Source organism: Apodemus sylvaticus, chromosome 22, assembly GCF_947179515.1.
Source record: "Apodemus sylvaticus chromosome 22, mApoSyl1.1, whole genome shotgun sequence".
In the NCBI taxonomy this organism is placed as follows: Eukaryota; Metazoa; Chordata; class Mammalia; order Rodentia; family Muridae; genus Apodemus; species Apodemus sylvaticus.
The window spans coordinates 28,420,836-28,484,383 of record NC_067493.1 but is presented as its reverse complement, the minus strand read 5'-3'; the positions used below and the strand labels follow the sequence as shown (position 1 = coordinate 28,484,383).

Here is a 63,548-nt window from a genome sequence, read left to right as displayed (position 1 = left end):
TACCTAAACATAGTAAAAGCAATATACAGCAAACCGGTAGCCAGCATCAAACTAAATGGAGAGAAACTTGAAGCAATCCCACTAAAATCAGGGACTAGACAGGGCTGCCCCCTTTCTCCTCATCTTTTCAATATTGTACTTGAGGTACTAGCTCGGGCAATTCGACAACATAAGGAGGTCAAAGGGATACAAATTGGAAAGGAAGAAGTCAAACTATCATTATTTGCAGATGACATGATAGTCTACCTAAGTGACCCAAAAAACTCCACTAGAGAACTCCTACAGCTGATAAAGAACTTCAGCAAAGTGGCAGGTTATAAAATCAACTCAAGCAAATCAGTGGCCTTCCTATACTCAAAGGAGAAGTAGGCTGAGAAAGAAATTAGGGAAATGACCCCCTTCACAATAGCCACAAACAGTATAAAGTATCTTGGGGTGACTCTTACCAAACATGTGAAAGATCTGTATGACAAGAACTTCAAGACTCTGAAGAAGGAAATGGAAGAATACCTCAAAAAATGGGAAAACCTCCCATGCTCATTGATCGGTAGAATCAATATAGTTAAAATGGCCATTTTGCCAAAAGTAATCTACAGATTCAATGCAATACCCATCAAAATCCCAACTCAGTTCTTCACAGAGTTAGAAAGAGCAATTATCAAATTCATCTGGAATAACAAAAAACCCAGGATAGATAAAGCTATTCTCAGCAACAAAAGAAAGTCTGGGGGAATCAGTATCCCTGATCTCAAGCAATACTACAGAGCAATAGTGTTAAAAACTGCATGGTATTGTTACAGTGACAGGCAGGAGGATCAATGGAACAGGATTGAAGATCCAGAAATGAACCCACATACCTATGGCCACTTGATCCTCAACAAAGGGGCTGAAAACATCCAATGGAAAAAAGATAGCCTTTTCAACAAATGGTGGTGGCTCAACTGGAGGTCAGCATGCAAAAGAATGGTAATTGATCCATCCTTGTCTCCTTGTACTAAGCTCAAATCCAAATTTGAGGACCTCCACATAAAGCCAGACACTCTGAAGTTAATAGAAAAGAAACTGGGGAAGACCCTTGAGGACATCGGTACAGGGAGAAAGTTTCTGAACAGACCACCAATAGTGTATGCTCTAAGAGCAAGAATTGACAAATGGGACCTCATAAAATTACAAAGTTTCTGTAAGGCAAAGGACACTATCAAGAGGACAAATCGGCAACCAACAAATTGGGAAAAGATCTTCACCAATCCTACATCAGATAGAGGGCTAATATCCAATATATGTAAAGAACTCAAGAAGTTAGACTCCAGAAAACCAAACAACCCTATTAAAAATGGGGTACAGAGTTAAACAAAGAATTCTCACCTGAAGAACATCGGATGGCGGAGAAGCATCTTAAAAAAATGCTCAACTTCATTAGTCATTAGGGAAATGCAAATCGAAACAACCCTGAGATTTCACCTTACACCAGTCAGAAGGGCTAAGATTAAAAATTTCGGAGATAGCAGGTGTTGGAGAGGGTGTGGAGAAAGAGGAACACTCCTCCACTGCTGGTGGGGTTGCAAATTGGTACAACCACTCTGGAAATCAGTTTGGTGGTTCCTCGGAAAACTGGGCACCTCACTTCCAGAAGATCCTGCTATACCACTGCTGGGCATATACCCAGAGGATTCCCCACCATGTAATAAGGATACATGCTCTACTATGTTCATAGCAGCCCTATTTTTCATTGCCAGATGCTGGAAAGAATCCAGGTATCCCTCAACAGAAGAGTGGATGCAAAAAATGTGGTATATATACACAATGGAGTACTATTCAGCCATTAGAAACAATGAATTCATGAAATTCTTAGGCAAATGGATGGACCTAGAGAACATCATGCTAAGTGAGGTAACCCAGACTCAAAAGATGAATCATGGTATGCACTCACTAATAAGTGGATATTAACCTAGAAACCTGGATTACCCAAAACATAATCTACACATCAAAGGAGGTACAAGAAGAAAGGAAGAGTGGCCCCTTGTTCTGGAAAGACTCAATGAAGCAGTATTCAGCAAAACCAGAACGGGGAAGTGGGAAGGGGTGGGTGGGAGGACAGGGAGAGAGAAGGGGACTTACGGGACTTTTTGGGATTGGGGGGGCTAGGAAAGGGGAAATCATTTGAAATGTAAATAAAAAATATATCGAATAAAAAAAATTGGGGACACAGCTAAACAATGGTTTCTCAATTAAGGGATACCAAATGCAAATGCATGAGAAACACCTAAAGAAATGTGCAACATCCTTAGATATCAGGGAAATACAAATCAAAACAACCATGAAATTCCACCTCACACCAGTCACAATGGCTAAGAACAAAAACTCATGGGACAGCAGATGCTGGTGAGAATGTGGAGAAAGGAAGACAGACCTCCACTGTTCTATGAAGCCACAATTACGCTGATACCAAAACCACACAAAGATCTAAAAAAGAAAGAGAATTTCAGACCAATTTCCCTTAGGAATATCAATGCAAAAATACTCTATAAAATTCTTGCCAAATGAATCCAAGAACACATCAAAATGATCCTTCACCATGATCAAGTAGGCTTCAACCAAGGGATGCAGTTTCGTTCAATATACAGAAATCCATCAATGTAATCCACTACATAAACTCAAAAAAATAAAAAAAAACCCACATGGACGTTTCATTAGATGTTCAAAAAGCAATTGACAAAGTTCAGCATTCTTTCATGATAAAAGTCTTGGAGAGATCAGCAATTCAAGGCGCATATCTAAACATAGTAAAAGCAATATAAAGCAAACCAGTAGCCAACATCAAACTACAGGGAGAGAAACATGAAGCAATCCCACTAAAATCAGGGATTAGACAAGGCTGCCCTCTCTCTCCATATCTATTCAATATAGATATGAATTGTAGCTAGATGCTAGATTGAAGTTCTAGCTAGAGCAAATAGACAACAAGGGGAGGTACCTTGGACTAAATCATCAACCAAAGAGTACACATGAAGGGACACGTGGCTCCAGCAGTAACACAGAGCAAGGTAGGAGTGGGTGGGTGGGTTGGGAATATCCTCATGGAACAAGGGGACACGGGATGGGATAGGAGGTTTCTGAGGAGAGATCTGGAGAGGGGGTAACATTTGAAATGTCAATAAAGAAAATATACAAAAAAAAGAGTAGGAACTGCAGATCTGTGGGAGAAAATGCTATCCATTCTTTTAGAAATTACTCCTATATACACATCACATATTTATTTTACATGTGTTTCAATGCCAAGGATAAGAGCTACATGGTATACTCAATGTAGTTACTTAGAATATGCAAACAAGTACAAGAAATGCTTCCCCTACATCATGAAACCTATTTAAAACTATGACTGAGCTTTTATGCATACATCAGGAAAAATCCTTATACTTTGAATTTACATTTATAACAGCTTTCCTCTTCAGCGTAACTTAATATAAGGTATTCTGAGCTATCACATGGTGGGTTGAATATGTGAGCTCTTATATATTTTATGAAAATGAAAATGTTTGATTAAATATGTTGCATTGTATGTGAAACATAAATAGGGTATTAAGCTATTTCCATGGATATATAGTGATGAATAAAGATTTTATAGTGAGTTCACCATTGGAATTAAAAAAAGAAAAATCAGCACAGTATTTCAGAGTTCACTGTATGGTAAATGAATACCATAATCTACACATTGTTACTAGGTTATTCATTTAGAATTCATGAATTCAATATATTTTCTGTTAAGGATTGATTCATAGCATTTTTGGTGAACAAGGAAGACGGAGGAATACTGGTTTTCAAACAGGCATAATTGATAGGGAATGTGTTTTAAGACTCTTCCACAAGATGAAAAGTTAGATTGGCCTAGGCAATAATCTGATTTAGAGAACAGGATGGTCTACTTATTTTAACTGCATAATTTCTGGTTCTTAGGTTTTGTGCTGGTTTTCCATCTCAAAGTCTGTGACACCCTCTTTCTGAAGACATTTGAACAATCCCAAGTCAGTCACAGTTGAATATCAGAATTATGCCTCTCTCTTTTAGGCAAGTCTAAACCCAATTAATTGTTGCATGTAATGATTATGGTACTGAATTGTGGACATGTCTCCTCAAGAGGAGTTGTCCCTGGGGTCTTGCTGTCTATCCTCTTAGATAAAATCCACAAATGTAATGGATAAAACCCACAAATGTGTTTTGAAGCATGTTTATAGCTGAATGTATTTTCTCAGCTGGGAAGTCTGACTGAAGAAAATTTTTGAGAGTTCTCTAGAGAGTAGGAGAGTATTGCCTAAAAATAAGTGATTAAAGTGATGACTTCACTCACCAACAATATTACAAACACCTGAGCTGAGAACCACAGGAGCTGTGTATATAACTGATGGCCACCTACAGATACATAGCCATACTTACTCTCTTCTAGACACTTCTATTTTATGATGTTCTCACAGGTATTTATACTCTGGATCCTACAGATTCTTAGAGTTTTGTGCAACTTTAACGTTGATGAGTGCCTTTTAAAAGCTGAAGGGAAACGACACAGTGAAGGAAATGTGATGATTGCTGCATTTGTTCCTTTTCTTAATATTTTCCTGAACGAAATGAACGATTATATTCATAAAGAAAAATTTGACAGCGAGTAAGTGTTTTTTAAACCATCATTCATTTTATGAATTTAGTTTTTAATTGTCTTCAATTAACATTGTATGTACAGAAATGTAACTTTTATATTCTATTAAGGTGAGATTCTCTACTGGAAACAACTATTTTACAGGTTTGTTTTCTTCTTTAATCATTTTCTCTCTTAAAGAAAGAAAACCAGTTGGATCTAATTAATGTTCTTCATATATTTTTTTACTCTGAGCCTCTCTACCTGGCTTTCTTTAGATCTTAGCTGCTAGTGTTAAAATACATCATGGTTTTCTTTCCAAAATAAATGTTGCAAAAGAAAAATGGACACATTTCTCTGGAAAATTTTTCAAGGGCTCTTTTTCCATGAGAAATAATGCCAATGATTTCAGTATCTAAATACAGGATGGCCTCTGAAAGCTGCTGCTGATTTCAGATCCCAGCTATGATGAATAGGATAATTTGGAATTTAGACTTCTTTTTCAAAATGCTCTCAGATAACTTGCATATTTATTTTTCTTACAAATTTTATAGGCTCTATTAATTTTGCCTCATTCTCTACTTGATGCCTTTTTCTAAGTATATGAACATGGTTCTGTATGGTATAAAAGACACATGAAGTTGATGGTTGAAATTGAGAGTTGTTTTTTACATTAACACCTATAAGATTAGAGAACAGTGGCAGAACAATTGACAGAATTACCTGGACACTTTTGGAGAAAAAAACACCTATGTAATAATCATTCCAGTGGAGGCAAAATTTATTTCATGCAGTCAATCCTATACGTATAGAAAATTTGTACTGGGAACTGAGATAGAAATTACTGAAGTAAGAATGCTAATTTGATTCTATTTCCCTTTATTTATTACTAGTTTAAATGACGGCTACTTTTGAATTTCCTTCAAATATTAATAGCTTAATAAGACAATAACTTGTCTACTATAATAAATTCTTTTAAAAGCAGACTTGCTAAAATATTCTATATGGTTGAGTTTTGTCTCTTTTTTTGTTTTTTTGGTTTTGTTTGTATTTTTGATTTGCATTTCCATAATGACTAATGATGTTGAACATTTCTTAAGGTACTTCTCAGCCATCCGAAATTCTTCAGATGAAAATTCTTTGTTTAGCTCTGTACCCCATTTTTAATAGGGTTATTTGGTTTTCTGGGCTCTAACTTTTTGAGTTCTTTGTATATATTGGATATTAGCACTCTATCAGATGTGGGGTTGGTGATCTTTTCCCAATTTGTTGGTTGCCGATTTGTCCTTTTGACAGTGTCCTTTGCCTTACAGAATCTTTGTAATTTTATGAGGTCCCGTTTGTCATTTCTTGATCTTAGAGCAAAAGCTATTGGTGTTCTGTCCAGGAACTTTCCCCCTGTGCCCATGTCCTCAAGAGTCTTCCCCAGTTTCTTTTCCATTGGTTTCACTGTGTCTGGCTTTATGTGGAAGTCCTTGATTCGCTTGGAGTTGAGCTTAGTACAAGGAGATAAGAATGGATCAATTCAGATTCTTCTGCATGCTGACCTCCAGGTTAGCCAGCACCATTTGTTGAAAAGGCTGTCCTTTTTCAGTGTCTGTTAACCCCTGCAGTACCAGTTTATTTTACTTATTTTGCTTTTTGTGCTACTCTTGTCCCCTCCAACTTGATCCCTGCTGTGGATTTCTAATGGAAATCGTATAATTCAGGAAATATTAAAAGATCTACAGCAGTTATTTCCACTCTTGTTTGTTTTCCATTGGTGTGTATGCGTATCGTTTACCATTATTGCTCTGTTCAACATCCTAGAAATATTCAGTTCTTAAGAGTTTTAGTTTTGCATTTACCTTATGATTGGGAAGTTTGAAACCATTTTTAAAATGGCTGTTTTAGCATTTATTTCCTACACTTTATGTCCTTGAGATTATTTTATTTTGGACTGGCTTTTCTAATAGCTTCTTGTAAAATCTCTATTAATTGAAAATCTTGTAACTGATCTACTATTTAAACAATAATAAAAAATACTTGCTATTTGTTGATTCTTTTTTTTTCTTTTTTTTTTTATTATTCGATATAATTTATTTACATTTCAAATGATTTCCCCTTTTCTAGCCCCCCCACTCCCCGAAAGTCCCGCAAGCCCCCTTCTCTTCCCCTGTCCTCCCACCCACCCCTTCCCACTTCCCCGTTCTGGTTTTGCTGAATACTGTTTCACTGATTCTTTCCAGAACCAGGGGCCACTCCTCCTTTCTTCTTGTACCTCATTTGATGTGTGGATTATGTTTTGGGTATTCCAGTTTTCTAGGTTAATATCCACTTATTAGTGAGTGCTTACCATGATTCACCTTTTGAGTCTGGGTTACCTCACTTAGTATGATATTCTCTAGCTCCATCCATTTGCCTAAGAATTTCATGAATTCATTGTTTCTAATGGCTGAATAGTACTCCATTGTGTAGATATACCACATTTTTTGCATCCACTCTTCTGTTGAGGGATACCTGGGTTCTTTCCAGCATCTGGCAATTACAAATAGGGCTGCTATGAACATAGTAGAACATGTATCCTTATTACATGGTGTGGAGTCTTCTGGGTATATCCCCAGGAGTGGTATAGCAGGATCTTCTGGAAGTAAGGTGCCCAGTTTTCGGAGGAACCGCCAGACTGATTTCCAGAGTGGTTGTACCAATTTGCAACCCCACCAGCAGTGGAGGAGTGTTCCTCTTTCTCCACACCCTCTCCAACACCTGCTGTCTCCTGAATTTTTAATCTTAGCCATTCTGACTGGTGTAAGATGAAATCTTAGGGTTGTTTTGATTTGCATTTCCCTAATGACTAATGAAGTTGAGCATTTTTTAAGATGCTTCTCCGCCATCCGAAGTTCTTCAGGTGAGAATTCTTTGTTTAACTCTGTACCCCATTTTTTAATAGGGTTGTTTGGTTTTCTGGAGTCTAACTTCTTGAGTTCTTTATATATATTGGATATTAGCCCTCTATCTGATGTAGGATTGGTGAAGATCTTTTCCCTATTTGTTGATTCTTAATCATAGAGCATAAGCCAGGAAATTCTCCCGTGAGAACATATGTTTGTGACTCTTCCACACTATCTCCTCTATTAGTTTCCATGTATCTGGTTTTATGTAGAGGTCCTTGATCCATGTGGACTTATGCTCTACACAAGGAGAAAAGAGAGGATCGATTTGTGTTCTTCTACATGCCAACCTCCAGGTGAACCAGCACCATTCCTCTTGAAAGTGCTTACTTTTTTCTACTGCATGGTTTTACCTCCTTTGTCAGAGATGAAATGACCGTAAGAACATGGATTCATTTCTGGGTCTTCAATTCTATTGCATTGATCTTCCTGTGAATCTCTGAACCAATACAATGCAGTTTTTATCTCTATTGCTCTGTAATAGAGCTTGAGGTCAGGAATGATGATTCTCCCAGATCTTTTGTTTTGAGAATTATTTTTGCTATCCCGGGTATTTAGTTGTTCCAGGAGAATTTTCAGATTGAAAATTCCTTCTAACTCTATGAAGTATTACAGTTGAAATTTTAATAGGAATTTCATTGAATCTGTAGATTCCTGTCATCAAGATGGCAATTTTTACTGTATTAATCTTGCCAATCCTAGAGCATGGGAGATTTTTCCATCCCCTGAGGTCTTCTTTGATTTCTTGTTTCAGAGACTTGACATGCTTGTCATACAGATCTTTCACATTCTTGGTTAGAGTCACACCAAACTATGTTTTATTATTTGTGACTATTCTGAAGGGTATCATTTCCCAAATATCTTTCTCAGCCTGTTTATTCCTTGAGTAGAGGATGGCTACTGATTTGTTTGAGTTAATTTTATATCTAGCACATTGCTGAAGTTGTTTTTCACCTGTAGGGCTTTCCAGCTCTGGTGGAATTTTAGGGATCACTTAAATATACTACCATATCATCTGCAAATAGTGATATCTTGACTTCTTCCATTCCAATTTGTATGACTTTCTTTTGTTTTCTAATTCCTCTAGCTAGAATTCCAAGTACTATAATAAATATAGAGGGAGAGAGTGGACAGCCTTGTCTATTCCCTGATTTTAGTGAAATTTCTTCAAGAAAACGTTTTACAAAATTAAATCAGTTTGCAGTCAACCTGCTTTACATTGTATCAATAAAATAGCCATTGAGAACAGCAAATAGACAATACCCTAGACTCCCCCAGTTGCAATTGTCAGTTTTGTGACACTAGTTTTCATGCTTATCTCTGGGGATCTAAGTGCTTAAAGTCCTGGTGGTTCTCTTCTTTTTCATATTTATTGGCCAGTGTTGTCCTTGATGGTACAGTAATGATTTTCATACTCAAATATCCTAAATATTGTGATGTTACAAACAATCTTTATACCTATTCTGTTTTGAACCAAATTTCTCAAGTTATGTAATTTCCATAGGCATCTTAAACTCATACAAATGTTAAGAACACTGATTCACAACACATCTCATGTCAGGTTATGTGTTAATTGGGTGAGTACCAGACAATGAAGAGACATTTATCCTGAGAAAAATCTTTTATATGTGTGTTTGTGCATGAGTGTACGTTTGGAGGTACTCATATACTCATTTGTTCCTAGGATCAGGATCAATATAACAAGACAAATTACAGGGCAGATATGCCACAGCCACATATATTAATCTGTAATATTAGAAGCTACTATTGGTCAACATGCTCAGTGGATTTGCATATAATCACATACCTCAGAGACTATCAGTTCCCATCATCTTATCAGGCTCTCATCAATGGCCTTTCTCTGGAGATCAGGAAAACTGGTTGTGATGGAAAAGAAAAATATGTGGGCTGCATTACTAACTCAATATTACATTATGAGATGCTAAAACTTAAGAAATTTTCCGATCCTTGTTTTCAGCTTTTTGAGTTCTTGCCGTCACTCACAAATGGAACAACATATTGTAATTATTATTTGATGAGTTTCTATTTCCATATTTTTCACTATGAAGGGGTAACTTAACATACATATCCTTAGTAAACATAGTTTTACCTTTGGCAGAATATAAAACAAACACATATAGAACAAAGAAGCTCTGAGGTGCAAGGAAAATTTTATCTCCATGACAAGTAAATCAACTTGAGTTTATCAGGCATAAATAGTAGAAAATGAGATGCAGCAGAGCTTAGCATATAGATTCTTTGTCAGTGAAATCTTTCTCTTACATTCCTTTTTATCCTTTGAATGTCTGTTGGTATATGTGAAAAAGAAGTGTTATCTTCCTTAGTAATATGTCATTTATGAGACACATGACTAGGGAAATGTTTAGTTTCTTCTGACAAGTCATTAGTTACCATATAAAAGCTTACAAAATCAAGAAAACAAAATTAAATTTTGCAATTACAAATTAACATCTTAGTAGGATGAAATTTATTACTTTTTCTAATGTAAATGTGGTTTGGGAATTCCATTGCACTTAGTAGGAGCATGGAATAAAGTGGTGCCCCCCACTTTAGGCTGTGCTACATGGTCACATGAAGCATGTGTGTATTTGAGACAGAGGGTACATGTCATCTTAATATCATTATGTAAAATTGCCACCAAGTCCCATGGTGACATCTGTGTTGAATATCTCCAAGTGAAGCATACAGCAAATAAAACAGTTGTTTACTGTTTTATGTGACCTCAGCCCATAGAAAAAAGATATTTTTCATCAACAAATTCAAGGTTCATTTACAAGCTGATTTCTTTGGGGTGGTAAAGTATTGTGAGAGAGAAAAATGAAATATAAATGAGGAAAAATAGACAAACTGATCTCACACAGAACAGCAAAACACCAGAGGATTCAAGTCATAACTGTAGACTGTAAATCCGGATAAGCTCCCTCTGCTATCACGTTCTCAATTATATGGGTCTGCAAAAAGAGAAGATGGCAGTGGATTGAGGAAAATTCATTCAGAGTAGTCTGCTATCACTGGATATTACAAACTCACCTGAACCAGATCCAAATATTGATTTGGGATTGATGTATATATACATGAAATAAAAGACACAGGGAGATATTACCAGAAGCAGTATTGTGTGTTAATAAAAAAAAACTGACAGAAGTAAGTTTTTCTGAGTGCTTTTGATAGGAACACATGGGGATTCACTGTAGCTTTAGAGTACAATGCATGAAAATTTTGGTGAATTCCAAATTCAGATTCTTTCAAACTTCACAGAAGAGATGGATGCAAATAAAGTGTGAGAGGCATTTCTAAAAATGATGCCAAGAAATTTGAATGGCTTTGATTATAGATCCATAGATACTATCCCGCTAATCATGACATTAGTTCCATATGTTCTTATTGTTCATAATGGCACTGCATCTTTACCTCTTTTTTTATTCGATATATTTTTTATTTACATTTCAAATGATTCCCTTTTTCTGGCCCCCCACTCCCCAAAAGTGCCATAAGCCCCTTCCCCTCCCTCTGTTGTCCCACCCACCCCTTCCAACTTCCCTGTTCTGGTTTTGCCCTATACTGCTACACTGAGTCTTTCCAGAAGAAACGGCCACTCCGCCATTCTTTTTTGGACATTATTTAATATGTGGATTATGTCTTTGGTATTCAAAGTTTCTAGGATAATATCCACTTATCAGTGAGTGCATACCATGATTGATCTTTTGAGACTGGGTTACCTCACTTAGTATGATGTTCTCCAGTTCCATCCGTTTACCTAAGAATTTCATGAATTTATTGTTTCTAATGGCTGAATAGTACTCCATTGTGTATATATACCACAATTTTTGCATCCATTCTTCTGTTGAGGAATACCTGGGTTCTTTCCAGCTTCTGGCTATTATAAATAGGGCTGCTATGAACACAGTGGAGCATGTATCCTTATTAGATGCTGGGGAATCCTCTGGGTATATGCCCAGGAGTGGTATAGCAGGATCTTCCGGAAGTGAGGTGTACAGTTTTCTGAGGAACCACCAGACTGATGTGAAATCAGATAAAATGGTAAGTAACATGGAAAATATGAGTCATATTTCACAGTGGTATGTAGGCTGCAGTAGAGATGATTTTATGTTTGTTTCTAGAATATACAATTTGCAGATTATTTCCTTTCAGCTGAAAAATCTAGGAGGAACACAATATGAATCTGTTTATGAAGATTCGACAGATGCTACTGACCCAATAAATAGGTCCTCTTCAGAATTATAAATTTACCAGAATTTGAGAAATTAGCTATCATTTGCTTAATATGTGGGCCATTTTAGTTTTAACTAGTAATGTGAAGACATTATTTTTTTAAATAGATGACATTGAAATTTTAAAAGTCATTGCATCAAACTTGGGGAGAGTATGGCATGATTCATTTTCATCCATGTTGAACAATTTTTTCTGTAGGTACAGTTTCAAAGACTACCAGTATTTGTTGGTCTTCATATTTGCCATTGAGGAGATAAATAGGAACCCACATCTTTTACCCAACACATCTCTAGGATTTGAACTTTATGTTGTACAACGAAGGGAAGAGAATATTATGATGCAAACTTTGACTTGGCTCACAGGAATGGGAATCAACATTCCAAATTATTCCTATCAAAGGAAGAACAAGGCTGTTGCTGTACTAACAGGAGCATCCTGGACAACATCTGCAAATATTGGGAGACTGCTGGATCTCTACAAATATCCACAGGTGAGAATAATCTGAAAAGTCTAGTTCTGAGAAAAATAGAAACCCATATTAAAATTTTGATATTAAAAATGTTTTTAATGGAAGGGAACAAGACCAAGCTATCATCAACCAGAGAGAAGTGAGGCATTTGTTCATATAGTCTTCATTTAGGATAAAGAAGAAAAGTTTTGAAGCTACACTGAATATTTTCAAATGTTGTATCTTGTCAAAAGTTCTCAATAAATTTGACCAGGATGATAAGAGAATTTAAACACAAAGAACACCATTTAAGTGCTACCTATACCAATTTTTCCTTTAAATCTATTATTGGTCCTATATTAATGAATTCATTCCTGTATCTGATTCAGCTTAGTTTTGGGCCTTTTCACCCAAACCTCAGTGACAGAAGCCAGTTCTCCTCTCTTTACCAGATAGCAACAAAGGACACATCACTCGCATTTGGCATTGCATCTTTGATGATTCATTTCAATTGGACCTGGGTTGGACTCATCCTCACAGATAACAGTAAAGGAACACAGATTCTCTCAGATGTCAGAAGAGAGATGGACAGGAATAGAGTGTGTGTGGCTTTTATAAAAATGATGCCAGAAATCTTGACATCCTTTCACTTGAGATCTGGAGAGACTCTAAAGATAATCATTAAATCAACCGCAAAAGTTGTTGTTGTTTATGATGACACTGGATCTTATTATATTAAAATGCTTAGTCTGTTCATGTGGTTAGTAACATGGAAAGTATGGGTCATGAATTCACAATGGGATATAGGCATTGTAGCAAATTATTTTCTGTTTGATCCTTTGCATGGGTCCCTCTATTTTGTACAACATCATGGCAAGATACATGATTTTCAAAAGTTTGTCAAGAACTATAACCCTTCCAAATACCCAGAAGACCATTTTCTTGCTGTTCTTTGGAATACATTTTTCAATTGCTTTATTTCGGTCTCTGATTGTAAGATATTGGGCAACTGCCAATACAATTTTTCCTTGGAATATTTGCCTGTAGATCTTTGGCTCATGGAAATGACTGAGGAGAGTTACAATGTATACAATTCTATGTATGCTGTGGCTCACAGTCTCCATGAGATGATTCTCCAGCAAACACAATTTTATTCTCATCAAATCTCAGAGAAGAAAGCATATCCATGGGAGGTAATTTCTCCTGCTCTGAATTTTAACTATAGCACTGTGTTATATGGTGTCCTCATAAATTGCTCAACATGCTATAATACTTTCTAGAAGATTTTATGAATAGCGAAATGACAGTTTGTATGCAATTACTTTTTTAAGTTTATTGCATACAATTGTGCTACTGTCCAAGATTAACAGATGAAAATAATAAGAAGTTGTTGCATGATGTCAAAAAACTATTGTGTTACAAATAATCACATTTTCACATCATGAAATATTCAATTTGGAATACACTTATATCTATGGATATTTAAGAAAAATGAGATTATTGATTCTAAATTTACAAATGCTAATAGACCTTTAATTTTTAAATACTGAAGTGATGCCTATATTACCTAGCTGATCATTTTATTACACTTTTGAAATGCAAACCAAAATGTACAAATTGAATGTAAAAATAATTAGATATGAGAATCATCTCAAGATTATGAACATTGACCTCATGTAATATTGCTTTGTTAAATCTGGTGTGTGTGTGTGTGTGTGTGTGTGTGTGTGTGTGTGTGTGTATGAGAGGGGGGATATTTTTGATGCTTACAGCCAAGTTTGAAATATTATGATACTGTCATTTTGGGGACTTTTATCATAATAATTAGTAGTTTCTTTTAGCTTACATTTCTAATGAGGGGTTAATGTCAATGACAGACTTTTTTTTCAAATGATTCTATTAAACATTTACTGGGAATAATTCTACTAGAATGTTTTGCATCCCTTTTAGCTCAACCATTTTCTCCAGAATGTCAATTTTAAAAGTGGTGATGGAAGCCAAGTGACTTTGAATTCACAAGGGAAATTAGATGCAGAATATGATATTTTTAATTTTGTTAATTTTCCAAATGGCCTGAGACAAAAGATGAAAGTTGGAGTCTTTTCTCCCAAAGCTCCACAGCAGCATCAACTTTCTTTATCTGATGACATGATACAATGGGCTACGGGATTTACAGAGGTATGTTGGATCTTATATCATTGGACTGACTGCTGCATAAACATTTGTGAGTGTAATGAATGCTGGCTTCTTACACAGTGTCCATTAATACAAACAAGAAACCTGTCAATGTAAAGTTTTTCTTGCCTCATTCTGAACAATCCCTGCTTTCAAACATTTCTGCATTGGTAATATGTATGGTGTCTGTTTATTACTAACTAAAGGATTACTATGACTTCCAGGGTAGAAAATGTCAGTTAGTGCATTGCCATTTGACCTTTAGTGTTCTTGGTCATGGAAATGCGCAGCAGCATGGAGATGCATGTGTATGTGTTATCTGCATGTGTTCCTACTGATAAAGGAAACAATTGCTCAGAAAAACAAAGTTTACTTGTACCTCATGCCATGGAAAAAGTGTTTCACTATTCAAGTAATCATGGCTACAGGCACCTAAAAAATTCACATTGCATTTACTGTCACATAGAAGTTTTTAGTGGTATTTGCAACTTTTACTGCTTTACATTCTGCTCAAGACAAAAAAATTAAAATTAAATGGAACTGTCTACTTTTAGAGTAAGTTTTCCCTCTTCAAGAAACATTTTGTAGGTTCTTTTTTACCTGAAGGTACAAAGAATTGTTTGCATTTTAAATCTGAAGCTTACAAGGTGATATTCAAACAGATAGTAACTACCACTATTATAAAAACATTTCTCTGGCCTATGATTACAAAGCACACACTTGGAAATGGATGACATTCCATCCATTTCCTCTTCTAGATATGGACTCAGGTGACCTAATAGTCTCTTATTTTGTGCTACCTCTTATACTTCCAAAATTGCTCAGAGATTTGTTGTCACTGGATGATGGTTTTAACACACTGAATTTTAGAGAGAATACCAGTTAAAAAAGGAGTGAAAAATCTATCATTTGAAATAATAAATATAAAATATGCTGTCTTATTATTAATTACTTATTAATAATTACTTTATTATATTTTTAGTGGTTTAAAACTGTGCAAAACTGAGTATTTTCTTCTGGGCATTTAATTCTCAGATTCCTCATTCTTTGTGCAGTGAGAGCTGTGTTCCTGGATTCAGAAAATCTCTCCAGGAGGGTAAGGCTGCCTGTTGTTATAAATGTACTCCTTGTGCTGAAAATGAGGTTTCCAATGAAACAGGTAAATATCACTGTGGTATTAGCACCTATCTATAGTGTTCTGTGAAGTATGTGCACCTTGAAACATTTGATGAAGCAACAGCAGTTATGAGTTTTGTTCACCTTTTATTTAGATGTAAAAATAATTATATTTATTATGTTATAATTTTAAATGGCTCCTGGCCTTTAAAACTTATGCTTGATCTTTGATGCTTTGCTTTTGGAAGACATTGTCAGCTGTAGAGAATCTCTTTATTCCTCTAAGAATATAATACTTTAATTTACCATGAAATTTAACTCATAGAGAATAATCTATCATCTTTTCATGGTTCTGAACTCATAGTTCACAAATTAGCACAAATGAGTCTTTGAATCCTTATCATTCCACCTTTTATAATTACTGTCATGATTCCAGATTCATCAAAACTGATCTAAAATGTATTTGATTTTACCTGGAAATATTTTAAAATGTTGTAAATAAAATGTATTCACTTTATTTTGTCTGGAAGTATTTGCCTACATGCATGTATATGAACCATTATTTGGTTCAATCCACATCAAAGTTAGAAGAAGGCATCAGATTCCCTGGATATGGAATAACAGACAGCATTGACACACTATGTGGCTTCTTACAACAATATATGGGTCTTCATTTAGGACTATACTGGTTGACTACCAAAGAACCATTATTGTCATCAACAATAAATAATGTGTAGGACTCCTTTAAGGAAAATTTCTGCTACATCTCCCAGTTTTCTCTAGTAACCCATTTGTATACAAGTGCCATCATGGATTGGCATTGGAAGAGTTAGATGTTATGTATTTCTATATTTATTTCTGTGTTTATTTCTGTTTGTATTTTGGTATTTATTTATTTATTCAATTATTTATCCATTCATTCATTCATTCATTCATTTACATACCAAATTCTCCCACCTGCCAGTTCCCCCTCACAGAGTACATTCCTTATCCTCTCATTCCCTTCTCCTCTGAAAAGATGCTCCCCTGGTAGCCCCCCAACCTATCACATAAAGTCTCTGTAGCCTTAGGTTCATCTCTACCATCAAGGCTGAACAAGGCAGCACTTTTGTGGAATAGAATTCAAAATCAGGCTGCAGCTTTCAAGCCAGATGCCACTCCAGTTGTTGGTGAACCCTCATGGAGATAGAATTGCACACCTGCTACATATATGACTGTGCCATTGGTGCAGCCTTGTTTGCTCTTTGGTTGGTGTCTTAGTCTCTTAGAACTCCAAGGTATTCAGGTTAGTTAATTCTGTTGGTCTTCCTATGGAGTTTCTATCAACGTCAGGGCCATCAATCCTTCGAACTCTTCCATAAGCATTCTCCAATTCCATCCAATATTTGTCCAGGGGTATCTTCATGTCTTTCAGTGAGCTTCTAGGTAGAGCCTTTTAAAGGTCAGTTATGCTAGGCTCCTGTATTCAGGAAAATGGAGTATAATTAATAGTCTCTGGAATTGTTGCTTGCCCATGTGATGAGACAAAGTTTGGGTTGGTTATTGTTTGGCCATTATTTTAAACTCTGTTCAAAATTTTTCCCTGAATTTCTTTTAGAAAAGAAAGTTTTTGGGTCACCAGGTTTGTGGGTGGGGTGGAGTCCTTATTCCAACACTGGGGTTCATGCCTGTCTACACAGGGTGTCCTCTTCAGGTTCCGTATCCAAACTGCTATCTTACTCACCTAGAGTCACCCAAATTGACTCGTCCCCCATCCCAGGTCTCTGGGACTACCTAGATATTCCTGCCACACTGCAACTCAGGCAGCTTCAGATTTAGATTCATGCTCCTTGCCTTTCTCCTGTCTCTCCCACACTTGATCTTGACTACCTTATTACCATAACCATCCCTAAGCCCACCAATTCTGTCCTTCTTCCTTCCTCCTGTGACTATTTTATTACCCCCTTTTAACTGAGATTCTGTGATCCGCTCTTGGAACTTCCTTCTACTTTAACATCTTATAGTCTGAGGAATGTATCATGGGTATATTGCAGTTTATGGTTAATAACCACTTATCAGTGGTTATTAACATATCCATTTTCTTGATATCTGAGTTGCCTCACTCAGGATGATATTTTCTCTTTTATTAATATTATTATTTTCTAAATTCTTTGTTTACATTCCCAATGCTTTCCCTTTTCCCGGTTCCCCTCTCCCCATATGTCCCATAAGCCTTCTCTCCACCCATTATCCCATCACTTCCCTCCTTTTGCTCTGTCTTGGTACTCCCCTACAATGCTGGATCAGGCCTTTCCAGGATCAGGGCCATCTCCTTACTTCTTCATGGGAGTCATTTAATATGCTACTTATGTCTTTGGTATTCAGAGATTCTGAGCTAATTAATATCCACTTATCAGTGATTGCATTCCATGTGTATTCTTTTGCGAGTGGGTTACCTCACTTAGGATGATATTTTCCAGTTCCAACCATTTGCCTAAAAATTTCATGAATTCATTGTTTTTAATTGCTGAGTAGTATTCCATTGTGTAAATGGAATACCACATTTTCTGTATCCATTCCTCCACTGAGGGACATCTGGGTCCTTTCCAGTTTCTGGATATTATAAATAAGGCTGCTATGAACATAGTGGAGCATGTGTCTTTATTGCATGCTGGGGAATCCTCTGGGTATATGCCCAGGAGTGGTATAGCAGGGTCCCCTGGAAGTGTCATGTTCAGTTTTCTGAGGAACCTCTAGACTGATTTCCAAAGTGGTTGTACCATCTTGCAATCCCACCAGCAGTGGAGGAGTGTTCCTCTTTCTCCACATCCTTTCCAACACTTGCTGTCTCCTGAGTTTTTAACCTTAGCCATTCTGACAGGTGTGATGTGAAAACTCAGGGTTATTTTGATTTGCATTTCCCTAATTACTAATGACGTTGAGCATTTCTTAAGGTGCATCTTGGCCATCTGAAGCTCTTTAGGTGAAAATTCTTTGTTTAGATTTGTACCCCATTTTAAATAGGGTTCTTTGGTTCCCTGGGGACTAACTTCTTGAGTTCTATGTATATATTGGATATTAGCCCTCTATCGGATGTAGGGTTGGTGAAGATCTTTTCCCAATTTGTTGGTTGCCATCTTGTCTTTTTGACAGTGCCCTTTTCCTTACTTTGTAATTTTATGAGGTCAATTCTTGATCTTACAGCATAAGCTATTGCTGTTCTGTTCAGGAACTTTTCCCCTGTGCCCATGTACTGAAGGGGTTTTCCCAGTTTCTTTTCTATTAGTTTCAGTGTGTCTGGTTTTACATGGAGGTCCTTGATTCACTTGGAGTTGAGCTTAGTACAAGGAGATAAGAATGGATCAATTCACATTCTTCTGCATTCTGACCTCCAGTTGAACCAGCACTGTAAATTTGTTGAAAAGGCTATCTTTCTTTCACTGGATGTTTTCAGCTCCTTTGTCAAAGATCAAGTGACCATGGGTGTGTGGACTCATTTCTGGGTCTTCAAATCTATTCCATTGTTCTACTTGCCTGTCACTGTGCCAATACCATGCAGTTTTTAAGACTATTGCTTCAGGTCTGGGATACTGATTCCCCCAGAAGTTCTTTTACTGCCGAGAATAGTTTTAGCTATCCTGGATTTGGTCAACAGGCTGAGGATGATATTTTCTAGGTCCATCCATTTACATGTAAAATTCATGATGTTATTGTTTTTAAGGCTTGAATTGTATTCCATTGGGGGGAAATGCAGATGCTGAATCCATTCTTCAGTTGAGGAACATCTAGATTGTCTCCAGGTTTTGGGTATTTTGAATAAAGCTGCTATGAAACAATGGAACATATGCCTTTGTGATATTGTGTAGCATCTTTTACCTATTGGTCCAGAAACCATAGAGCTGAGTGGCCAGATACAGGTATGTCCTATTTTCTGATCAAACCCCAGATTGATTTCCAGAGTGGTTATATAAGTTTGAACTACCACCCACATAAAGGCGTGTGCCCCCATCTTCACAACCTTGCCAGCATGCTCTGTTTCTTGAGTTCTTGGTCTTTGTAACTATAATTGCTATGAGGTAGGATATCAAAAATCATTTTGATTTGCATTTTCCAGATGAATAACTTGGTTGAACATATCTTTAAGTACTCCTTGGCCATTCAAGATTCCTCTGTTGAGAATTCTCTATTTAGATATGTACCCCATTTTTTAATTGTGTTATTTAGTTTTGGGGAATGAGTTCTTTTTTTTATTATGAATATTGGCTCTCTGAGCACTTAAAGGCTAGTAAAGATTTTTCTCAATCTGAACTCTCTCATTTTGTCCTATTGACAGTGTCCTTTACCTTACAAAACCTTTTCATTTTCATGTAGTACCCTTTATCAAGTGTTGATCTTAGACCCTGAATCATTGTGTATTATTCAGGAAATTGCTTCCTTTACGAATGAGTTCAAGGCTATTTTCCACTTTCTCTTATATTATACTAAGTGTATCTTGATTTATTTTGAGATCCTTGTTTGATGTCTACTTGATTTTCATAAGAGGGTGATAAATATAGATCTACTTACATTCTTCTACAGGCAAACATCCAGTTAGACAAGCACCATTTGTTAAAAATGCTTTCTTTCTGAGTTACATTATCTTGAATCCTTTGTCAGACATCAAGTGTCCATAGGTATGTGCATTCATTTCTTGGTCTTTATTTGTTTCCATATGTTTTATCACTGTCGCTCTGTAGAGCAGCTTGATATCAGGGATAGAGAGTCCTCCAGAAGTTCTTTACATTTTTAGGATTGTTTTAACTATATTGCATTTTTGTTAGTTTTGTTTTCCAGATAAAGTTGGGAATTGCTCTTTCAAGGTCTATGTAAAGGATGTTGGTAATTTCTTGGAAATTGCCTTGAATCTGTAGATGGCTTTTGGTAAGGTGACCATGTTAACTATGTCAACACTACTGATCCATGAACATGGGATATCTTCCATCTTCTGATGTCTTCTTCAATTTCTTTTTTCAGGGACTTGATGTTATTGACATACAGGTCTTTCAGTTACTTAATCTCAGTTACAAGAGGAGATTGTTTTTATATTATTTGCAGCTACAGGGAAGTGTGTTGTTTCCCTAATGTCTTTGTCAACCTGCTGATCTTTAGTATAAAAGAGGTCTACTGTTTTCTTTGATTTAATTTTGTATCCAGCCACTTTTCTGAAGTAGTTTATCAGTTGCAGTTCTCTGGTAGAGTTTTGGGAGGGCTTATGTATATTATTATATCATCTATAATAGGAATATTGTGGCTTCTTCCTTTCCAATTTTTATCCTCTTAATCAGTTTTTATTGTCTTATTTTCCTATCTTAAATTCATAGCACTGTATTGAAGAGGTACAAAGAATGACAACCTTACCTTGTCTCAGACTTTAGTGGAATTGATTTAAGTTTCTCTACATTTAATTTACATTGGCTATTGACTTGCTATATATTGCTTTCATTATGTTTAGGTATTAGATTACATTTGCTACCTCTCCAAGATTTTTGACATAAATAGATGTTGAATTTTGTCAATGCTTTTTTTTTTTTTACCATTTAATGAGATGCTCATGTGATATTTTTTCTATTCACTTTGTTTAAACAATGGAATACACTGATCTGATATCATAACTGAATGTCCATGGTGAGGCCTACTTCATGCTGATTAAAATTTTTGTTGTTTTCTTGGATTTGACATACAAGTATTTTAATGAGCAGAGTGCTTGTGTGTGTGTGTGTGTGTGTGTGTGTGTGTGTGTGTGTGTGTGTGTGTGTGTGTGTGTTTTGATAGTCATTAGTTAACTTGGTTTTGAGTTCTCTTACTTTTTTATCCTTTTTTAAATTTTTTATTAGGCATATTCTTTATTTACATTTGAAATGTTGCCCCATTTCCTGGTTCCCCACTCCCACAAAAATCCCATAAGCCATCTCCTCTTCCCCAATCAACCCACCCCCAGCTTCCCTGTCCTGGTATTCCTCTACACTATGGCATCAAGTCTTTCCAGGATGAAGGGCCTCTCCTCCCTTTGGTGTCTAACAAGTCCATCCTCTGCTGCCTATGTGTCTGGAGCCATAGGTAACTTCATGTGTACTCTTTGGTTGATGGTTTTATCCCTGGGAGCTCTAGGAGTACTGGATGACTCATATTGTTGTTCTTCCTGTGGTGCTACAAACCCCTTCTGTTCCTTGGGTCCTTTCTCTAGCTCACCCATTGGGGACCCTGTGCTCAGTTCATTGGCTGACTGAGAGTATCTCCCTCTGTATTTGTCATTAACAAGGAGATCCTCCTATATACAGTTACATAACCCAGGTACTAATTGTGCGTGCTCACATGTGCTGGCTGACCAGAGATGGTGATAGCACCAGAGAGGCTCTCCTAGTGGAGTTCTTGTTTTTATTTGAACACTTGTTTGGGTTAGTTTTCAGGGTGACTGTGGCTCATAAATTCCTTAAGTTGATATTTTGTGGAGTAGTTTAAGCTTAATTTTTGTTTATATTTTGTGGAATTGATTTTAGCCTTTCTTTGAATCCTGCCTTAAAACAAACTTACCCCATACATTTTTAGGTTGGGAGGATTTAATGGTTGCTTCTGTTACATTACTGGTTATAAAAAAGTTCAAATAGTTTACCTGATTTTGATTTAACTTTAATAAGTGGTATCTTCTAGAAAATCGTCCATTGCACTTATATTTTGTACTATGTAGTATAGTCTTTTGAAATAGGACCTTTGTATTTTCCTCAGTTTCTAATGTCATGTTGTCCTATTTACTTCAGATTTTATTAAATTGGATACTGTCTCTGGACCTTTTCGATAGTTTGAAAGTTATTTTTTCTTGTAGATTTTTGCAATAATCAGCTATTGATTTTGTTGATTCTTTGTATTGTTCCTTTTGATTTTATTGAATGATATCAAACCCTAAGTTCAACTATTTAGCTTTTAGGTATGCAGTTAGGTTGCTAATATGCTATCTCTCCAATTTATTCATTAAGAATTAGTGGGATGAATTTTCCTCTTACTACTCCTTATATTGTGTTCCGTAAGTTTGCATATATTGTGCCTTAATTTTCATTGAGTTTAAAGTCTTTAATTCCTTTCTTTATTTCTTCATGGACAAGTGATCACTCACAAGAGACATGTCCAGATTCGCTGAATGTCTGAGCTTTCTCTCAGTTCTGTTGTTGTTGAAATCTAACCTTTTTCCTTGGTGATCTGATAATATGAATGGTGTTATTTCAATTGTCTTGTACTTATTATGGTTTACTTTGTGCCCAATTATATTCCCAATATTTGAGAATGTTCTGTGAGATTCTGAGAAGGAATATTTTTGTTTGGTTCTGGGGAGGAATGTTTGTAAATACTATATATCTTTATGCTAAGATATCATTTATTTTTGTTACTGACTTATCTTTTTTGTATGCAGCAGAATGATGGAGCCTCTTTACATTTCAAATCTGTTAATGCCTGTGTTTTTTTGGTGAATTATGTTCATTGATGCTAAAATATATAATGTCCAATGATTCTTACTTTGTAATATGTTGATTATCGTGTTGGTACTCTCTCTCTCTCTCTCTCTCTCTCTCTCTCTCTCTCTCTCTCTCTCTCTCTCAGTGTGTGTGTGTGTGTGATTCTCTTTTTTTATTTCATTATGTAATAACTAATTTCTTGTGTTTTAGGGTTGTAGTTTCCTTGTATTAGAGTTTTTCTCCTAGTATCATTTGCAGGACTAAATTAGCAGAAACATACTGTTTAGATTTTGTTTTGTCATTGAATATCTTGGTTTCTCTATTTATACTAATCAAGGTTTGGGGAGCTATAGTATTCTGGGTTGGAATTTGTGATCTTTCTCTATTATTTTCTGTTTTTTGGATTCTCTGTTGAGTACTCAGTGTAACACTGATAGATCAACATTTATTTCTTACTTGGTAATTTCCCATGCAATTTTTAATAATCTTTATTTATTTAGGTACTTGTTGTTGCAGTTATTATGGGGCAGGAGAACTTTCTTTGCTGGTCCAATGGATTTGGTATATGTAAGCTTCATGACCAATTTATACTCATCCATTTTTTTCTCTATTGATGGTTTACTGCTATGTTTTTACAGAAGATATTTTACAGCCATATGAATTGAGACAGTTCACTCTCTTTTCTTTGTATTATTTTTAGGTTTTATTTATTCTTAGTGTCCCAAATTTCCCAGATGTTTGATGTAAAAATTTTTACATTTGTCATTTGCTATGACTGACACATCACTTTCTTCTGTTGTATCTTTCACTTCTACTGCAATTCTCTCTTCCATCTCACCCATTTTGGCGGCAATACTTGCATGTCTAGTTCTGGTTCTCTTTCATAATTATTTCTCTCCAGGGTTGCCGCTACTTGTGTTTTATTTATTGCTTCCATTTTTTCTTAGATTATTGTATTCATTTCCTTCACAAGTTTAATTATATTTTCCTATCTTTCTTTAATGTCAACAAGAAGAACTCTCAATCATGAACATCTATGCTCCAAATACAAGGGTGCCCTCATTCATAAAAGAAACTTTACTAAAGCTCAAAGCACACATCGCACCTAACACAATTATTGTGGGTGACTTCAACACTCCACTCTCCTCAATGGACCGATTGGGAAAACAGAAACTAAACAGGGAGACAGTAAACCTAATTGAAGCTTTGGACCAAACTGGATTTAACAGATATATATAGAACTTTTCATCCCAAAGCAAAAGAATATACCTTTTTCTCAGCACCTCATGGTACCTTCTCCAAAATAGATCATATAGTTGGTCACAAGACAGACCTCAACAAATATAAGAATATTGAAATAATCCCATACCTCTTATTGGATCACTATGGAGTAAAAGTGGTCTTTAATAACAATAAAAACAACAGAAAGCCCACATATACATGGAAACTGAACAATACTCTACTCAATGATACCTTGGTAAAGGAAGAAATAAAGAAATCAAAGATTTTTTTAGAATTTAAAAACTTGAAGGCACAACATACACAAATCTATGGGACACAATGAAAGCAGTCCTAAGAGGAAAATTCATAGCTTTGAGTGCCTCCAAAAAGAAATTCAAGAGAGCATACACTAGAAGATTAATGGAACAACTGAAAGCCCTGGAACAAAAAGAAGCTAATTCACCCAGAGGAGGAGAAGTCAGAAAATCATTAAACTCAGAGATGAAATCAATCAAGTAGAAACCAAGAGAACCATACAAAGAATCAACAAAACCAGGAACTGGTTCTTTGAAAAAATCAACAAGATAGATAAACCCTTAGTCAGACTAACCAAAGGGCACAGAGAAAGTACCCAAATAAACAAACTTAGAAATGAAAAGGGAGATATTACAACAGAAACTGAGGAAATTCAAAAAATCATCAGATCCTACTACAAAAGCCTGTACTCAACACAACTGGAGAATCTGGAGGAAATGGACAATTTCTTAGACAGATACCAAATACCAAAATTAAACCAGGATCAAATAGATCATCTAAACAGACCCATAACCCCTAAAGAAATAGAAGGGGTCATAGATAGCCTTCCGACCAAAAAAAAGTACAGGACCAGATGGTTTCAGAGCAGAATTCTATCAGACCTTCAAAGAAGACTTAACACCAATACTCTTCAAACTACTCCACCAAATAGAAACAGAAGGAACACTATCCAACTCATTCTACAAAGCCACAATTACGCTGATACCAAAACCACACAAACATCCAACTAAGAAAGAGAATTTCAGGCCAATTTCCCTTATGAATATCAATGCAAAAATACTCAATAAAATTCTTGCCCAATGAATCCAAGAACACATCAAAACGATCATCCACCAGGATCAAGTAGGCTTCATCCCAGGGATGAAGGGATGGCTCAATATAAGGAAATCCATCAATGCAATCCACTACAAAAACAAACTCAAAGAAAAAAACCATATTATCATTTCATTAGATGCTGAAAAGGCTTTTGACAAAATTCAGCATCCTTTCATGCTAAAAGTCTTGGAAAGGACAGGAATTCAAGGCCCATATCTAAACATAGTAAAAGCAATATACAGCAAACCGATAGCCAACATCAACCTAAATGGAGAAAAACTTGAAGCAATCCCACTAAAATCAGGGACTAGACAAGGCTGCCCCCTCTCTTTTCAATATAGTTTTTGAAGTCATAGCTAGAGCAATTAGACAACATAAGGAGGTCAAAGGGATACAAATTGGAAAGGAAGAAGTCAAATTATCACTATTTGCAGATGGTATGATAGTATACTTAAGTGAGCCTAAAAACTCTATTAGAGAACTCCTACAGCTGATAAACAACTTCAGCAAAGTGGCTGGCTACAAAATCAACGCAAGCAAATCAGTAGCCTTTATATACTCAAAGGATAAGAAGACTGAAAAAGAAATTAGGGAAATGACACCCTTCACAATAGCCACAAACAGCATAAAGTATCTTGGAGTGACTCTAACCAAACAAGTGAAAGACCTATATGACAAGAACTTCAGATCTCTGAAGAAGGAAATCGAAGAAGATCTCAGAAAATGGAAAAATCTTCCATGCTCATGGATTGGCAGGATTAATATAGTTAAAATGGCCATATTGCCAAAGGCAATCTACATATTCAATGCAATCCCCATCAAAATCCCAACCCAGTTCTTCATAGGGCTAGAAAGAGCAATGCTCAAATTCATCTGGAATAACAAAAAACCTAGGATAGCTAAAACTATTCTCAACAGTAAAAGAACTTCAGGGAGATTCAGTATCCCAGAGCTCAAACTTTACTACAGAGCAATAGTGATAAAAAATGCATGGTATTGGTACCATGTCAGGCAAACAGATCAATGGAATAGGATAGAAGACCCAGAAATGAACCCACATACCTATGGTCACTTGATCTTCGACAAAAGAGCATCCAGTGGAAAAAAGATAGCCTTTTCAACAAATGGTGCTGGGTCAATTGGAGGTCAGCATGCAGAAGAATGCGAATCGATGCATTCTTATCTCCTTGTACTAAGCTCAACTCCAAATGGATCAAGGACCTCCACATAAAACCTGAAACACTGAAACTAATAGAAAAGAAACTGGGGAAGACCCTCAAGGACATGGGCACAGGGGAAAAGTTCCTGAATAGATCACCAATAGTTTATGCTCTAAGATCAAGAATTGACAAATGGGACCTCATAAAACTACAAAGTTTCTCTAAGGCAAAGGACACTGTCAAAAGGACAAAACATCAACCAACAAATTGGAAAAGGATCTTCACCAACCCTAAATCTGACAGAGGGCTAATATCTAATATATACAGAGAACTCAAGAATGTAGAACCTAGAGAACCAAATAACCTCATTAAAAAGTTGGGTACCGAGCTAAACAAAGATTTTTCACATGAAGAACTTCGGAGGGCTGAGAAACACCTTAAGAAATGTTCAACATCATTAATCATTAGGGAAATGCAAGTCAAAACAACCCTGAGATTTCACCTCACACCAGTCAGAATGGCTAAGGTCAAAAACTCAGGAGACAGCAGGTGCTGGCGAGGATGTGGAGAAAGGAACACTCCTCCACTGCTGTTGGGATTTTAAGATGGTGCAACCACTTTGGAAATCAGTCTGGGGGTTCCTCAGAAAACTTGGCATGGCACTTCTGGAGGACCCTGCTATACCACTCCTGGGCATATACCCAGAGGATTCCCCAGCATGTAATAAGAACACATGTTCCACTATGTTCATAGCAGCCCTATTTGTAGTAGCAAGAAGCTGGGAAGAACCCAGGTGTCCCTTAACAGAGGAATGGATACAAAAAAATGTGGTATCCATATTTAGTACAATGGAGTACTATTCAGCCATTAGAAACAATGAATTCATGAAATTCATAGACAAATGGATGGAGCTGCAGAACATCATACTAAGTGAGGTAACCCAGTCTCAAAAGATCAATTATGGTATGCACTTACTGATAAGTAGATATTAACCTAGAAACTTTGAAAACCCAAGAAATAATCCACATATTAAATGATGTCCAAAAAGGACAGAGGAGTGACCCCTGGCTCTGGAAAGACTCAATGCAACAGTATAGGGGAATACCAGAACAGGGAATTGGGAAGGAGTAGATGGAGGAACAGGGGGAGGGAAGAGGGCTTATGGGACTTGCGGGGAGTGGGGACCCAGAAAAGGGGAAATCATTTGATATATAAATAAAGAATACACCAAATAAAAAAAAAGAGAATTAATAAATCACAAAAAAACTATGTATACCTACATACATAAGGAAAAATATCACTTAAATGCAAGAATGTTTACATACATATATGATGAAAATAAACCATTTCCTTAAAGTCCATGTAAAGACAATATAAAGTATTTATTTGTAACTATTGATTAGAAAATATTTTGGCATTTATACTATTAAGCACTAATTTACTTGACCCTGAAATAACAACAAAAGAGATGAACTTATATCACATGCCTGAAATATGAAGATAATAACTGACTTGTGATAACAATTCTTGCCTAACATTAGACTCATTAACACTTTCATTCTTAAACAGATGTGGATAATTGTGTGAAATGTCCAGAAAGTCACTATGCAAACAGAGAGAAGAACCACTGCCTCCAGAAAGCTGAGACATTTTTGGGTTATGAAGACCCCTTGGGAATGGTCCTCACATGTATGTCTCTGAGCCTCACTGTAATCACAGCTGGTGTCCTTGGAGTTTTTGTAAAATATCATAACACTCCCATTGTAAAGGCCAATAATCAGGCTCTAACTTACATCTTACTCATCATTCTGACCTGCTGTTTTGTCTGTCCCTTGCTCTTCATTGGATATCCCAACAAAGTCACATGTATCCTACAGCAGAGCATATATGGAGGTCTGTTCACAGTGGCACTTTCCACAGTATTTGCTAAAACTCTTACTGTGGTTCTTGCATTCAAAGTCACAATTCCAGGGCGAATGATGAGATGGTTTATGTTGTCAAGGGCCCCTAATTTCATCATTCCCATTTGTACCCTCATCCATCTTGTGCTCTGTGGAATTTGGCTGAGCACTTCTCCTCCCTTTGTAGATTCAGATCTACACTCTGAACACGGACACATCATCATTGTGTGCAACAAGGGCTCAGCTATTGCCTTCTACTGTGTCCTGGGATACCTCTGCTGCTTAGCACTTGGGAGCTACACTATGGCCTACTTCTCCATGAACCTGCCTGACACATTCAATGAAGCCAGGTTCTTGGCATTTAGCATGTTAGTATTCTTCAGTGTCTGGGTCACATTCTTCCCTGTCTACCATAGCACCAAGGGAAAGGTCATGGTGGCCATGGAAATCTTCTCCATTTTGGCTTCCAGTTTAGGGCTGCTGGGCTGCATATTTGCCCCCAAGTGCTACATTATTTTGTTCAGACCAGATAGGAACTCACTTTACTGCATCAGAGACAAACCACATTCTAGTAGAAAATTTTATCTCACAGGTTAGGATATAAATTCTTAATTACATAGAAATCTTCAAACATATTCATCAAGATATTCATGTTTCTGTTGTCATTGATAGATCAAATAAATACATCGTGCTTTCATTTCAATTGTGCTTTTTTTCTGAATAAAAATACCTTGTAAAACATGAAAGAAATATTTTGCAAACTTATTGGCACAGTGTGTTGCATACTATAGAAGAATAAATATATTTATTATTTTATAAATAAAGCAACTTTGATAGCCAACAACTAGGTTCCTAGTTCTGTTGACTAGCTGTATCCAGTTCATCAGAACCTGTATTCTTATCTCTATTTTGTTATAATTATATTGGATGCTTCATAATTGCACATGGAAATATTTTTGTTTTTGGAACTCTCTATTTGTGATCCATTATATTAGTATATGTAATCAGATTTGTTTTTTAAAAAAAATGATATTTTCTCATATCTTTTCCAACTGCTCCATTTTACTCTGAGGGGACATGAACTATTTTCCATCTACATAACTTTTCTATATAGTACTTTTAACATCTTTAACAGTTACAGGTTTTTCTTGCAAATTTTGCTAACAATTTTAAACTCGCCAGGTTTGACCCAGGATTGATAAATTATCTATTTATTTTTATAAGTTCTTTGAGATTGCTGTATGGTGAATTTAAAGACTTTAACAGCTTCCATCAACTGACTCTAAGATTATACCCATTGAACACTCTTCCATATTTTTCAAAAATCTAGTAAAATGAGTCTTTTCAACATATCCCTAGAAATATTCTTTCTCTGGAACCTAGATGCATTTCTATAGTAATCAATCTTGAAGAAACTTGTCTACATCTTCCCATGCATGTATAAAATACCAGGAGCATCTCAAGTAGGATATATGATATATATCATATGTACTACAATATACTTTTGTTGTTCATAGGATCCTTTAACGTTTTGGTCTTCACACTTTTCTGATGATTTCCCAAGTCAAAATCCATGCTGTAGACAATAAGTGATTCAACAAGAAAATAAAATGTTTCAGAGTATAATATTCTAAACTTTGGGGAGTTTCCAGCTTTTATACTCACTCAGGGAGAATGTTTTGAACATTTTTATTTAATTTTCCACAGGTTCAAGAACTAATTTTTTTTTTCAGAGCAAATGATAAAATAGCCAATAGTATATACAAATGTTGGCCGGAACATGTCTCAATACTTTGATCTCTGAACAAAGGATGAAATGTTTATTAAATAGTGTCGTTTCTGGTTGCTTACTCAGGGTGTATGCATACATACAAATGAACTGCCAATGTCAAAATGTTTTCTTGTCTTGTTCTAATCAATGCAGATATTTTTTACTTGCTACTGTCATAAGAAGACTGCCTGTTTACTAAGATTATATTCCTATCCTTGTGTTATCATGAGAATAGGAGATTTTGTGGCTCAGAGAAGTATGCTGGTTTCCCTATGTGTTGCATTCTGTGATATTGGTTCAGGGACAAAATTATCTTGCCCTCACAAAAGCAACTCGTGCTATACCTTCTTGCATTTTTTATTGCTCTTTTTTTCTACTGCTGTGAGGAGACACAATGAGTAAGGCAACTCATAAAATACAGAGTTTAATTTGGGCTTTCTTACAGTTTCAGATATTTGGTTCATCTTCTTAGTTGGGAATATGATGGAATACTGGTATAGATTTTGCTGAAGAAATTCTATATTTTAAACCACAGGCAGCAGAAAGAGAAAAAGCCACTACACCTGGCTTGGACTTTGGCTTGGAATTTTGAAATATCTAAGCCTCCCATAGTGACACACTTCATTCAACAGGGCCAAACCTCCTATTCATTTCTTCCATTAGTACTACTCTCTCATGACTAAGCATTTAAATAAATATATCAGCCTATTTCTATTTAGCCCATCTTATTTAAACCACCACATTCTAATTTTAACCCCAGGCCTGAAACCACATCTTGATGCAAAATGCCTTTGTTCCTAGTCAATAGCCCATGTAGCTTATCACAGTCTCAATGCTGTTTAGAAATCAAAGTTCAAATTCTGTTTTGAGACTCATAGCAATTTCTTATTTGAAACCTCCTATAATATCAAAATCCTAAAGCATATAACAAGTTTCCAACATTAAAGACAATGAATATACATTACCATCCCAAAGGAATAAGAGAGAATAGTGAGGAAGCACTTACCCAAAGCAACACTGAAAACCATCAGGGCAAATTCTAACTTCTGAATATCCAAGGCTGTTATCTGAAGTGTCCTTCAGATCTCCAACTCATTTTAGCTTTGTTGACTGTAACAATCATCTCTCTCCCTTGGCCAGGTTACACTCCTGGGCTTTAGTTCTCTCAGGCCGTTGTCCCATGATTCTTCCATTTCCAACATCTTGAGGTTTCCAATACAATTCAGGTTTACCCTTATAACTTCACAGACTGATCTCACTGGGTCTCTCCATACAGGGACTTCACTGATCCATGCCTAGCCTCAGTGGCTTTCCTTAGTTAATAAGGAAGATTTTAGAATACCCCTTTTTGCATTTGTAGCTCTAAAACAAAAACCAATCGGCTAGACATGCAAGTTCTGCAATATGCTTGAGTTGCAACTTAGTATCCTCATTCCATTTAATGTATACCAGCTTTACATTTTCATTCTTTTCTCCAGTGATTCGACTTTTCTTTAATTACTTTTTATAAAAAGTAAACTTAGGTGCCAGGAGCCCTTTGCTTGCCTCTGTAAAAAAAAGTCTTCCTGCCAGGCAGAAACTAGGGATGTTAGAGTAGGCTGATAGGTTTCCTCACCTTCTGACACATGTAACAATATGGGGAGATGCACTTGACACACTAGGAGAGGGGCTGAAGTTTCTATTGATCTTAATGGAAAGAGTAAGGAGGCCTGTGGATGGGAACAGATATTCTGTGTAAATATCAGCAATTGTTTCTGCTAACTTGTTTTGTTTCCTATAATACTGTAGGGTTTAAAAAGGCTAAATAATATAGACTCAGGCTTGCTACTACACTATTCACTGCAGTATATAGATCTCCTGAATCTCTGTGTCTTCTTTCTCTTTGTTCTATTTTTAAACCTTGCTCTCCCCTCAAGGACTGTTCAACTAATGGTGGTGGGTTCCAGGAAACTTAGGGGGATAGTGCCTTCACTTAAGATCACCATAATTTTTTACTCTTCTTGTCATGAGGCTTTCTTTTACAAATCTTATCTTTTTGAGCACTGGACTTGGCTCTAACATTACATTTCATGGTGTTTTTCTCTCCAATTTTTTGAGAGAATTTTCTATTTTTTTCTCTTTCCTCTTTATCATTACAGGTCTGCATAGAAACCACTATTAACCACATGGCACAGTATATACTAGACTGTCTTGAAACCTTGTCTGCCAATGTCACTAATCCAAAACTCTTGAAATTTACAAAAAAAAAAAAAATATATATATATATATATATATATATATATATATATATATATATATATATATATATATATATATATAGCAGGTTTTTTTCCCTGACACAGATAACTGTAGTCAAGTTCTTTGACATAATAAAACAAAAATGGTTTTTAGGCCACTTACTAATATTCTTTCCCTTGGAATCATCTTAGCATTGCTCCCCACATTTCAATTTACATTCAACACTAACTTCCATGATCCTACTACTATGCCTCATAAAGACAGCCTAAATTGTCTAATTGTTTTCTGAACATAAAAATCAAAGACAATATTCCACCAATAAGCAGTATGGTCAGAACTGTTTCAACCATACCTTGTTCCCAGGTATGAACTGCTGTTGTAATCAGTATTTTATTGTAAAGAAATGTTTTGATACTTTGTTTCATTTTTACTATTGATTTGATTTCCGTCTAGAGTTTTATTATTTTTTGCTGTCCACTCCTCTAGGGAATATTTGCTTCTTTTTGTTCTAGAGCATTCAAGTGTCCTGTCACCCTGCTAGTGTTTGCTTTCTCCAGATTATTTTTGAAGGCACTTAGAACTATGAGTTTTCCTGTTAGTACTATTTTCATTGGATCCTGTAAGTTTTAGTATGCTGCGTTTTCATATTCATTAAATCCAAAACGGTCATTAATTTTTTTTCTTGACTAATTATCATTGAATAGAGCATTATTCACCTTCAATGTGTATGTGGGCATTCTGTTGTTTTTGTTATTATGGAAGACCAGCATTAGTGTGTGGTGACCTAATAGGATGAATGGGAATATTTCACTCTTCTTGTATCTGTTGAGCCCTGTTTTGTGGCCACTAATATAGTCCAATTGGGAGATGGTACCATGAGGTGCTGAGAAACTATTTTTTTTTTGTTTTAGGATGAAATGTTCGATAGATATCTGTTAAATCCATTTGGCTCACAACTTCTGTTAGCTTCACTGCATTCAAGTAGAAACAAAAAGGTCTATACAAAAAATCAACAAAACCAGGAGCTCATTCTTTGAGGAAATCAACAAGATGGATAAACCCTTAGCCAGATCAGAGGGCACAGAAAGAGTATCCAAATTAACAAATCAGAAATGAAAAGGGAGACATAACAACAGAAACTGAGGAAATTGAAAAAAATCACCAGATGCTACACCAAAAGCCTATATTCAACAAAACTTGAAAATCTGGATGAAATTATCAATTTTCTAGGTAGACCCTAGGTACCAAAGTTAAATCAGGATCAGGATAAACCATGTAAACATTCCTATAACCCCTAACAAACTAGAAGCAATCACTGAAAGTCTCCTAGGACCAGATGGGTTTAGTGTAGAATTTTATCAGGCTTTCAAAGAAGACCTAATACTGGTCTTCAAATTGTTGCATAAAATGGGAACAGAAATAACACAACTCAGTACATTCTATGAAGCCACAATTATGCTTATACCTAACCACAAAAAGACCCAAGAAAGAGAAATCCAGGCTAAATTTCCTTGTTAATTGCAATGCAAAAATATTCAACAAAATTCTTGCAACCCAAAATCCAAGAACACATCAAAACAAGTATCCATTATGATCAATAAGGGTTCATCCCAGGAATGCAGGGATGTTTCAATATATGGAAATCCTTCAACATAATCCACTATAGAAACAAATTTAAAAATAACCACATGATCATTTCATTAGATGCTGAAAAAGCATTTGACAATTTTCAACACCCCTTAATGGTTAAAGGTCTTGTGAAGATAGGAATTCAAGATCCATACCTCAAGATAGTAAAAGCAATATACAGCAAACCAGTAGCCAACATCAAACAAACTGGAGAGAAACTTGAAGCAATCCCACTAAAATCAGGGACTGGACAGCGCTGCCCACTCTCTCCCTAACTATTCAACATAGTACTCAAAGTCCTAGCCAGAGTAATTCTACAATGAAAAGAGGTCAAAGTGATACAAATTGTAAAGGAAGAAGTCAAAGTATCATTATTTGCAGACATTAGGATACTTTCCTTAAGTTGCACTAAAAATTCCACCAGAGAACTTCTAAACGTGATAAACAACTTCAGCAAAGTGACTGTATATAAAATTAACTCAAACAAATCAGTAGCCTTCTAGTACTCAAAGGATAAACAGGCTGAGAAAGAAATTAAGGAAATGACAAATTGCACAATTGTCAAAATAATATAAAATATCTTGATATGACAGTAACCAAAGAGGTGAAAATTCTGTATAAGAACTTCAAGTTTCTGAAGAAAGAAATGGAAATAGACTTCAGAAGATGGAAAGATCTCCCATGATCTTGAATTGGCTGAATTAATATAGTAAAAATATCCATCTTGCCTAAAGCAATATACATATTCGATGGAACCCCCATCAATATTCTAACACAATTCTTTGTAGAGTTAGAAAAAGCAATTTTCAAATTCATCTGGAATAACAAAAAACCCAGGATTGAGAAAACTATTCTTAACAATAAAAGAAAATCTTGGAAAATCTTCATTCCTGGCCTCAAACTGTATTACAGAGAAATCATGATAAAAACTGCATGGCATCGGTACAGAGACAGGCAGGTAGATCAATGGAATAGAACTGAATACCCAGAAATGAACCCACACACTTATACTCACTTGCTCTTTGACAAAGGAGCTAAAACCATCCAGTGGAAAAAAGACAATATTTTCATCAAAAGGTTCTGGTTCAACTAGCAGTTAGCATGTAGAAGAATGCAAATTGATCCATTCTTATCTCCTTGTACAAAGCTCAAGTCCAAGTAGATCAGGGATATCCACATAAAACCAGATATTCTGAAACTAATAGAAGAGAAAGTGGGGAAGAGAGAAAAAAAGTTCATGAACAAAACACCAGTGCCTTATGCTTTAAGATCAATAATTGACAAATGGAACCCCATAAAATTTCAAAGCTTCTTTAAGGCATAGGACACTGTCAATAGGATAAAATGGCAAACAATGGACTGGGGAAAGGTCTTTACTAATCCTACATCTGATATATGATAAAGGGTTAATATTCAATATATACAAAGAACTCTAGAAGTTAGACTCTAGAGAATGAAATAACCCTAATAAAAATGGGGTACAGATCTAAACATAGAATTCTCACCTGGGGAATATTGAATGGCCTAGAAACACACAAACAAATGTTCAACATCCTTATTCATCAGGATGCAAATCAAAACTCGCTTGAGGTTCCATCTCACACTTGTCAGAATGGCTAAGATCAAAACCTCAGACGACATCAGATGCTTTTGAGGATGTGGATAAAGATGGACACTCCTCCATTGTTGGTGGGATTGCAAGCTGGAACAACCACTCTTGAAATCAGTCTGGAAGTTCCTAGAAAAATAGAACATAGTACTACCTGTGGACCAAGCTATACTACTCCTGGGTATGTACCCAAAAGATTTTCCAACATATAACAAGGACACATGCTCTACTATGTCCATAGCGGCCTGCTTTATAATAGTCAGAACCTGGAAAGAACCCAGACGCCATCCAATAGAGGAATGGATACTGAAAATGGGTACATTTTACAGCTATTAAAAACAATGACTTCATGAAATTCTTAGGCGAATGGATGGAACTAGAAAATATCAACCTGAGTGAGGTGACCCAATCACAAAAGAACAGCCATGGTATGTACTCCCTGATAAGTGGATATTATCCCAAATGCTGGGGTTACCCAAAAACCAATTTATAGACCATATGAAGCTCAATAAGAAAGGCCAACATGTAGAAGCTTCAGTAGTTCTTAGAAGATGGAACAAAATACTCACAGGAGGAAATATGGAGTAAAAGTGTGGAGCACAGACTGAAGAAAAGGCCATCCAGAGACTGCCTAACATGGGGATCCATCTCATATACAGTCACCAAACCCAGACATTATTGTAGGGGGCAAGAAGAGAGCAACAGGAGCCTAATATAGCTATCTCCTGAGAGGCTCTGCCAGAGCCTGACAAATATAGAAAAGGATGCTAATAGCCAATTGTCCCGACCCACAGGATAGTCAAAGGCATTCCCTGGACCACCTAGGGGAGAATGGGGGACAAGAGACACAAAAAACAGACAGCAAGAAAGGATTCTGATCAAGCTGTCAAATTTTGTTTTACACAATGCAATATAAAGGAAAGCAAGCAGGATGTAGAGAGGGAGTATAAGGGGGCAAACATTGTCTCCAGGGAACAGTCTCTCAGGGGGCAAGCATTGCCCCTCTAAACATTGTCTCTAGGGAATAGTCTCTTAGAATTGTCTCTCAGAATCTCATGACAAAGCTGGCTGGATTTCAAGGAAGTTGGCTAACTAAAATGATCATGAGGAGGTGAAGTGGAAAGAGATTGCTACAGTAACCTAACTGAAGGTGAGCTCTGTTTGTACTGACCAACTTGCTATTTGGTAAAGGTGAAAGCTAAAATCATGCTTGAGCATGTAAGATGGCTGAAAGGAGGAGGTATTGATATTAATGTGAGAATGGTTTCTGGAATCTCCCCCTTCTTGGTATTATAGGGAGCAGAACTCAGACAGCCATCGATGAATAAAACAGATGAGGTACCAAAAAGATGGAGTAGCTTCTGTCTTAAGATTCGACCCAGTGATCCATAATCCCTTACCTGTCACTGGATATCTCTGCCAGTCTCCAGAGATTCCTGTCTTAGGGGAGGTGTGGTCCAGGGAAGGTGCTGAACATTGGCTAACTACTAAGCAATTGTATTATCACAGGTACCTTGAGTTTGAGGGCTCCTTCTGGAGCTCCAACTGGAATGGCTGTGATAGGAATGCTCACTCTGCTAGGGCATTCAATTGTGCCATTTGGGCTGTTTTGTCACTGCCTGGGGGGAGGGGGGGCTGGGTAGCCATCTCTCAATCCTACATAGCCAAATGATGGTAATGTATCTGAATGGGCTTGGCTGCCAGCAGTGAGGTGATTAAAAGCCCATGGTTCAAAAGAACATAACAATAATAGACCTACAAAGGATCCCAGAATACTGGGTAGAAGGGAAGCGAGCCATGGAGAGGTGGAAAACCAATTTTCATACCAACGTTCTGCCTGTTCTCTTTCTCTCTTTCGTTTTTCTAGTCCTTCTCTGACTTTTCTCATGTTATCTCTTACAACTCCTGTTTTACTAATATAGAAACAGCATTCTTCTTTTAAAGCTGCACCAAGTCTGCCTTGTTGAAGGAACAGGAGATAAAGTCCACACCTATTTTGAAAGACAACCCCAGCTAGGGAGTCAATGGAGTCAGAGAGATCATCTAACCCCTGATGAAAGCATTGGACATCTTGGCTGATGGTGAACTGAGCTCTGTGTACCTAGAGTTAGTTAGAGTTAGTTGTGGGTGACTTCAACACTGCACTTTCCTCAATGGACCAATCAGGAAAACAGAAACTGAACAGGGACACAATGAAACTAATTGAAGCTTTGGACCAATTAGATTTAACAGATATATATATAGAACATTCTATCCTAAAGCAAAAGAATATACCTTTTTCTCAGCACCTCATGGTACCTTCTCCAAAATCAACCATATAATTGGTCACAAAACAGACCTCAACAAATATAAGAAGATCGAACTAATCCCATGCCTCCTATCAGATCACTATGGAGTAAAAGTGGTCTTCAATAGCAACAAAAACAACAGAAAACCCACATACACGTGGAAACTGAACAATATTCTACTCAATGATACCTTGGTAAAGGAAGAAATAAAGAAATAAATTAAAGACTTTTTAGAACTTAATGAAAATGAAGACACAACATACCCAAATCTATGGGACACAATGAAAGCAGTGCTAAGAGGAAAACTCATAGCCTTGAGTGCCTCCAAAAAGAAAATGGAGAGAGCATACACTAGAAACTTAATGATACACCTGAAACCATGGAACAAAAAGAAGCTATTTCACCCAGGAGAGGTAGAAAGCAGGAAATCATCAAACTCAGGGCCAAAATCAATCAAGTAGAAACAAAAAGATCCATACAAAGAATCAACAAAACCAGGATCTGGTTCTTTGAGAAAATCAACAAGATAGATAAACCCTTAGCCAGACTAACCAAAGGGCACAGAGACAGGATCCAGATTAACAAACTTAGAAATGAAAAGGGAGATATAACAACAGAAACTGAGGAAATTCAAAAAATCATTAGATTCTACTACAAAAGCCTATACTCAACACAACTGGAGAATCTGAAGGAAATGGACAGTTTCCTAGACAGATATTCGACACCAAAATTAAATCAGGATCAAATAGATCAACTAAACCATCCCATAACACATGAAGAAATAAAAAGGGTCATAGAAAGTCTCCCAACCATAAAAAGCACGGGACCAGATGGCTTCAGTGAAGAATTCTATCAGACCTTCATAGAAGACCTAACACCAATTGTCTTCAAACTATTCCACAAAATAGAAACAGAAGGAACTCTACCCAACTCATTCTATGAAGCCACAATTATGCTGATACCAAAACCACACAAAGATCCAGCAAAGAAAGAGAACTTCAGGCCAATTTCTCTTATGAATATTGATGCAAAAATACTTAATAAAATTCTTGCCAACCGAATCCAAGAACACATCAAAACGATCATCCACCATGATCAAGTATGCTTCATCCCAGGGATGCAGGGATGGTTCAATATAAGAAAGTCCAACAATGCTATCCACTACATAAAGAAACTCAAAGAAAAAAAACATATGATCATCTCATTAGATGGAGAAAAAGCATTTGACAAAATTCACCATCCTTTCATGCTAAAAGTCTTGGAAAGAACAGGAATTCAAGGCCCATACCTAAACATCGTTAAAGCAATATACTGCAAACCGGTAGCTAACCTCAAACTAAACTGAGAGAAACTTGAAGCAATCCCACTAAAATCAGGGACTAGACAAGGCTGTACTCTCTCTCCATATCTTTTCAATATAGTACTTGAAGTTCTAGCTAGAGCAATTAGACAATATAAGGAGGTCAAGGGGATACAAATTGGAAAGGAAGAAGTCAAATTATCACTATTTGCAGATGACATGATAGTCTATTTAAGTGACCCAAAAACCTCCACCAGAGAACTCCTACAGCTGATAAACAACTTCAGCAAAGTGGCAGGTTATAAAATCAACTCAAGCAAATCAGTTGCCTTCCTATACTCAAAGGATAAGCAGGCTGAGAAAGAAGTTAGGGAAATGACACCCTTCACAATGGCGACAAACAATATAAAGTATCTTGGTGTGACTCTAACCAAACAAGTGAAAGGTCTATACGACAAGAACTTCAGGTCACTGAAGAAGGAAATCAAAAAAAGACCTCAGAAAATGGAAAAATCTTCCATGCTCATGGATTTTCAGGATTAATATAGTTAAAATGGCCATCTTGCCAAAAGCGATCTACAGATTCAACACAATCCCCATCAAAATCCCAACTCAGTTCTTCACAGAGTTAGAAAAAGCAATTCTCAAATGCATCTGGAATAACAGAAAACCCAGGATAGCTAAAACTATTCTCAACAACAAAAGAAATTCTGGGGGAATCAGTAGGGGGACTTCAAGCAATAATGCAGAGCAATAGTGTTAAAAACTGCATGTTATTGGCACAGTGACAGAGAAGTGGACCAATGGAATAGAATTGAAGATCCAGAAATGAACCCACACACCTATGGTCACTTGATCTTCGACAAAGGAGCCAAAAACATCTAGTGGAAAAAAGATAGCCTTTTCAACAAATGGTGCTGGTTCAATTGGAGGTCAGCATGCAGAAGAGTGATCACTTCACTCCAAGTGGATCAAGGACCTACATGTAAAGCCAGACACACTGAAACTAATAGAAAAGAAACTGGGGAAGACCCTAGAGTACATGGGCACGGGGGGGGGGGGGGGGGGAGGGGGGAAGTTCCTGAACAGATCACCAATAGCTTATGCTTTAAGATCAAGAATTGACAAATGGGACCTCATAAGATTACAAAGTTTCTGTAAGGCAAAGGACACTGTTAAAAGGACAAAACGGCAACCATCAAATTGGGAAATGATATTCACCAACCCTACATCTGATAGAGGGCTAATATCCAATATATACAAAGAACTCAAGAAATTAGACCCCAGGGAACCAAATAACCCTATTAAAAATGGGGTACAGATCTAAACAGAGAGTTTTCATCTGAAGAAATTTGGATGGCCGAGAGGCACCTTAAGAAGTACTCAACATCATTAGTCATTAGAGAAATGCAAATCAAAACAACCCTGAGATTTCACCTTACACCAGTCAGAATGGCTAAGGTCAAAAACTCAGGAGACAGCAGGTGTTGGCGAGGATGTGGAGAAAGAGGAACACTCCTCCACTGCTGGTGGGGCTGTAAGATGGTACAACCACTTTGGAAATCCGTCTGGCGGCTTCTCAGAAAACTGGACATGACACTTCCAGAGGACCCTGCTATACCTCTCCTGGGCATATACCTAAAGGATTCCCCGGCATGCAATAAAGGCACATGCTCCATTATGTTCATAGCAGCCTTATTTATAATAGCCAGAAGCTGGAAAGAACCCAGATGCCCCTCAATGGAGGAATGGATACAGATAATGTGGTATATTTACACAATGGAATACAACTCAGCAATTAGAGACAATGAATTCTCAAAAATTTTAGGCAAATGGTTTGATCTGGAAAATATCATCCTAAGTGAGGTAACCCAGTCACAAAAGAATACACATGGAATGCAATCTCTGATAAGTGGATATTAATTAGCCCAGAAGCCCTGAATACCCAAGGCACAAATCGCATAACAAATAACTCCCATGAAGAAGTATGGAGAAGGTCCTGATCATGAAAAGGATTGATCTAGCATTGGAGGGGAATATAAGGACAGAGAAAAAAAAGGAGGGAGGGGATCGGAGAATGGATGGAGAGAAGAAAGTTTATGGGACATATGGGGAGGGGGAATCCAGGAAAGAGGAAATCATTTGGAATGTAAACAAAGAATATAGAAAATAAAAATATTAAAAAAGATCAAGAATTGACAAATGGGACCTCATAAAATTACAAAGTTTCTCACTAATAAGTGGTTATTAACCTAGAAAACTGGAATACCCAAAACATAATCCACACATCAAATGAGATACAAGAAGAAAGGAGGAGTGGCCCCTGGTTCTGGAAAGACTCAGTGAAACAGTATTTGGCAAAACCAGAACGGGGAAGTGGGAAGGGGTGGGAGGGAGGACAGGGGAAGAGAAGGGGGCTTACGGGACTATCGGGGAGTGGGGGGGCTAGAAAAGGGGAAATCATTTGAAATGTAAATAAATTATATCGAATAAAAAAATAAAAAAAAAATCATCAACCAACAAATTGGGAAAAGATCTTCACCAATCCTACATTAGATAGAGGGCTAATATCCAATATATATAAAGAACTCAAGAAGTTAGACCCCAGAAAACCAAATAACCCTATTAAAAAATGGAGTACGGAGTTAAACAAAGAATTTTCACCTGAAGAACTTTGGATGGTGGCGAAGCATCTTAAAAAAATGCTCATCTTCATTAGTCATTAGGTAAATGCAAATCAAAACAACCCTGAGATTACACCAGTTAGAATGGCTAAGATTAAAAATTCAGGAGACAGCAGATGTTGGCAAGGATGGGGAGAAAGAGGAACACTCTTCCACTGCTGGTGGGGTTGCAAATTGGTTAACCACTCTGGAAACTAGTCTGGCGGTTCCTCTGAAAACTGGGCACCTCACTTCCAGAAGATCCTGCTGTACCACTCCTGGGCATATACCCAGAAGATTCCCCAGCATGTAATAAGGATACATGGTCCACTATGTTCATAGCAGCCCTATTTATAATTGCCAGAAGCTGGAAAGAACCCAGGTATCCTTCAACAGAAGAGTGGATGCAAAAAAATGTGATATATATACACAATGGAGTACTATTCAGCCATTAGAAACAATCAATTCATGAAATTCTTAGGCAAATGGATGGAGCTTGAGAACATCATACTAAGTGAGGTAACCCAGACTCAAAAGATCAATCATGGTATGCACTCACTAATAAGTGGATATTAACCTAGAAAACTGGAATACCCAAAACATAATCCACACATCAAATGAGGTACAAGAAGAATGGAGGAGTGGCCCCTTGTTCTGGAAAGACTCAGTGAAGCATTATATGGCAAAACCAGAACAGGGAAGTGGGAAGGGTTGGGTGGGAAAACAGGGGGAGGGAAGAGGGTTGATGGGACTTTCGGGGAGTGGGGATCTAGAAAAGGGGAATTCATTTGAAATGTAAATAAAAAATATATCGAATTAAAAAAAAGAAGCAGCTTTTTCTCCAGCTGTGTTTGACTCCTAGTTAAGAACTGGAGGCACCTTAAATCAGCTTCCACTTTGTAAACCAAGACTGGCAGAATTGCCAGGAGATGACCTGTTTTTTGTTTGCTTGTTTGTTTGTTTGGTTGGTTGGTTGGTTGGTTGGTTGGTTGGTTTTTGTTTTTACCATTTTTTTCTTTTCATCAAGAAACATAAAACAATAATCATTCAGACAACAAAATAAAGGCAAGCATAAATTTACAGACATATGGACAGATTGGTGCACCAAGGACAGATCCAAATATCCTAAATAGAACCAAGGATATATCCAGTAGGATTCAGAAAGGAAGCAGACATCTCCCACTTTCCTCTCATCCCCAGCAGAGTTCTAAAATAGCTTTTAACCATTTTTCTTCTTTTGATACAATGGACATGGAACAACTGCTTTTCTGAAACCTCCTTTCTCTCTCTCTCTCTCTCTCTCTCTCTCTCTCTCTCTCTCTCTCTCTCTCTCTCTCTCTCTCTCTCTCTCTCTCTCTCTTTCTTGTTTAAGATTTACCTCTTTGTCTCCTACTTCTTCTGGGAATTCTGCCAGAGAAGGGAGAGGAGGCACAGTGGTAGCTACTGATAGTTGGTCTCCAGAACCCTGCTTTTTTAACCTCTTCAATTCCTCCTCGCCATGTATAATTTTTTATCACATCCTCCACTAAGCTGGCTTCCTCCCCAGTTGATAAAATGACATCATCGGGATCATGAGTAGATTTCAGACTTTGAAGAGAAGGATAGAGCTTCTTGCTATGTGGTCTTTTTGAGAGATCAGGGGAAAGAGCAGACATAGACAACAGAGACTGCTTTAAATGTCCCTCCATTTCAATCACAACAGAGGTGGGAAGGGTAAGAGAGTGCATAGACAGTGTCTGAGATGAATGCTTTTTCAGAGAATGCTCTCCCTCAGAAACTAAATCCTGGAGGTCAGGCAAGTGTGAGGAATCCTGAATAATAGCATTAATCAGAGAGAAGTAGTTAAGACAGGGATTTTTTTCAGGACTGAAAGTCTTATAGTAATCTCTAAAACAATCACCTACTTGAGTCTATGTTTTCTTATCTATCATTCCTTCCTCTGGGAACCGAGGACAAATTTGTCTGACAAAGCCTAAAAAGTACTTGAGATCATTTTTCTTAACCCTGGCCCCTCACGTCTTGAGAGATTCTTTAAGACCTGAAATGAATAGGGATTGCTAAGTGAATGCTTGTCCCATGTCTTACCTTCCAAGACCTGTGCCATGATGTTTATTCCCTGACCAAGCTCCAGCTGGACAACTGTGCCTCGACCTGTCCTCTCCAGGAGATGCAACTGAAGGGCCCTTCCAATGTGTAGCATGGTGTTCTCTCCCAGATGATTCCACAGGGTGCCTCACCTTTGGGTGCCAGAGTGTCCCAACCCAAAGGACAGTCAACAGGATTTCCTGGACCACCTAGGGGAGAATGGGGGACAAGAGAGGCAAGAGACAGACAACAAGACAGAGTTCTGTTCAAGCTGTCAAATTTTATTGTTTTACACACCGCAATATAAAGGAAAGCAAGCAGGATGTAGAGAGGGAGTATAAGGGGGCAAACATTGTCTCCAGGGAACAGTCTCTCAGGGGGCAAGCATTGTCTCTAAACATTGTCACTAGGGAGTAGTCTCTCAGAATTGTCTCTCAGAATCTCATGACAAAGCTGACTGGATTTCAAGGAAGTTGGCTAACTAAAATGATCATGAGGAGGTGAAGTGGAAAGAGATTGCTTTAGTAACCTAACTGCAGGTGACCTCTTTATGTTCTAACCAACTTAGGTGAGCTCTGTATGTACTGACCAACTTGCTATTTGGCAAACCTGAAAGCTAATATTTTTCCTTCTAAAATCAGGCTTGAGCATGTAAGATGGCTAAAAGGATTAGGTTTTGAAATTATGTGAGAATGGCTCCTGGCAACCAGTCATTGGACTGAGTGCAGGTTCCCCCATGGAGGAGTTAAGACAATGGACTTAAAGAGCTATAGGGGTTTACAATCCATAGAAAAAACAAAATTATCAACCAACCAGACCACCCAAGAGCTCCCTGGAGTTAAACCAACAACCAAAGAGTACACATGGAGGAAACCATAGTTCCAGCAAAAGTACACAGGGAGGTGGGTGGGAGTGGTGGGTGGGTGGGGGAATACCCTCATAGAAGAAGGAGATGGGGGATGGAATAGGGGTTTTCTGTGGGGAAACTGGGAAAGGGGATAACATTTGAAGTGGAAATAAAGAAAATATCCAATTAAAAAAAAGAAAAAAAGAAATGCCATGTTAAGTACAAGACATACAAAAAAACACATACAATTGAGGCAATTATATATAATGCAGATATAATATATATAATATAATACATATAATATATGACATAGTTACACAATAACCTAAATAAATTCAGAATCTTAATTCAGGGATGAATGTCACATATTTTATGAGACTTAAATTGATCTGAAAATAATGAAGTATCAAATTCTCCCATTAATTTAAGGAATCCACAATTATAAGATTTGTAATTTGCCTATAAATCAAAACCTGCCCAAGCATCATATACCTTTCTGTGAAGCTAGTGTTATAGTTCTTGGGAAATTAAAAAAGTGTCATTGGAATGCACAACAGCATATGAGTTAGTCCTTATATATGACTACAAAATGTATCTCAGGGCCACTCCGTTGAAAGTTCAAGGAAGAAGTCCTAACCAAACCCATCTGAGTAAGTAATCAATTAAAATATTGCTTCAAAATGGCTCAGATGTTGAACTTGCTTTTTCTGGTGAATCTTGAAATTGATATTTGGAGGCCAAAGCAAGGAAAATTCCACCACAGATTGTATATCTAATATCTCAACTCTAGCTTTCTGGACTCCCCTCAACCCTTCTAATACACATAATGAATGTCCAAGCTCACAGAAGAATTACGATAGCATTTTTTATGGATGCCTCATTTTTAGAAAGTCATAGATGAAATTTTTTTTAAATTTTAGCTAGGTCTTTGTAAGAGAGGGAGACAAACCAATGAGGTTCATCCTAGGAGAACCCTGGAACACAACAGAGTGTGGGTCGTGCTGCTGGTTTGGATATGACCACCAGAGAGTTGGTGTGCATGGAGGACTTACAGTGGGCCAGTCAGATGGGTAAAACTATCTGGCTTAAATAGATGGGAATTTTGAATCTCTGAAGCAGAGTACTCTTTATTTTAAATGTCATTGTTTCATGTCCTTTGCTGCAGTAGGGCTTTATGTTTTCTGTTGTCACTTTGACTCTATATCTTGTTTTATGGACCTATCCATATTTCAGACTCACATCAACTAAATATACAAAAAAAGTTACAAGACTGTTAAGTTGAATCTGATCATGGAAGGCCTGAGCAGGAAGTATGGAGAGCTCCACTCTTTATACATTCCACAAAGTCCAACCCCACTACACATTGGTGGCAGAAGACGCATAGCAGCCTCTATTTTCTCATCTCTTATGTACCTCACAAGTCTCCCCATCCAAATATTCCTGCCCCCACTAACATGAATACCCTACTGCTCCTCCATCAGCTAATGACTTTATGCCTGTCTTAAAAAGAAGTTAGAAAACTACTGGAAATGGAGGAAGTTTATGAATTGAAATGGGGTTCCATCGCTTATATAGCTATATAAGAAAAATTCCTATTTCCTGTTTGGTAAGGCTTTTCAGATGAAGTCAGTTAGGGAGGAATGTCAAAAGCCATGTAAAAAACTCTTCATGTGTAAGGGGCTATGTGGGGCCAAAGGCCCATCTAGGTCCTATGAATGAGTTAAGGAGTACTTGTCTTGTGTTCCCAGACAGGCTATGCTTGGAAAGAACAAAAATGGATTGGTACCATGGTTTGGATTGTCTGAGGCTTAGATCTGGACCTTGAAAATTTCCTGGTATAACTGTGTTTAAGGGTTCCAGATACTGAGATGTGAAATGCCTTACTCCCTCTACCAGCATGTACCTTGAAAAAGACCTAAATCTGTACTAAGTCCGCACAATACGGAGATTGAAGAACATTCCTGACTCATTTTCTACTTTCTCATTTTTGAAGTTATTTAAGAATCTTGATAGTAATAAATTTTCTGAGTGAGGTCATTAGTACTTGAAATCATCTTGATTCTAGATTTGATCTTTTGGCCATTTTGTCTTCACCTCAAAGTCCTGATTGAGCACAGGAAAAAAAGACTGATTTATTTTCTGCATCTGTATTCTCCAAGGAAGCTCAAAAAACTCACTGGATCTACTGAAACAATTTTGCTAGAACTGTCTCCTATTGGAGCTTAGGGAAAGAGATAGGTATTTCTTATATCTCCCATTAAATCTAACTTTAACAACGATAAATATATTGTAGGTATCTGGTACTTTACTGAGAAAATGTTTTTTGTTTCTTAACTCAAATTCTCCAGCATTATACAATGCCTTAATGTCTCAATAGACTCTTTTATCATTAAATAGAAAACTCAGTCAATTCTGACAATTAAAATTAACTGATATGTGCTTATATGTATGTATATATGCATATAAATTCCTGAAGATATCATGCTCAGTCAATCTGTGTGATGTATGTTTTCACAACCTATCACTTGATTTTTGAATAAAAAATTACTCTGTTCTTCATATAGGAATATTTTCCCCTCTTTCAATACTGCTAGTTACCTTTAGTTCTTTGTGTAGGGTTGAGGTCAAATATCACTCCTCCTTCACATCAGACTATCATTGTCCTTACTCTACTCATGTTTAGGAATTAATGCAATTTCTCACATTGCTGAAATACACAATCTCACAACAACCATCTTCATCATCTTGTGTTTTGCTTTTACATTTATTATGACCTCTCTTCTGCAATTATACCCCATATTGATATGGGGAATAAATTAATTAGTTTTTATTTCATTGTCTTGCTTTTCCTTTTTTCCATTATTTATTTATTTATTTATTTATTTACTTACTTACTTACTTACTTACTTACATCCTAATTGCAGCTTATCTCTTCTGCCCATACCAACTCAGATAGCACCTCCCCACCACACATCCTCTTTACCTCTGATAAAGTGGAGGACCCCCTCGGTAACACATTGGTGCCCCAAGCCACTGAAGAACTATGCTCACTCTCTCCTACCAAATTTTAGAGACACTAGTACAGCTTTCATTGCAAAATGAATCCTGGCACCACAAGTCACTGCAAGACTAGGTAATTTGTCTCCCATGAGGTCAATCAAGATAACCTAATTGTGGGAACAGGATTTGCAGACAGGCAACAGAGTCAAGGCAGGCTCCTAATCCAGTTGTTGGAGGATTTGTGTGAAGACCATTGTGCGTATATGCTACACATATACAGTGAGATTAGCTCTGGCCTTTGGATGGTCTTTGACATTTCAGACTCTGGAAGCCACCTGGAGTATAGCTGTATTGTCTCTGTTGGGCTTATTATAGAGTCTCTGTCCTCTCTGGATTTCTAAATCTTACCCCAACTCTTCCACAAGACTTCCTGAGCTCAGGCTGATGTTTGGATGGTGGTCACTGCATCTGTTTCAGTCAGCAGTGTGGGGGAATCTCTCATAGAACAGTTATGTTAGGTTTCCATCTGCAAATACAACAAAATAACATGAATAGTGTCAGGGATTGGTTTTTACCCAACAAAAAAAAAGGTGATTTAAGGGTACACATATGAGTAATAATATATTTTGCAATTAATGTAATTCACCCTCTCATTACTCTCCAAGGATAACTGACCCTGAAGGCAGTAACCACAAAAATAGCCTTGATAAACACAGTGTCAAAAGCAATAGTGTGTCTAGAATGTTTACATACATTTGAAGATTTTGCACCTGCTATTGATTCAATACAATGTTTCTTCAAAGAAGTATAGGTTATTCCAAGGCTTGGGATAACAAAATCTTTACTAGCCATAATTTTTGTCATTATAAATATAACCATGAGTGAAATGACATAAAATTATTTGATATATAACTTTGAAATTGAAAAATGCATTGTTTTAAAATGATAGCTTGTATTTTATAGGCCTTCTATAGTGATGCTGAAAAATCTTTACAATATTTAATGTTACAATATTTACAGAAGTATCCTGGGCAACATCAGCACATGTATAGAGACTGTTGGTTCTCTAAAAATATCTACAAGAGAGCAATATTTCTGCAAGGAATAAAGAAATCAATATTAAACTGCTGAGATTTCAGTTATTTTCTTATGTAAAGGAAAAGGAAAGAGACTCAAAGGGGAGAAGTCAGACATTTTATTTGTGTAGTCTGAGATACTTGAAGACAGATTAGTAGAAAAAGGTTGGAGCCTACAGGTGGTATTTAGAAACCATGGTATCTTGTCAATGAGTCTCAGTAAATCTGATCAGTGATGATAATTAAACACCAAAACAGAGTTTACTCCCTGCAAATCTCAAGTGCTGCCTTAGATCTAAGATTGATGCTGTACCAGTATTTTCATTTTTATTTCTGGTTTGAATTTTCCTCCAGTTATCTGTCTTTTGGCATGATCCTAAGTGACAGAAGCCTATTCCCTTTGATTTAGGAAAACTCCAAAGGATATATCACTGTCACTTGGCATTGTCTTTTTGATGCTTCAATTCAGGCAGAACTGCATTGGATTTGTTCATAGATAAGGAAATCAAGATTCTCTTAGACTTCATAGGAGAGATGGTCTGAAAAGGAATGTATGAGGCTTTTGTAAAAGGTTTTGATGAAAAAACATGCTTGATATTGTCTATGGATTGATAAAATCTCTCTAATTATAATATCATCTGAGAATGTTGTTATTGTTTAAGATGACATCCAATTTTTACATTCTAGATTGCTAAATCTATGGGAAGAAACTCTGAACATGTATGCTGGTCCCAATTTAATGTTGTCCTCATAAGAGTTGCCTTTATTATGTTATCTGTTTACAACATCAAAAACTTAAGACACCACCATACTCCCATTCTCAAAGCCAAAATTCAGGGTCTCATTTGTATCCTGCTGATCATTCTGATCTTCTGTTTTCTCTGTCTCTTGTTCTTCATTGGCGACTCCAGCACACCCACATGTTTGCTACAGCATAGTACCTTTGGAATACTATTAATGGTGGATCTTTCTCCAGACTTGGCATAAACATTTACTGTTGATTTGGCCTATACCTCTACTGTTCCAAGTAGAATAGTGAGGTGGAAAATGATATGAAGTACACCTTGCTGCATCATTCTCATAGACACCCTTATCTAAATTGTACTCCTTGAATTTGGTTGCATCACTCTCCTTCTAGTGTAGACTCATATGCTCACACTGAACTTGGACACATCATTATTTTCTGCAACAAGGAGTAAGTTGTTGTCTTCCATTGTGTCTCATGTTACCACTGCTCTTTGGCACATTTTTATTACATATTTTTATCATTTAAAGTTCAAATGTTTTCCCTTTTTATTGGTTATAAGTAGAGAATACACAAATCAGGGTTTAGATATCAATAGTCAAAGGACACATTAGTAAAGGTGCTGAGGAACTGCATACAGGTGACACATGATATTCTACACCAATTTAAGAGTTTTTGCATGTCATTATCTGTTATCTGGAGAATTCTCTACTTATAACACATCACTTTTGATAAATTGTGGCATTCGTTCTCTTAAAATCACATATTATGTGAATTCTACATATCTATGAGTGTACATTTCTCAAAAATCTACTATTTTAAAATCATAACAATTTCCTAGAGAACAATACATTTTGCATTTCTGCTTTTTTGTACTGTACAATTGCATGACTTTATAGGACTTTCTCTGCTGTTTGCCTTCTAAATTGCCATCGCACATAAATGAGTCTTTTTATACTGCAAAAGCTGTAACCTTGAAAGAATAAGGATGAGACCAAATTATGTTAAGCACTGTAATTTACTAGAATAAAATACAGATCCTATCTTTGAGAATTTTTTTCTTCCATTTCCTTCTTCAGAGTCTTGAAGTTCTTGTCATACAGATCTTTCACGTGTTTGGTAAGAGTCACCACAAGATACTTTATACTGTTTGTGGCTATTGTGAAGGGGGTCATTTCCCTAATTTCTTTCTCAGCCTGCTTATCCTTTGAGTATAGGAAGGCCACTGATTTGCTTGAGTTGATTTTATAACCTGCCACTTTGCTGAAGTTGTTTATCAGCTGTAGGAGCTCTCTAGTGGAGTTCTTTGGGTCACTTAGGTAGACTATCATGTGGTCTGCAAATAATGATAGTTTAACTTCCTCCTTTCCAATTTGTATCCCTTTGACCTCCTTATGTTGTCGAATTGCCCAAGCTAGTACCTCAAGTACAATATTGAAAAGATAAGGAGAAAGGGGGCAGCCTTGTCTGGTCCCTGATTTCAGTGGGATTGCTTCAAGTTTCTCTCCAGCATTTAGTTTGATGCTGGATACCGGTTTGCTGTATATTGCTTTTACTATGTTTAGGTATGGGCCTTGAATTCCTGTTCTCTCCAAGACTTTAAGCATGAAAGGATGCTGAATTTTGTCAAATGCTTTTTCAGCATCCAATGAAATGACCATGTGGTTTTGTTCTTTGAGTTTGTTTATGTAGTGTATTGTATTGATGGATTTCCGTATATTGAACCAACCCTGCATTCCCGGGATAAAGCCTACTTGATCATGGTGGATGATTGTTTTGATGTGTTCTTGGATTCGGTTGGCAAGAATTTTATTGAGTATTTTTGCATCGATGTTCATAAGGGAAATTGGTCTGAAGTTCTCTTTCTTTGTTGGATCTTTGTGTGGCTTTGGTATCAGCGTAATTGTGGCTTCGTAGAAGGAATTGGGTAGTGTTCCTTCTGTTTCTATTTTGTGGAATAGTTTGAAGAGTATTGGTGTTAACTCTTCTTTGAAGGTCTGGTAGAATTCTGCACTGAAACCATCTGGTCCTGTGCTTTTTTTTGGTTGGAAGACTTTCTATGACTCCTTCTATTTCTTTAGGCTTTATGGGACTGTTTAGATGGTCTAGTTGGTCCTGATTTAATTTTGGTATTTGGTATCTGTCAAGGAAATTGTCCATTTCCTCCAGATTCTCCAGTTGTGTTGAGTACAGGCTCTTGTAGTAGAATCTGATGATTTTTTGGATTTCCTCAGTTTCCGTTGTTATATCTCCCTTTTCATTTCTAAGTTTGTTAATTTGGATACTTTCTCTGTGCCCTTTGGTCAGTCTGGCTAAGGGTTTATCTATCTTGTTGATTTTCTCAAAGAACCAGCTCCTGGTTTTGTTGATTTTTTGTATGGTTCTCTTTGTTTCTACTTGATTGATTTCGGCCCTGAGTTTGATGATTTCCTGCCTTCTACTCCTCCTGGGCGAAATAGCTTCTTTTTGTTCTAGGGCTTTCAGGTGTGTCATTAAGCTGGTAATGTATGCTCTCTCCATTTTCTTTTTGGAGGCACTCAGGGCTATGAGTTTTCCTCTTAGAACTGCTTTCATTGTTTCCCATAGATTTGGGTAAGTTGTGTTTTCATTTTCATTGTGTTCTAAAAAGTCTTTAATTTCTTTCTTTATTTCTTCCTTGACCAAGGTATCATTGAGTAGAGTATTGTTCAATTTCCACGTGTATGTGGGTTTTCTATTGTTTCTGTTGCTATTGAAGACCACTTTTACTCCATAGTGATCAGATAGGAGGCATGGGATTAGTTCGATCTTCTTATATTTGTTGAGGTCTGTCTTGTGACCAATTATATGGTCGATTTTGGAGAAGGTACCATGAGGTGCTGAAAAAAAGGTATATTCTTTTGTTTTAGGATAGAATGTTCTATATATATATATATCTGTTAAATCTAATTGGTCCCAAGCTTCAATTAGTTTCATTGTGTCCTTGTTTAGTTTCTGTTTTCCTGATCGGTCCATTGAGGAAAGTGCAGTGTTGAAGTCACCCACAATTATTGTGTTAGGTGCAATGTGTGCTTTGAGTTTTAATAAAGTTTCTTTTATGAAAGAGGGTGCCCTTGCATTTGGAGCATAGATGTTCAGGATTGAGAGTTCTTCTTGTTGTATTTTTCCTTTGACCAGCAAGAAGTGTCCCTCAGAGTCTCTTTTGATGACTTTGGGTTGAAAGTCAATTTTATCTGATATTAAAATGGATACTCCAGCTTGTTTCCTGAGACCATTTGCTTGTAAAATTGTCTTCCAGCCTTTTACTCTGAGGTAGTGTTTGTCTTTGACCCTGAGGTGTGTTTCCTGTAAGCAGCAAAATGTAGGGTCCTGTTTATGTATCCATTCAGTTAGTCTGTGTCTTTTTATTGGGGCATTAAGTCCATTGATGTTAAGAGATATTAAGGAATAGTGATTGTTAATTCCTATCATTTTTGACGTTATTTTTTAAATTTGATTGCTTAACTTCTTTTGGGTTTGATGAAAGGTTACTATCTTGCTTTTTCCAGGGTGAAGTTTCCCTCCTTGTATTGGTGTTGAATTTTTTCATCATGATTACTTTTTCAAATATAATATTTTCATAAAATATGTTGTAAACATGGTTTTTCCTCTCTCCTATCTTCTCTTATCCTCCATGACTGTCTACCTTTCCAATTCATTATCTTCTTCCTCTTGTTATTTTAGAACAATCACATAGAAAGAAAGAAAACTAAATCAAATAAAATAAAGCTAAACCATAAACCATAACTGAATGAACCAAGTTTCTACTAATATGAGCACCCACACACACATATATACATCTGATATCTGTAGAGTTGTACATATTTTGGCATTCTACACACAACTATTATGTTTAATATTGGAACAATCAACTGTACTTCTCTTATCTTTAACAAGTTTCCAAATTATTTTAGACTTGTGTCATCCCAAACAGTTTATTAAGTTTCTAAGCCCCCAATATTTTATACTTCAATATGGAAATAGGAATATTGTATATGTATCAGTACTTACAAAGTCATTGTTGTTACACTAGATATGTTTGTAATTGCTTCTGAAGAAAAAAAGGGGTGCTGACCTAACACATACACTGAGCAACTTCACTTAACACTCAAGCATGAACATTTTCCTTTATACACAAACAAAAGTATTTCACAAAAGCAGCATCAATTTACAATCCCAAAATTGTGCCAGAATAAATTTCTCATGTCATATAACATTAACTTTGGTTATTTGTTGAAGTATTAGTAGAACAAGATATAGATGTTGATATGTACGTCATGGATCATGAATTTCCAACCTGGGATGTTATCTTCATGTCATTAATAATCAATCATAGGAAATTTTATTTGAGTTTTTCCTAAAACAAGAGTTGCATTTGTTGCTACCAAAAGAATAAATTTGACTTTGCATATTTTTATTATTTTTTTCTTGTGTAATTTATACTGCCTGCTTTTCTCCCCTCTCCCTTCTCCAAGTTTTCTCTGATCTCTACTCTTATCCAAACCAAATTCATTTCTCTCCATCATTTCATAAGAAACATTTAATCGAGTATAATTAATATATTATGGTAGAGTATAATGTAATAGAGATGATTTTATTTAACATCAGAAACAGAAAAATCTGACAAAGCCACAAGAGACTTAAGAGACAAATATACCCACATGTTTGCATGATGTAGATTCTCAAAAATTACCTCCTCAAAGATGTTATTCATATATATATGTATGTATATATAGAGAGAGTGAGATTGAATAAAATAATAGATGATGCATAAAATAAAATAAATTAAAACATAAAATTAAAAAAACAGCAAACAAAAACCCTGGCAGCATATTATGACAGAAGTATTATCTAAAATATGCATTGCTTTGATTTTCTGTTTGCCATCTAGTGCTGATTTTTAGACTATTCTAAAACATAGTTTATTTTCCCACTGGGACTTCCTAAAAGAAAATTAGATTTTCATTATCAAGAAGGCAAGAATAGGAGATAGCTACCCTCTTAGGAACAGCATGTACGCTTCATACACACACATCTCCATTAAGTTTTAAAACTCCATCTAGTGCAGGCCCATGTAGGCTCTCTGTATGCTACATCCATCTCTATGCATTCACATGATTATTGATCCTGCTGATCAGTAGCTTGTTTTCTTGGTGGAATCTTCTTAACATGGCTCTGAGAGACCTTCTGCCTTATCTGCTGCAAGGTTTTCTTAGCCCTGACTACCTGGAATTCAGAGAGATATCCCTTTAATGATAAGCTTTCCAAAGTCAGTCATTCTCTGCATAATGTCTGCCTATTGGTGCCTATGATTGCACTATTTCCAGGAGAAAGATCTTATAATGACGTGTGAACAGGGCAGTGAATATATAGCAAAATATCTTGAGTAGATATGTTATTAATTTATTACAATAGTAATATTCCATGGAACAAAATACTATCTATTCTTGGGTACAGTATCACAAAAGCAGTGTTAGGTATGGTTTTCAAGTCTTGGTCTGATAATTAGTTTAATTCCAAGATGGGTTAATAACTCTTCCAAGTATTTTGCCATCAATTCAATAGCATATACTGTAGGCTGGACACCAGTGAGAGTGCTTGTATGTTAGGGTTTTTTTGTTTGCTTGTTTATTTCAGCATTATTACATTATTCTGTATCATAATATGTTTTAAATTAAATGATATTATATTACATTATATTATATCATATATTATAATATATTCCCTTGATGTTTGTTGACTTTTAATGATACATATAAACAGATTTGCTCTAGATCAGAAAGGCTATGAGGTTTAACTGGGTGAAGGAGAAAAGAGAAGTAAGGCATCTTGGGCAAAGAGCACTGATGATAAGATACTGGCATTTCTTGATATATGTGATGCATGATATATGGTGTGATTATTCAAATATGTCTTTGTTTCTCCATGGAAGACTAAGTTAATGAATGCTTGGATAATGTTTCCCCATACTTGATGGAGCAGGACCTTGATAAGCAGGGGCCTTCCAGAGAAATGTCAATAAGAGTCAGTCAAATCCCAAGGCAACTGAGAGACATAATGGCTGAGTTTGTGTGTAACTTGTAGCTACAACAGGCAGTCAAGAACAATGCCATGTTCAGGTACAGATTCTCTGAACAGTTGGAAGAGGGTTAATGTGTGAAGAGTATACTGCTTTGTTTCTCGGTCTTACATGAGCTACCCATAAATGAGGAGTGAGAATCATCTGTGTACACCTTAGTTTATGTGAAGAATTACTACTGAAGGCTTAGGATTATGATTTTTACATATTTTCTTTCCAACACTACAGTATTACTAGTACATGACACTATTAACTCAGAGAGCAAACAGAACACTGAATTTTTATTGCCTTTTCCCACAATATATTCTCTGTTCAGGAATCCAAGAGACACATTTGGGTTTTCTCACTTCCCTCTATTCTATCACAGTTTTATACCTGAGTATCACTTGTGGTCTTAGGCTTCTGCTTTCCTCAAGTGCAGAATAGGTGAGGATCTTGTGTGGAGTGGTGTGGTACCTCGCTGATGAAATCAAATCTTCTTGAACTCAGAAATATATCCTTCTATGTAAACATAACATAATTTACAAATCAATAACAAAGCAAACTTATTAATGAAGAGATTTATGTGGTGAGGGCAGAACTTAGCTGTCACACATCACCAAGTAGGAAGTTTAAAATACAGGGCACCAGTATCCATGAACAACACCACTAAAGAATTCTGATATCCCTCTAAAGGATTCCAATATTATCACATACAAATAAGACAAATCTTTATGTATTAAACCATTAATATCAATACACTAGTGGCTGAATGAGGAGGTATTTCCTGTACTTCATGGCTGCCAGCTTCTCTGATATTTCTGCTTCAGAAATAAAGAAGAGAGTAACAAAGAATGACACATGATATTGCCTGGCTTCTTCAGGTAAATGCACTCACTGATGGAAAACCCAAAAGGAACAGGTATCATGAATGCACTAAAATACAAGTCTTTCAGCACTTATCAGTATTAACAAATTATTAGGTTATCAAAGAAAATGAAGTTAAAATGTTTGAAGAAAAATTGGTGAAAGTGGAAAGATGTCAAATATACAAAGTCAAGCTCAATGAGTCAATGAGTGTAATGTTGTGTCTCATGTGTATATCCTTATACCATAACCAGTTTTAGACAGCAACATTACAACTAATAACTAAAATAACCAAGTTTTATAGAAATAAGTGTGTCTTTTATTATGAATGAGATAGGGGTGGCATTATGTGTTTAAAATTTATGATCCAGGAACACACATTTTGAAGCCTTGATCTTATTTTACTACTAATTCAACAATTTACCAAAATGAATGCTATATAGCATGAGAAAATTATTTTGGCAAAATTTGAGGACACTGGAATTCAGATTTTTTTTCTGTGAACTTATTTTGTGAGTCCTCCTAAAACTCAAGTGAAGTTTCATCAAGTACTGGGTCAGCTCTCCATTGTTCTCCATGTGAGCCATGCTATGTAAAGTTCATTAACTTGCAGAATTCTCATGATATCAGGTCCCATAATAATGACCTTACCAATATTGATGACATATGCAAACAATGTGTTTCCATATGGGAGTCTAAGATCTTGGAACTTAGAGACTTAATAGACCCTTCAGATTATAAACACAAGTTTAGAATCACCTAGAACTTTGTTCAAGGTAAAGTTAATGCAAGTCTTTGTCCTAATCTGAAATATCTTAGTTGTGCTTAGAATGTGGAATTATCTGTACATCTACACATACCAGATGTATATCTGAGTGTCCACTGCTCATGTTAAGAGTTACCTGCTGTATTCAGCTCTGTCAATAATTTTCCATAAACAAATAGAAGTAAGCCTTTGCTCTGCAGCACAGAAGCTACATGAACTTGTATTTGAAAAGTTAAGCATGCATGCTCAGAGTAATCATTGTACTTCTGGATAATGTAAACTATACATTTTTTATTCAAATAAATTATATTGCAGACATAAATAATTTGTGATATCCAGAAAGAATTTTAGGAAGTATTAGATATTGAAGATAAGTATGTTGTATTTTAAAATCAGTATAAGGTCATGAATTTTGAGAGAAAAATTCTAATTACCATTTTCCCATATAATTTTCCTACATTCCTCTTTCTGAATACCTTAAAATATCAGGTGAACCTATTTTGATGCCTGCTATTACATGAAATACATTGCTCAACTTGTGACTCAATATTTTGTTTTATATGGATTCTTTGAGAATAATTTATAATAAACAGGCATTCATGGCCATTGCATAGCACACTCGAGTTTCAAAGCCTCATGTAAACCTGTGATCTAGGAAATGGAATGCTATCATCACAGTTCTTTCAATTACTTTCTTGAATTGCAAAATTTGAGTATTTAGTATGATTTCTGCAGGCATAGATATGTTTCTCATGTAAAATGTTTTGTTTGGAACAGGTCAGATTTCTCAAAAAAATGTAAACACTCAACAAAATGCATTAAAAATAGTTGCCCCGAGCACTGGCTAAGGAAGATACAACTTACATAGAAACAGGATTTACTGTGTAGGGGGAAATCAAATGCACAGAAGGTCAAAATTCAGATTTAGCACAAGAATTCTTATCTCAGCATTGACATTATGATGCTGATTTTTGATTCATGATTTCAGCATGATGAACCATTCCACTGTTATTAAGACAGAAACTATTTTCCAGTGTAAAGAAGCTATAAAGATGTATTTTTAAGTAGTCATTCCCGATTCATACAAAAATTATTACAAGACTCCACCAGCCCTTGGGGGAAAAAAAACTCTTACCTTGGGGACTGAATGTTTAGTCAGATAATTGCCTGCAAGCATCTGCATCTGTATTGGTCAAGCTCTGGAAGAGCTTCTCAGGGGACCACTATGCCTAACTCCTCTCAGGAAATGCTTCTTGGCATCAGCTACAGTGTGTGGGTTTGGAGTCTGCAGATGAGATGGAAACTTAGGTGGGGCAGTCTCTGGATGGCCTTTCTTTTACTCTCAGCTCCACTCAGTCCCTGTATTTTCTTTAGCAAGGAAAAATTCTGGGTTAAAATATTTGAAATGAGTGGGTGGCACTATCCCTCTAGAAGCTATGCCTAATGACAGGATATGGTCTCTACATGTTCTATCTCCCATGTGTTGTACATTTTGGCTAATATCATTCCAGTTGGGTCCAGGGAATCTCTTGCTTTCCTGGTATCTGGGACTTTCTAGTTGCTACCCCCAGTTCCTGATCCCCCACTGCTACATATTTCTATTCAATTTCTTGTCTGGATAAAATTGCCTGCATCTTCTTCCACACCTGGATCTTGCTACATATTTATCCTCCTGCTCTTCTCACCCTCACAGATCCTTCCCTATACTTCAAAGAATTATTTTCTTCCACATTCTAAGTATGACTGCAGAATCCACATTTTGATCTTCCTTCTTCTTGAACTTTTTACTATGGTCTGTGAATTGTATCATTAGTATTCTGAGATTTGGGGCTAATAGCCACTTATCAGTGAGCACATGCCATGACTATTCTTTTGGGACTATTTTATCTGACTCAGGATATTTTCTAGTTCCACCTATTTGCATGCAAGTTTCATGAAGTCAGTGATTTTAATAAAAGTACTTCATTGTGTAAATATACACATTTTCTGTATTCAGGCCTCTGTTGAGGGATATCTGTCTTGTTTCCAGCTTCTGGCCATTAGAACAAAAGCTGCTATGAGCATAATGGGGCATGTGTCCTTGTTATATATTAGAGCATCTTTTTGGTATAAATTAGCTAAATCAGGATCAGATAAATCATCTAAACAGTCCCATAACTCATAACGAAGTAGAAGCATTCATAAGAAGTCTCCCAAACAAAAATAATGCCCTGGAACAGATGGTTTTAGTGCAGAATTCTGTCAGTCCTTCACAGAAACTCTAATACAAATACTTTTAAAACTGTTTCACAAAATAGAAACAGAAGTAACACAACCTAATTTGATCTATGAAGACAGAATTACACTGATATCTAAACCACCCACAGAACCAACAAAGAGAACTTCACATCAAATTCAATTATAAATATCAATGCAAATATTCACAATAATAATCCAGCAAACTGAATCCAAGAACACATCAAAAGCATCATTCCACATGATCCAATAGACTTCACCCAGTGATGCAAGGTTGGTTCAATACATTAAAATATATTAATGCAATTCACTATATAAACAAACTCAAAGAAAAAAATCACGTGATAATCTAATTAGATGCTGATAAAGCATTTAACAAAATACAACACCCCTTTATGTTAAAAGCATTGGAGAGATCAGGAATTAAAGACACATACTTAAACATAATAAAAGCAATATACAGCAAACCAACGGCCAATATCAAACTAAGTGGAGAGATACTTGAAGCAATACAGCTAATACCAGGTTAAAGACAAGGATGCTCACTCTCCTAATATCTATTGCATCTAGTACTTGAAGTTCTAGTTAAAGAAATAAGTCAACAAAAGAAAGAATTGGGAAAAAATGGTCAAGTTATCATTATTAGCAGATGATATGATAGTATACATAAGCAATACAAAAAATTCTACCAGAGAAATCCTACAGTTGATAAACAATTTCAGCAAAATAGCTAGATTAAAAAAAATGAACTCAGACAAATCAGTAGCCTTCCTCTACTCAAACGATAAACAGGCTGAGTAAGAAATAGGAAAATGACACTCTACACAACACCCACAAATTACATAAAATATCTTGGTTTGACATTAACCAAACAAGTAAAATGTCTGTACAGCAAGAAATTTCTGCTTTTCTTGAGCATACAGATACTATGTTTTCTATAGAAAGTTCTGTGGTGTCGAACTCAAACTCACAAGCCTACTTGTCATCAGGAGCTTTTTCAGAGTCTATTTTTTATTGTTGAATGTAGCCTTGTTGATGAAAACAATACCTTAAGGAGGCCAACCTATATCAAGGATACAGCATATATCTAGCTCAGAAATTTGAAGACAGAGGACAGTGTTAAACATTATTAATAATACCCAACAACTCCAGAACCCTACTAGGATATTCTGGTAGTAGTGGATATTCAGATCCAGATATTCCATAGTGTACAATGTGTACAAACTTCTTATATATGCATATATTTACATATGTATTTGACTAATAAACAATTATATGAATTGATTTTATTCATCAAAATCTATTAGGCAATAGTGAAGCCATATGAAAAAAATCTGTCTTCCAATGAAATTGTTATACACAACACTTAACATTTAAAAGACAGATAGATGAATGTGATGTGAAAATGCAAATGGTTTGTTTCCAATTAATTTGCTCTCCTATAGTAAATTCCTATCCCCATTTTTCAAATCCCTGTCTCCCAAACCGCCAGTGTCTAGTATATCCCCTTTGAATCACTTCCCCTTCACAAAATAGGCTTCACAGCATTATCAACCAAAAAAACCTAAAAATTACAATAAAAAGGGCATATTCGTCCATATCCAGGATTATACATTTTATAAGATTTTATTGTATAGGTTCTTTTACTCTTCTATACTTTCTTTTGTTCTTCAATCTCATTATATATTATACAAAATTTTCCGAAGTTTGCAAGAAAAATTTTCTTCCCTTTCAGGTGTTGACATGAATTTAGGCTGATACATAAACCTGATTGCACAAGTAAGTTTGGCATAGTCTAGAGAAGTATCTTGTGGCATGTACTGGAATGCTAAGAAACTGCTATAAAATAGTGTTCCGTTTTATTTAGAAACCTGTCCCATTCTGTCCATCATGGAGAATTCAACCATGATCTATGGAGATTTTCTTTTTCCTGAAATTCTATTGAATATTCATTCTTAATTTTGTGTTCTTTTGTTAATAGAAGATATATTTATTTTATGTGCCGGAATGTCTTACTTTAGTGTTTCTTAAAGCACTGTTTGTTTCTATAGCATTTTGCAAGGCAGAAGAAGATACAAGGTAGCTTGGTGTAGTGGATTGGCCTGATGGTGCTTGATATCTAATGCTAATTTGGACCTTACTTTTGGCTTCTAGCACACACATGGTGGTTATAGCCATCTCAAACCAAAAACAAGGCCTATAAAAGGAGAAAGTGTTCTTAATAAATGAGCTCTCAGTTTTCCCCATTTTCACTACATTGGTAATGAGACTTTAAGTAATTCCTTTTATATCTGTGTCATCTCTCACTCATGCTGATGCCTTCCACTGAAGACTACATTCTTCTACCCACTAAGTGGTGTATTAGTGCTTTGCAGGAGCCCAGTACTTGATGGAAACATAGGGTAAATGTAGTCCAGCAATTTGTGGTTCGACTGTTCAAGTGGAATTCTCACATCCCAGTGGAAAGGCAGAACACAGGACCACACAAGTGCTTTACCTGTTAGGATTCTGTCTAAGGTCTCAGAAGATGTGAACACCAATACAGGATGCTGCCTAGATTGTGGGTAATATAATAATCACTGAAATACACAGTAGATAGGACAGGATACCTTGAGACAAATGACTGACATAAACAAAGGCAAGCCATTTTTCATGTTATTTGCATCCATTCCAGAGAAAAAGCCCCAAGTCTCCTGCACTTGAAAGCCAAATCAACAGCCCAAGTTGCCGTGGAGAATGCAGGCCACAGAAAATTGCTGGCTACGAGAATCTGTCAATTTTTAATAAATAATTGCTTAATTGTTGTTTATTCCTCAGACTTCTGACTACATTGACAGCTACAGTCATCTCCTTACCTAAATGCTGTATCCACTAAATGCTTCACATTTTCTCTTCTTTCTATGCCACTGTCCTAACATTTTCTGAGTTCCTATAAATTTGTCTAACTCTAATAAACATTCCACTATATGATCCAACTTTTTAATCTTGTTCCTTCTGCTTCACAAAAGGCCCATCTTAAAGACTAAGCTCTATTCAGACAAGTACATCTGCCCAACGTTCCCACTCACTACCTATAACAAAAGGTGGGATTCCTCTAGGTTTCAATTGTAAATCTTAAGAATTTTTTTTCTTTCTCCCAAATGTACTTAACCTTATTCCCTACCTATACTAATGTGTTTCAATATCTTGTCAAGTCCAGGCACTTACCACATCCAGGACAGCTCCAGAGAAGCAACCTTCAGATATTCCAAGCTCCTCTCAGACACAGACAACTTCTACTGGACCTGTTCTTTTGATCTATCATAAGATGACGACACAGACCCTGGACACCAAGAAAGAAGCCAATTCTCTGGACACTGGACAAACCTCCTCCATACCCAATTCTCTAGGTGCCCCAGAGACACATTGCCTCCAATGTCAGCATGAAGCAGCCAGATATCACAACAGCCCTATTTGTGCTTCACTACCACCTCTTTTTTATGTTTTCTTTTTTAATTAAAACAAAATGGGGGAACATTAGGATTCTGTCTAAGCTCTACCCCACAGTTACCTAGCAACAGCCAGGTATACTCCTCCCCACTGTTACCTGGCAATAGCCAGGTAGGCCTGGCCCACTATAATGGGGGATACTTGGCCCCTCCTCTCTCTCTTATTTATTACTGTCTTCGCTTCTCTCTTGCCCTCTTGGGCTCTTCTTTCTCCCCCTTCCCTCCCCATCTCTCCATGAGGTCATGGACAACCTCTACTTCTCTACTATCTCCTTTTGTCTGCCTATCTCTGCTTCTACTACCCCCTTAATGCTCCTCCCCATTCCCTGAATATACCATTGTGTGTGTGGTCCCTCTGGGGGAAGGGATGTCTTGGTGTGGGCCTGCTGAGGCACCCTCTTCCCCCACACACCCATAGAACATTTTCTCTTGCCTCTTT

The 63,548-nt window shown here is 36.5% G+C and overlaps 1 protein-coding gene across 1 annotated transcript; it reads left to right on the top strand.

Annotated features, from left to right (window-relative positions):
• Positions 1–4,457: 4,457 nt before the first annotated feature.
• LOC127672472 (vomeronasal type-2 receptor 116-like) lies at positions 4,458–37,615 on the top strand. The gene is made up of 8 exons (XM_052167620.1): positions 4,458–4,657; positions 12,010–12,301; positions 12,649–13,452; positions 14,210–14,437; positions 15,470–15,593; positions 28,095–28,997; positions 36,371–36,390; positions 37,541–37,615. The coding sequence occupies exons 1-8, from the start codon at positions 4,458–4,460 to the stop codon at positions 37,613–37,615; spliced, it is 2,646 nt and encodes an 881-aa protein (XP_052023580.1).
• Positions 37,616–63,548: the final 25,933 nt, after the last annotated feature.

What these genes read in the sequence shown, in the direction of transcription:
- LOC127672472 (XM_052167620.1), top strand. Translation starts at nt 4,458, where the DNA reads ATGTTCTCACAGGTATTTATACTCTGGATCCTACAGATTCTTAGAGTT. An exon ending in ATCTCTACAAATATCCACAG is followed by an intron (nt 12,302 to 12,648) that starts GTGAGAATAATC and finishes TATCTGATTCAG; the next exon opens with CTTAGTTTTGGGCCTTTTCA. An exon ending in GGGCTACGGGATTTACAGAG is followed by an intron (nt 14,438 to 15,469) that starts GTATGTTGGATC and finishes TTTAATTCTCAG; the next exon opens with ATTCCTCATTCTTTGTGCAG.